This window comes from Aedes aegypti, chromosome 3 (genome assembly GCF_002204515.2).
Source record: "Aedes aegypti strain LVP_AGWG chromosome 3, AaegL5.0 Primary Assembly, whole genome shotgun sequence".
Lineage (NCBI taxonomy): Eukaryota > Metazoa > Arthropoda > Insecta > Diptera > Culicidae > Aedes > Aedes aegypti.
In genome coordinates, this window is record NC_035109.1 from 135,198,302 (window position 1) to 135,270,390 (window position 72,089).

A 72,089-nucleotide genomic window follows, 5' to 3' on the forward strand; every position below is an offset into this window, starting at 1 on the left:
CTGAATGCAAATCACATTAAAAGAGAAACCTCAAAATCTGAGCCAAAAATATTAATATTTAGAGGTGGCGCAAGCGTCTTGAAGGTGAATTTTCAAGTTATAAAAAATGACTTTCAGTGAAGTAAACATAACTTTGTTATTTTTCAACCGATTTTAAAACTTTTAGCACCATTACCTTCAAATTTATCGGTAATTTAAATTTATGACAACTTCGTTAAATATCAAATTTGTCTAAAATCAAAACTAGTTTGAGTTTAAAATACTTTTATCCAAATTTTTCCTCATTTTACTAAAAATTTCTACGTTGTTTGCCCATAACTTCTTAAATACTCAATCGATTCCGAATCTTTTGACAGTTTTTTGAAGCAAATTTAGTTGTTTTCATACCTTTCATACAACACATTTTTCTAAAAAATGGTTTTGACTAAGTTATTCAACAAAAACTACCCAAAAACATGATTTTTAATGAAAATATCAAATTTATTTGGATTACTTTAGTTTTTTCGCCGGAAACTACATTTTTTCTATTAAACTTTATTCTATAAAGCATCTTGCCTTAATTACGAGTTAAATAGTGCATATATTTTTTAACATATGCAATTATATTTTGTTTCAAAATTATTTAAAACATGTTGCAAAGTCCTTCTCAAAGGTTTAACAAATGAGAAAAACCAGTTTCAGCTTTAGAGATAATATTTAACTGGCAAAAAATTGAAAAAAAAAAACTGTCATTTTTTGTTGAAAAATCATGTTTTTGTGCAGTTTTGTTGAATAACATGGTCAATGCATTTTTTTAATTGAAATGTGATGTGTTTAAGGTTTGAAAACAATTGAAATAGCTTCAGAATCATGTAAAAAGATTTGGAATCGGTTGAGTAACTATGAAGTTATGGTTAAACAAAGTTGAAATTTTTATTAAAATGTGGAAAAATTTAGAATAAATTACTTTTAACTAAAACTTGTTTTGATTTTAGACAAATTTGATGTTCTACAAAGTTTTCATAAATTTAATTTTAAAGGTATTGATGCTAAAAGTTTTAAAATCGGTTGAAAAATAACAAAGTTATGTTTACTTCACTGAAAATCATTTTTTTATAACTTGAAAATTCACTTTCAAGACGCTTGCGCCACCTCTAAATGTTAATATTTTTGGCTCAGATTTTGAGGTTTCTCTTTTAATGTGATTTGTATTCAGTAGAACACACGAATTTTTGGTTTTGAGAACTTTTTGAAAAATAAGCCGCACCTTACTGTTCATGCTTTCTAACATGGATTCACTATGATTTTTACTTCCAGTGTATTTTTTTCCAATAGTCCGCGAACTTTCTTCCAGTTATATCTACTTAGTAATTCCTTAGTATTTTTTTCCTTAATTGTAAGTTTTCAAAGTATGGAATCGCGTTTCTTTGATATGTTCTAATGTACTCTATAAAAAAACAACAAAATTTTGATGAGCTCTGAACAATCACTAACTTGTGAGATCATACATATAAAAAACTATGTCGATTGAGCATCTTTCTTCTTCTTCTTGGCATTACGTCCTCACTGGAACAAGGCCTGCTTCTCAGCTTCGTGTTAAATGATCACTTCCACAGTTATTAACTGAGAGCTTTCTTTGCCTCAGTTGCCATTTTTGCATTCGTATATCGTGTGGGTGGTAGGATGATACTCTATGTCCAGGAAAGTCAAGGAAATTACGAAAAGATCCTGGACCGACTGGGAATCTAACCCAGACACCTTCAGAATGGCTTTGCTTTGTAGTCGCGGACTCTAACCACTCGGCTAAGGTAGGCATCTTTCTTAATAAAAACAAATTAACATTCCGATGACACACATTTTTTTTTATTACAGCTGTTTGGAAATTATAAATGTAGGTTCGATATAATAGGGGGAGATCCCCCAGTACCGGACAGCACCCAATACCGGACAAAGTCGAAACATTAATAAATCATGGTCCAATAAGGATGGTGTATTAGTAAAAAAGAAAACTATTATGGAGAGTAATGTTTGCGTAGAATAACACATCCTTGAAATATGCATGCCTTTTTAAAAAAGTAGAAAAGTTTGAAAATCTTTAAAAAATGTACGTATCGCCCAAATTTGAGTCTATTTAGTAATTATTTTGAGTATGAAAAAAATACTTTGGTTCACGCAAGCATGAATCATAACTGAACTAAATATGGACAAATTACAATTTTGGTTAAGCACCTCCTGTCCCCCAGTTTCGGTCAGCTTGATTTGTTATATGATATCTTTGTAATTATTGCACCAGTGTCTCAAAATACACTCATTTATCATGGATTCCGTCGATCATGGTATCAAACATGCAATAAAATTAAGAAGATGTGCTATTTTTCATCATATATGAGAGAGGTTTTTGGTGGACATCTTGCATACTAAAAAAAACTCAAATTGTTCTAGTAAATGTTGCAAATGCATTGAATTGGTAATTATATATTATTCCTATAGTAAACACATTCAATGATGTTCAAATTTCCAGAATTAGAGGCATTTCCAGATTGTGCCCGATATTGGGTGCCACCTTTCAAGATCGATCAATTTGGTACTAAAATACATCATGCAATGTCAAAATTCATATTTATATTTTGAAATTAATTTTACACTATAAAAATGATGATATTCAAATTGATTTTACACTATAAAAATGATAATATTCAAATTTATTCTACACTATAAAAAGATAATATTTATCATAAATGGGTAACACGAGCACATAAAACCAATATTTTTCGAATTACGAATTTAGTGGCTTAACTGTCTGGTACTGGGGGATCTCCCCCTATACCTAATCAGAAAATTTTAAAACATTATTCACCTTTCTCTATTTTGAATGATAAATATTTTTGTATTACCAAGACCTGGTTTCTAGAACAAATATATTTAGTCAATAATAAGTCTGTCCGCAGTCTGTGCTTTGATTAAGAATCACCAGAGTGCAAATTGCGGCTTAAAGCATGCAAAGTAAAACTGATCGCGCGCCGCATGCAGACGTTTGTCCCACGCGAGAACCGCCTTTGGGGTAAAAGTTGCACCAGTTTTCGGTTATACATGAAACCTTCTAGGACAGCACCGATTGGATAGAACTTCGCCAAGGACTGCGTCATTGTGTAGAACATGATGGGAAAAAGTGCGTTTTAATCACCAGGAGAAACAACGAAAACGGATTGGTAAAATTTGTAAGGTCTCGATTGTTACATTCACTACGTGTAGTTTTTCGTTTTCTTCGTTTGGTCGTTTTTGACTGAAAGCAATTGTTATCAAGGTGAAACAGTTTTTCTTCTTAACATTGTACTGAAAATGTGCATTGTGTTTTAGTTCTCGAATTTATTCCAGAGAGGTATGAATTGAACAAGGACCCATGATTAATGCTTTCCATGGATAGATGAATCATGTTCGGGAAAGACATATGATTAGATAACTAATTTTGCAGCAGCCGAGATTTAATGTCTGTGAGATAGCTCAGTAATTACGAACGTGGATGCTTGGCTTTATGGCGACGATTTACATAACTTTTATTTTGAACAGTTTTTATCATACTGCTTATACAGAGTAGGACATGTGTCTGCATAATAGCGCTGTTTTAATTTATGACGGAAATCAACCAACTAGCCGGTCTTTTACAAACCTACCTTAACTTACTGAGATGAATGAATTGCTCATTTAGAATCGAATATTTCTATGCATCAGATGAGTTTATTCGAGTGTACGAAGGTACGGTGCTGCCATCTGGGAAAAGTTTGCTCGATGCGTGAAGCGTCGAAAATTTTACCCGGCAAGGTATAGAAAGCGAAATTTCAAATGCTCATATAAAATTAACTACAATAGTTATTTAAAATCTTTTCAGTATATGTTGATATACTTTTGATGGGCTACATTTTAGGCATATAATTTTGAGTTTTATATATTTTTCCCAATATGCTGCTGATTCTTTAGTTGATCAATAGTCTAACCCCGTACACTTAACAGAATTTAATTAAAAAGTGTTTTGATTTTTTTAGAAGCATTTGAAAATTGACTTCCTATGCTTTGCCATGTAAAATAATCGGAGCTTCACGCATAGGGTCAACTGTGGTAATTACCTTCGTAGACGCGAATAGACTAGACAATCGTCACCGTCAAATAGAAAAAGTCGTCGACGAAACTAAAAATAGAATCGTCATCGTCACTCAACCAACGTTGGATGACGATTTGATGCAGTGGTCCGCCAGAAAGGCTCGGCGTCATGACGAATAGATGAGCCTCCTTCGTTATGGTCGAATCTTCGTTCGGGAGCTCTGAGCCGACTAAAAATATGAACCGTGGCGTCGATAGATTATTAGACTTTTTTGAGAAAATAAAGCAAAAACAAAACGTGTCCGGAATTGAACAAACGATCTCTGGATCGTCAACGTCACGCACTTAAAAAAAAACTATTGTTGAAGCTTGAGAAGTACGGGTTAAATCGCCAATACAAGCAGTTCTGGGATGGCATTTGCCGTTTTGTGCAAAGCAAGCAAATATACAATAAACGCCTCCTTCGTTTGAGAAAGGGGAGCGAACGGAAAGAAGACAAAGTGGTTCGTTAACGATTGTGGATTGACGTTCGTCGTGCATTCTTTCGTCGATGACGAGACGACGACCTGCCAGAGTTATTATACTGGATGAAGATGTCTTTTTTTATTTCGTCATCGCACTGTGACGAATCTGACGATTGCCTGCCCTGTTTATAGTATCCTCCTTCTTGGCAGTGCGGCGATTGAAAATTTAAAAATGTTTGAAAAACCAATCTCCCATATATTTCTTACCATCCTAAAAATCCCATCAAAATTTGCAGCTTTTTTGGTGGCCATTCTCTTACAACTACGCTTATTTCACGAAGTATGAGCGGTCACATGTCTAGTTTTTCCTGTTCTTTATGTTTGTTTTCTGGTTTACCGGAAGTTACCTCAGAATCCGTTCAATGTCTGGTAATCTGACCGAAGTATCAATGCATGCAAGAAACATGTTCTTACAGTAACGCTGAGGCTATTTCATGAAGTTTGAACAGTCGCGTGCCTAGTTTTGAGCTTCTTCCATGTTTGTCTTCTGATTCATCGGAAGTGACCTTACAACCCAGCTTTGGCCATATGGTAAAATTAACAATATTGAGAGTTGATGTCTTGCATTGGGTTTTTTAGATGATTTCATGTCGTTCAATGAGTCGCATTTTTGCTTTGGGTCAAATCTACATGTGTTCGTTGTCTCGGCTCCTTACCGGAAAGAACTTCCGCAACCAGGTTCCGGCTTTCGCCCCATGCAAGAAAATAAACCAAATCTTACATTCTTGCATTGGTTCGTTACTTAAAGTCTAAAGATGACCAAATCATGTTAAATATTGGTTTCGTTGTTAAAGTTGTAAAAAATGTGACAAGGGAACACTTATTTCCGGTTGAAAAACATGTCCAGACCAGAACTTCCGGTTTGAAAAACCCAATCGTAGGAAGTCTAACTCATCCCATCAATCATAGTGAAAACCGGATTATCTTTAGCCTATTTTTTCTGATCACAGAAATATTCATGATAAATGAAAAAAATGCTAGAGTTATCCTTAATAAGCTTAACATAATTTCACCAAAGTCTTAATTGGTCAAATGCCATTTAGTCGAAAATAAAAGAATGAGTAAACAAAAGTGTGCATGTTACCAATGAGTATCGAAGCTACATTGTATACACTCTACGAAAATTTCATGTAAATTTCAATCCACTTAGATACACATAAAAGAAGCGAATCATTTGACATAAACATCCGATCTGAAAATTATCTACACGGAGAAATATTTTTACCTAATTTTTGAGTTTACTTTACCCAAAATTAAGAATATCGATTATAGTTTCAACCAAAAATCTCTCGGTTTTCTCTTTCTCCCACACGAATGTTGTCAAAAATAGAGAGAGCTGCATCTACCCAATGGGGTACTTTGGCCCAATAAGCCAAATTTGGGTAAATGCAACTTTTCTTATGTTTGGGTTGAAAGAACTCAATTTTGCGTTAAATCAACCCAAAATTGAGTATATTTTTCTAATGGAATTAAAGCCAAACTACCTAGTGGGGACCTTGGAAATTTAGCCAAAATTGAGTTATTGGGCTCAACAACGGAATTGCGTTGAAACAACCCAAAATTGAGTTGAATTCCATCTCCGTGTACTTTCACGCCATGCCGTATATTCGTTTTTGTGTGCGGCAGCTCTAAGAACAGTGCAATAAAATTGAAAATTATTATCGAGGCGACGGTCTTCGCGTTTTTTTTTTTTGATAAATTGTTTAAGATATTCCGAAGAAAAGAAATGCTTACCATTCAATCAGCGAAATTTGTCACCCTTTATTTATGTTGGTTGATATCCATTTTACCAAAGTATCAGCCAAACACCACATATTATTCGATGGGGGGATGATACTGGTGCAATAAGCTTGCAATTTTCGCACAAAATCACGACGGAAACAGCAGTTACACTTTCATTCATTCAGTTATTTTTCAAACATTGATTATATTCATCTGGATATGGTGCATTGATATCCAGACGAATATAATCAATGTTTGAAAACTAAGTGAATGAAAGTGTAACGGCTCTACCCCATTAGGCATAATGCCATTTGGCATAAGAGCCATTTGACATAACGGCCATTTGTCATATTTAGAAAAAAAAAATTGTTTTTCTTTCACATTTCAAAACGTTAATTTTAGTGCTTGAAATATTTGTCTAAGACAAGTCCCAGACAACCAGAAGTCGCATAAAAGTTCACGTAATAACTCGTTAATTCATACAAATTACATCGAACCCGCAAAACACGGTGGATAAAATTGTCTGATTGATCCTCGCATTTAACGCTTTTTTCTGAGCTCATTTATACATTTTGTTTTGTCCCGTACACTCGTACAAAGTAAGTCGAATGAATCCGTAGCAGCTGTCAAATCAACATTTGTCATCATAAGTTAAGTCGCATAAGATCACAGGTTAGTTCGGTAGAAAATTTATACACTCGCATTGTATGCTATTATTCATCACATAATATATACACGTATATCGCCTCCACATTTGCACGTAGAAGGCATTTTCGCGACATCTTATAAGGGGTCATGCACAAATTACGTCACGCTTCGAGGGGGGTGGGGGGTGGTCAAGCAAAACGTGACAAGCCTTACAAAAATTTCGGAAGACTCATACAAAAAACGTGACAAAGGGGGGGGAGGGGGTTAAAAAAGTGGAAATTTAGCGTGACATAATTTGTGTACCATCCCTTAGTGAAATTTTGCACATACAAAGACTCCAGGTGATTTCGTTATACGTACATTTTGGTTGTCTGGGGTTAAGTTTACTGGAAGAAGGGAAAATGTTGACCATGATTTTTAGTCAAAGAAGTTAATGTGAAGTACAAGGAAACACTTTGAAAGAGACTCGTTATTGAATTTCCATGTGTGCTTAATTGAAATGTTTTGAATTAACGCATAGGTTATATATCTATGAGGTAAGTCGAAGTGGCAGAAGTAAGTCTCCTGTCTTTGCACATCAACCTGCAACCTGTTTCAATTTTTCATAAATTAATATTACGCATTGGTGCACAGTAATTTACTAAGATTAGTAAATTTCACCTTCTTTCAAACATGAGCTGTTCTTTTGAGTTTGCAGCTTAGCAAATCTGAACTTATATACCGTGCTGCTCCGAATTGCTGGACGCTTCGAAAGCCGGGCAGTGGCCTGTTTCATGGTGCTTTTGGACTAAATTCCTACTTTTTTTTCGAAACGGCGTTGATGGTGTACTATTAAGCGTGATTGCCACCCTAGTCGGTCGGACATCAATTCCTGTCGATGCCGTCTGAATTTACTAAGACGTAAAATCCCTGATCACGGCTTCCTTCGGAGAAGAAGTAAAGCCCTTTTGTTGATAGGTTCGATATGTAAGATAGCTGTCTCTATTTAGGGCGTCGGTATGTTAGGGCTTCGATCTTAGACCCACCCGACGTTTAAACAAACAACTAACGTCGAACGGTACTAGTTGGTCAGAAAAAAAAAGAATTTTCTTTTATTAAGTTCACAATTTCGACGTCTACTACACTATCCATGCATGAAACTAATCGAAAAAATGATTTTGTGTACCGTGGTGAATCAAAATCCGGACGGTACCAATATCCGGACACTCTGATAATATTCAATTATTTTGGCCTAATTTGAACGTTAATATGATTGGATTTTATTCATACTTTTGACTTTAAATGTTTAATATGACCTACTACCATTTTCAATCTAGTTAACAATGCCAAATAATTACTACAGTCGACTCTCCACATCTCGATGTTCTACATCTCGATATCTCTCCACATGTCGATGATTTCGTAAGTCCCTTAAGTCTGCATACATTTCCACTCTCCATATCTCGATATCCTCCTTATCTCGATATCTCCATATCTCGATGTGTTTCTGTTCATTTTTCGTTCTCAATTTTCTCTCCGTATGCCGATATGACCAATATCGGAGGTTACTAGACCCAAGTTTTGGGATTCAAAACAAATTAGGAGCGCAAAATGACGTTTGTTTGTGTATTATTTTCTTGGCAACGGAGTGTTTTTCAATCTAGTATTCATCAAAAATTTGTTCTTTGTATCGATCTCTCCCTATCTCGATAGTCCCTTCGATATCGAGATGTGGAGAGGCGACTGTAGAAATAAAAATAAGTTTGTTGTTTCTGTCGAACGTCATTTCATCGCGGTACGTTTTGATTCAAGTTAGACGAACTGTGAAAGCACAAACTAGGACACGAACAACGTTTAGTGAATCATATTTTTGTGGATTGTTTGAACAGAATTAAGTCCAGAGTGATAATTTTAATGTTCAATAACACTACTGATGTGAAAATAATACAAATGTGTATTCAAACGGTGTAAAATGAGACTGTCCTGAATTATGAGCCAGTGATTTCAAATCCGGACATCATGTGAAAAACCTACTTTGAACAAGTGTAAATGTTCTTTTTTTAAGATAAAATAATAGAATAGTCGAAAGATATTCATAAACAGCGTTGTGAGTTGTCAGAAGATGGATCAGTGTTAAATATCTTCCGGTATTAGAATCAAGCCGCACATGAAGGAGCTCAAACTACACGCGCTTCAGATCAGGAGGTTAAAACACTAATAATAGTTACGTTTTGATCGTTGTGGCATTAAAAGAAGATTATATACATCGAATTGATACAAGAACGATATTTAAACGAGTTTGCGTAGTTTTCTCGTAGAGATATATAAAGATTTCATATTATATTAAAGGTGTCCGGGTTTCGATCCAAGAGTGTCCGGATTTAAAAACATCTTTGTATTAGGTGTCCGGATTTAGAAACAAAATAGACTCCAATATTTCATTGAATTAGGGTAGATGTACCAATAGTGGAGGTACTAAGCGCGATTGAACTTCATTTAACCACCTTAATTCAAGAAGCGCAATTATTGCACATGTTGATGTTGGAACGGGAAGTAATGACCATTGACTTAATGAGAAAAATGATTTCATCGCAGTAATCCACGGCATGTCAGTGAAAAATAATACCTCCACTATTGGTACGCTGTTCCTTTAGTTGCGGTATTTTTTTAATTTGTGTTCCTATAGTTGTGGTATCCGTTGTTTTCTTATGGGATCCTCCACTATAGGAACACTTTACCGCAACTATTGGTACAAGCAAGAACAGTTTTAGCAAATTTAGTGATTTTTCATCAGTTTTCAAGCAATTTGGACGCGTTTTTCAACTATTCCGTGTATCAACAAGCCAATACGTCGATTGGCAGTGTCGGTTCTGTGGCTAATGAAATAAAATCAGTGAAAACGGCACTACCGCAACTATAGGAACACCCACAACTAAGGGAACACTTACCCTACATGTAAAAATCATCAAAAATCGAGAAAATTCCATCGTTTCCCTGAAGATCTGAAATATAAGAATGTGTCTAATGATAACACTTTAAGAAAATTCTTAATAAACATATAAGAATCGCAGTTTGAACATTCATGTCGGCTTAAGCGTCCGGGTATTGATGCAGCACGGTAATTAAGAAGTAAACATCGATCGTGCCTATGATTTGTTATGCTGAAAACTAAAAAGAACATCTTATGTTTGAAAGAAGGTAGAATTTCCAATAGAGTAATTCACAAATTGTTGGATTACTATAATGCTCGCTAATTGTAGAACACGTCATCAGTGATGGAAAGTGGCGAACAGTTCTGTTGAACTGGAACAAAAACAAAACCAAACGCTCTCGAGCGTCAGAGCGCTGGTTTACTCGCATTCGTCGTGCTCCCGAGTAACCGAAGCTGAAAATGATTCGCGAACGTGTTCGGAGTTGTTCAGAGTCAAATTGTGTTTTTGAGAAAAAAGCTGCTTCCCCTCCAAGATTTATGGTTTCCAAGGGTTTTTGACTACAAACTAGTAGTTTACTGTCGGCTTGATGGTTATGCAATTAATTTGTCTGTCAGAACCATAATAAATCACACCTTGCTCGGTACTCGCGAGTAAACATTCCCGAGCTTGTTGCTACTTATTTTGACATGTTCTCCCGAGCAGGCGGGTGCGGACTTACTCACACCTAGCCAGTTCGCGAGTCTGTGATGTTTGTTATGCGTTGGTATGCACTCGTGAGCTGCTTCGTGATGCGATCTTTTCCAGCACTGCACGTCATTAGTCGCATGCAATATTATTAGTCGTTCAACAATAGGTGAATTACCCTACTGAATTATTAATCGTGTAGCATTTATGGCAAATAAATGCTACACGATTAATAATGTAGCATTTATGGCAAAGCATCTCTTTTGAGGTTTTCCTTCTTTAGAATAGTGAATGTTTCGTTTTCAAATTTCTGCGCCTTCATAAATGCACCCAAGCCGCCGTCAAAAATAATACAACAATACAAATACAATATGAATAAAGGGAGAACAAATGAAGGGAGACAGACGTCAGAGATCATTAAAAGATTAATAAAGCGAGGAAACTGCCAAATTTTATACTCCTTATATTACTCCTTCATGAAGCAAAGTGAGTAAGTATGGAATGCTACAAGTGTGACTTGGAAGAATAGACATATAATAATTAGACCGCTATTGTCGCTGCTAATCTTGTGACCAACATCTTGTATGCGGATTTCCGAGGTGGTACTCAATGTGTCAAATGTCCTTCAACTTATCCATAGCAACCTGCTTTCGAAACCAAAATATTGATTCTGTCGTATTTCTAGCCTTCATCCGAGCGTGTTGGGTGAAACAATGGGTTTTTCGTGTGGTTTGTATACCCTAGAGTTTTGATTTTTCATACATTATCGTCTAGGTGTGTGATTTATTTTAAATGAGCGGCAATACAAATATATTGATGAGTTGGTGCCTGTTATTACTGGGTAGTCACAGATTGAGTGTAGGCCTCACCTGGACCCTCCAATCTGCAGCATCATGAGCGTTAAAGCAAAAGTTCCAGTAATATGACGGCAGGAAAAATGAAAGGTGCAGCATCGGAACCGAATTGAAGTAATACAATTGCAAGATACGAATTTTTTTCAACACATCCAGAACAGTTTTTTTACTTCAACGAAGGATACCATCTTGTTGTTTTATCGATTGTACGCATCAATTGCCGTTCTTCCATACGTAAAGATGCACTATAGAGCCCTGTTAAGTTAAAAACGTATTGCTTGCACTTGTGGGTCACATCAAAACTTCTATATAAGATAGATCCCGGCCAATTGAGCTTATCGAATAACAACTCTCATTATGTAGGTTTTTCTTCCACAAATGTTTCAGGCTCTTTTTGCTTATTTCATTTTTCCTTCAACATCAAAATATTCGATAAAAAAAAAACAAATGATTTGACAGTTTGAGTACCAGTTGCTCGCGCCAATGGATTTCAAGGCTACTGTGGTTCTTTCATCTGAATCACAGCCATTGTATGGAGGAAACAGCACCTCTAGCGTTCTAATTCTAATATTTCTATTCTTGGAAGGCACCGGTCGGAGTGATTCAATTCTATTGTCTAGATAGAAGATAACATACATTGGATTTATCGAGTCCAAAGTTGAGAAAAACTATTTTGTGAGAATGTGTACTTCAAATTATGTAAAAAGGCCGTTATGCCAAATGATCATTATGCCAAACGGCATTATGCCAAATGACATTATGCCAAATGGGGTAGAGCCGTTGCTACTTCGTGATTGACCGGAATAATAAAAATTGAACAGGGAACACACAGATGCAGTTTGGGAGTAGCATACCATCCTCAACGTACAGTTTTGAGAACTCCAAACTTAGTAATGTCAATAGCGGCACTGGCAACGTCCTTATGGCTATCGAGGAAGGAATGTTAGTGTGACGTTTATTGCTACTAGAGACCGAGATCACCTCTGCATCGCCTTGGTTTTCACAGGAAGGAGTTTTTATATTGGGAGGGTTCATGTCAGACAATTGTCTGTTGTTGTTGTTGTTAACAACGCTGCAAAACATATGTTCGTTTAGAATCTGGTTGGAACAAGAAGACGTTGAGTAGGGTCAGGCGGGGCAAGATGAGCACCCTAAGGATAAGCCCGATTTAAACCTACATAAACGTTCTTATTTTGGTAAAATTGGTAACCATCCTTATCTTTTACATTATTACTTTTACCTCCAACCATTAAAAGTTTTAAAAAGTGTTAAATAGTTCTCGAAATAACACGTTAAAAAATAGCTTTTTTTATCATCGGTCAAAAAAACTGCGGGGCAAGATGGGCACCCCCATAAAAAGATGCAATTTACTAAAGAAAACTTTTATTTTTCAATGCTTGCAATATCCCAAGATATTATCTTTAATATCTGATAATATTTATCTGTAGCAAGCTTAGTTTTTGAAACTTTTATCAGAAAATAAATAACTTTTCATAAATTGCTAAGATTTTACTTAAAAAATGATTAAATTTGTTGTTTGTTTATATATATTTTAGAAAAATTGTTTTGTGCAAAGAAGATACCGTAAGTCAAGCCCTCAGCTAAATGTGGTTTTATAATTTCACACTTTTAGTTAATTTTGAACATGGTGCTCATCTTTCCCCAAGGGTGTAAATTTATCAATATAATCAAAAGAATTGGAATGTGTTTTAAATTTGATAAAAGTTTTGCTCCTAATTATCTACAGAAGATTATTCTATAACTATACGGCCAAAAATGTATGAATTAACAACGCAACAAAAATATCACTTTTAAATGAACAAATCTTATATGAAATGGTAAATTTTTGGACTTCTATGTATTTTTGACAATATTTACGTTGTGCTGTTGATTTTTTAGCTGAAATTTATGGCCATCATATCAATTTAATGATATTCATCAGAACCCCAAATAATTTATTGAAAAAATCGGTAGGAACGACACAAACTAGGGATGTCCATCTTACCCCGGGTGCTCATCTTGCCCCACATTTCCCTACATCGAGCTAGATGGGCTGATTAATAGCTCAACGATTTGGCGAGTGTTGGACATAAATTAAGGGTGTGGAGAAGCGAACCCGTACCGAGTATGGAGACATAAAATTGATAATTGTGTTATCTATGTAGATGTTAACTAAATAAATAACAAAAAATATATGGAAGTACCAATTTATTTACATTTGAGGCCTAGAACCATTGCAGTACCATTTGATATGGCACACTGCAAACGGTCACTGATGCAAAGCCACGCCAACCGTCACGTCGTCGTTATCGTCGTCTCGTCGCGTGCAACAACATAAATATAAATTAGTTCAACGCTCTGCTGACAGCCAAAGAGAGTGTCCGCTCGTGACACGATGCTAAAGCCGGCTCTCTAAGTAAAAAAACCGGTGTGTCGTGTTGTGCCCCCCAATGTGGTTTAACTGGTCCATGATAGATTGGGCACAAATGCAATCACAACGTTTAAATGCACTTCGGGTTCTGCATCGATCGATTGGTCTGATTCTCAGATTCAGGGGCGCATTATTTATGTGATTATGGAGATTGGCGTGCAAGATTGTTTGTATGTGTGATTGGACAGGAGGTCAGTTTTTAATGGATTAGCCGATTGGCGAAAAGGGGGAACATAAACATAGCTATATAAAGATCAATTTAGCGACTGTATCCCAAAACAAAGGGATTGTTTTAAAAATAAACCTGTTTCAATTTGTGTGGTTTATAACTTAGCGAACCAAGGTACGTGATCTTGAACGCAGCTCCAATGTCACAGCAGAATTCGAGCTTTCCCTTCATCCGTGAGTCATGCGTTGTCGTTCGGTTCAACAGCAAATTAATTTAGCAATCATTTCCATTTAGCACATGTGGGGCGTATCTTTTTCTTTATTTTTTTTTTCCTCCCTGAAACAGTGTTTGTTCTGCGGTTCTACAATCATTTACCGAGAGTGTTTAAGCCAACGTAGTTGAGGCATCTTCTAAAATGTTACTTCCTTCCATTTTGTTTTATTTTTTACAGAAAGTGTATTTAAACTAGTATGTAATATAATTCGTTTGCTTATAAGATAAAAAAAAATTTTAACACAACCTAAATAAACCGATTTTTTTACGAGGCATATATCACGGTATTTATAAAACCAACGTGCTAATCGACCATGCAAAACCCTATTCTATATTATGTTAGTATGGTCATGAAATGTCGAAAAACATGAAGACTTCTTTACGTCGTTTTTTGAAATAACGCGTTTTAGGCGGTTTTTTATGCGAGACGTCGACCGACGTAAGAAAAAAAAATTAGTGTAGGTAAGGACTGTTCATTTTATAAAGTGGACACCTTGTTTATGCTATATCTTTTTTATTTATTGATGAAATCGTAAACGGTTTTCTGTGTATCGTTCAACTATTATTCTACAATGTTATGAAAATACAGAAACTTACAAAATGCTTTCGGTTGAAGAACTAAATAGTTTTTGCAAAAACTCCTAAGAAAAACTGTTCGTCAAGTTTAAGCATTATTTTTCGCATGAAAAAAATCCTAAATTTAATGAACAAATTGTATGTTGGTATCCTTTACTATTCAACTTAAGGTAGAGCTTTTAAAAACATCAATAATATTCCATCAGTTCCTGACGCTGAGTCACTTTAGTGATCTATTCCTTATGGTCAAATTTGCTGTTACACCATCTTTTTACTATCAGCAAAAAAGTAAAGTAATAAGCGTGTTCAAAACTGGTTTAGATTACTATATATGTATAAAGAAAAGCAAAATCTTGAGTTTTAACCGCATTCTTGGGTACCAAATTTACTCTTTATGGTCGTTTTATTGAAAAATCCCATACTTTTAAAATTAAATACGCATGTTTATCGATCTAGAGCAAACTGTAAGCGTTTTTCTCAAAATATTTTGATAGGTAGTCTTAGAATAACACATTCTGAAAATAATACATGCAAAATAAATTTGATTTAATTCAACCAGTGTTCCCAATCTTGATGATTGTCATTGTGCTTTGAGTGGTCTTCTGAAAATAAATTATTTGTTTTTCTATTGTGCTTAAAATATGACGTGGGGACTAAATCAGGAACTCTATGAAGGCGTAAGTTATTTTTATTATAAAAACTATATTATTACTTCCGTCTGGACGTACTTTAAACCTTAAAATTCTACTCAAATCAGTTCCATTTAAATTTAAGATATTTTTCTTAAAAAAAATGATTTTATGATATCTGCAAAATTGCTTCTCCAAAAATAACTTGATATTTTTTAGCAAGCTTCTAATTGATGATGCTTTCTAAGTACAACCATTTTTTAAAAATAAAAAATATAAATTGTCGAATTTTCCTGCCGATTTTTAATAATCCTTGATTTTGATAACCTCCAAAAATCGACCGTTCTAAACGTTGTGCCTTATTAGTGTGAAATCATATTATTTTGGTAACTTTTTTATTACCACAGCATTGTACAATATTAGTCGAACGATGTACAGAAAACCGATTTCGATTTCATTGATAAATTAAAAAGATATTGCATGTCCAAAGTGTCCACTTTATAAAATGAACAGTCCTTATAGAAAGCCTTATTGTGATATATCGTTATCGCGCTTTTTTACAAGAGTAAAATGGATCATATTGAATATTGTATCGAAATGAACATTCAGTTCAATGCTTTAAGACACACTTTGCGAACATCAAATCTAGGCTGCCTCTAGCCCAAGCTCTACGATTCAAGTGAGGAAGCAAAGGATGCCGCCTGCCGTGGTCAGTTTGGAGGGTTTAGGCAGAAGATCTTTAACTCCATTAGGCGAATCAAGTTTTCCTTTCAAATCGCATGAAAGGAGACTGTTGCGTTTTGCCGGAAACTCTTGAAGAAAATTCAATTGCATACCTCTTTTCCTTATTGCATCAATGTCCACTTAGTAAAACATTCATACATATACCCCCTATTTTCGTTCACCATACGGAATATGTGTACTTGACACAGTCTCGCAATTCAGCACCTTTATTAACTATTCGTGAAACACGTGCTTCACAATTCTTAGATGAGCGTTTTCACATTTTTTACTTTTATTTTTTACCAACGCTACTCGCACTGGATAAACATTATTTATGATGATGAAAATTCAAAAACATGAAAGCTCCTGGCGATGATGGAATTTTCTACATCCTCATCAAGAAACTTCCAGAAAGTAGCTTATCATTTTTAGTTGATATATTTAACAAATGTTTTCAATTAGCATATTTTCCTGACAAATGGAAAAATGCTAAGGTTGTTCCAATTTTAAAACCAGACAAAAATCCTGCAGAAGCTTCTAGCTATCGTCTAATCAGTTTGCTTTCCTCCATCAGTAAACTTTTTGAAAAGGTTATTTTGAACAGAATGATGGCCCACATCAACGAAAATTCATTTTTTGCCAATGAACAGTTCGGATTCCGCCATGGACATTCGACCACTCATCAACTTTTACGTGTAACAAATTTGATCCGTTCCAACAAATCTAACAAACAAACAAGGCTATTCTACTGGTCTTGCTCTTCTAGACATATAAAAAGCATTCGACAGTGTTTGGCATGAAGGTTTGATCGTAAAATTAAAAAACTTTAATTTTCCAACATACATTGTTAGAATAATTCAAAGTTATCGGTCAAATCGTACACTTCAGGTTAATTATCAGAACTCCAGATCTGAAAGACTTCCTGTAAGAGCTGGTGTTCCTCAAGGCAGCATTTTGGGACCAATATTATACAATATTTTCACATCTGACTTACCTGAGTTACTCAGGGATGTCAAAAATCCTTGTTTGCGGATGACACAGGCCTCTCCGCCAAAGGACGAAGCCTGCGTGTCATCTGTAGTCGATTGCAAAAAAGTTTGGATATTTTTTCTTCATACTTGCAAAAATGCTTCCAAAACTCAACTAATAATATTCCCACATAAACCAAAAGCTCTTTATTTGAAACCTTCAAGTAGACATGTTGTCACGATGAGAGGGGTTCCAATAAATTGGTCAGATGAAGTTAAGTATCTAGGGCTCATGCTAGATAAGAATTTAACTTTCAAAAATCACATTGAGGGCATTCAAGCCAAATGTAACAAATATGTAAAATGTCTCTATCCCCTTATTAATAGAAAATCAAAACTTTGTCTTAAGAACAAGCTTTTGATATTCAAACAAATTTTCAGGCCAGCCATCTTGTATGCTGTACCAATATGGACTAGCTGTTGTAATACCAGGAAGAAAGCTCTGCAGAGAATTCAAAATAAAATTTTGAAAATGATTCTCTTCCTCCCTGGTATAGTATCAATGAGTTACATAGAATATCCAATGTTGAAACATTGGAACAAATGTCAAATAAAATAATAAATAATTTCAGGCAAAAATCGTTACAATCTTCTATTGCCACGATTAATGCGTTATATGTTTAGGTTAAGTTAGGTTAAGTATATTATTTTTTTTCTAATAAGCAGGTGAAATCAACTCACCTGTAATAAATCTGAACTGCTACGGCAAATGAAATGTAATATGTTATTAACAAAATGTTAATAAAATCTTAGATTTGTTTTACCAAATTAGGATGATAGTGTAGTCTAATAACACAGAACACCTAGATATAAGAAATAATGAATGTAATGTTAAAAAAAAAAATCATTCATTGTTTTCTGCAATGAAATGGTTTCGTCGACTGACTTCGTCGAAAATTCTGTATTTACTGCCAGACTACCGTATCTTTTGTTAAATGCACGAACCTATTTCGAACCTATTATAGCTCTAAAAATTCGTATTGTTTCCACGAATAATTCGTACATTGTGTTGTAATTCACTCATTTATTTAGTTGACATAACAAACATAACATAAAGAGATACCGTAATTTGGGTGAAATTGATCATTTTTTACGGTTTATCTTACTTGTTTTCTATGATGTTGTCAATGCACAACAACTGAATTCAGGAAACAGGTACGACGGAGAGCCTCATTGGCTCATGTAGGGGGATTAGGGGCATAATGAACACCCGGGGCGAGATGGATACCCCGCCAATCTCTGAGAACATGCATACTTTATCAAAAGTTCATACACTGCATGAAATCTGTATAAAAAGTTAATGTATTGCTTCAATTGTCCTTTGAAATTTTATTTTAAGTCTTTCTCTGCTTCAAATTGGCATATAAGCAAGCCGGTGGGAGAATCTAATTTTTGAGCAAAATAACGAACCCAGAAAGGTTCTTTCTAGCTCTTATGATAGAGGGAGAGCCCTTTTACACATCGAATCGACTGACAGACATTAAATATTTTGAAATACCCGATACCTTTTTACTAGCCTTGTTTTGGACCTAATTTTCTGTCTCACTTTTCTGACATATGATATTATTTTTATTACCATGGATGAATGTAGCACGTCGTACTGATATCAAACTTGAAAACTAGCCGGGAGTAATTTGAAAAAATGTCATTGTATGGTCTTAAAACAAGCATTATGCCCCGAATTCCCTTACCAATTTTTTCTAACCAATGTGATGTGCATAAAATGATCTCTGAAATTAAAAAATCGGAGGAATCTATTTCGGGTTAAAACCGATCACTTGACAATGCGATTATTGTTAGTTTGAAAAAAACACTCTAATTACTTAATTTGGGCTCCGTGAATCCGAGTATGTTTTGTCCCACGCTCGCCAAATCGCTGTGCACTTGATCCGACCACCTAGCTCGCTGCGCTCCACGCCTTCCACGTGTACCAACCGGATCCGAAGCGAACACCATCTGTGCAAGGTTGTTGTCCGGCATTCTTGCAACATGCTCTACCCATCATATCCTTCCAGTTTTGGCCAACTTGTGGATACTGAATTCACCGTAGAGTTTGGCGAGCACGTAGTTCATTCTTCGCCGCCATACACCGTTTTCCTGCACACCGCCAAAGATCGTCCTAAGTACCCGACATTCGAAGACTCCAAGTGCTTGCAGGTCCTCCTCGAGCATCGTTCACGTTTCATGCCCGTAGAGGACTACCGGCCTTATGAGTGTTTTGTATATGGTACATTTGGTGCGAGCGTGAATCTTTTTTGACCACAGCTTCTTCTGGAGGCCATCACCATCACCCACTGATGATGCGCCTCCGTTTTTCACGGCTTACGTTATTGTCAGCCGTCAGCAAGGATCCAAGGTGACGAACTCGTCGACCACCTCGAACGTATCCTCGTCTATCGTAACACTGCTACCTAGGCGAGCCCTGTCGCGCTCGGCCCCACCAGCTAGCATGTACTTTGTCTTGGTCGCATTCACCACCGCGCATTTGCTGCCTCGCGTTTCATCCGGGTGTACAGGTCTGCCACCTTTTCAAATATTCGGCCGACAATGTCCATATCATCCGCGAAGCAAATAAATTGACTGGATCGCGTAAAAAACGTACCCAGGCTGTTAAGCCCGGCTCTCCGCATAACACCTTCTAGCGCAATAGTGAACAACAGGCACGAAAGTCCATCACCTTGTCGTAGTCCCCGACGGGATCCAAACGAACTGGAGTGTTCGCCTAGAACCTTCACAAAATTTTGCACATTTTCCATCGTTGCTCTTATCAGTCTTGCGAGCTTCCCGGGAAAGCAGTTCTCGTCAAAGATATTCCATTGCTCTACGCGGTTGATTCTATCGTATGTCACTTTGAAGTCGATGAAAGGGTGATGCGTTCAATGCGAATTAATGCGATGAAAGGGTGGTATTCACGACATTCTTGGAAGATTTGTCGTACAGTAAAGATCTGGTCCGTTGTCGATCGGCCGTCAACGAAGCCGGCTTGATATCTTCGCACGAACTCTTTTACTACAGTTGACAGACGATGGAAAATGAGAGTAGTGTTTGATCCTTCGACCTGGTTGCTTGCTCCTGCAGAGGCGGGCGACGAGGGCAGGTTCAAATATGTCGCGCGTCGTTCGCGTACCACGGTGGAATAGTATCGCGGATCGCGTTAGTAGTGTTTGATCCTTTGATCTTGTCGCTTGCTCCTGTGGGGCGAGCGACGAACACTTGTTCGGCGTTCAATACTTTTATCGAGTAATATCGCGAATTCGGTTAGGCGCATTCATTCCAAATTAAGGAGCCGGATCCTATTCTTGGCACTTTTGATTCACTTTTGCAGTGGGGTTTTTTGAAAGCTACTGAACTCATATTTGGCCACAATATGCGTCGTATTGAGCAAAAGCAAAAATAAGCATTTTATTGCAAAGTTTGAGGCGATTTGGCCGAGAACAACCCCCCCCCCACTGCCATGCCAAAATGAATCATGGAAGTGCCCAAGTAGCTCTGCAGCCTATATAATTATTGTTTATTAAAACAAACCCTTTTCCGAAACCTTTTCCATATCCAAACTCCCAGTGTCTACTTGTGGAAGTGCAGATGACTTCTCGGCTTCCATAAAGCAAGTAACACGTCAACATTTCCCTCCCATCCCCAAATTGACTTGTATTCGAACGCAGCTGGCGCCGCTATCGTTTGTTATAATAATGAGTGCACCAGTATAATAACACTTTGTAGGCCGCTTTTGGAATGGTGGTCGCTCGAAAGCTCTCACAATCTAACTTGTTGCTTTTCTTGAAGATGGGGCATTTTATCTCTACCTTCCACTCCTCCGGTACCTGTTCTGTTTTCCAGCCTATCAGCCGGTGCAGACAAATGGCCTCTCCGGGCCCATATTTATGAGTTCGACTGTATTGTTCTTGAGCTGGTGCATGTCATCATTAACCTCCCTCAAAGTGGGGGCTGGTTGGTTTCCATCGTCCGCAGTATTGACGAAGGCATTTCCTCAGGTGTCTCGACCTTCATTGTCTGTGCTCTCAATCACCTCACGTTCGTCCTTCAAGATCCTTCAATCCTTATCCCTGCACATCTCGGCTCGCGGCACAAAGCCGTTGTGAGATGCGTTGATATTCTGATAGAACTTCCGTGTTTTTTGAGACCAGCACAGCTGTTCCATCTCTTCCTACTCTGTTTCTTACAGGCCTCGTTTTTCTCCCGAAAGACGCGGGTCTGCTGTCGCCGTTTCCATCTATAACGTTCCACGTTCTGCCGGGTCCCTTACTGCAGCATGACCACCCGCGCTGCATTATCCTCCTCCAAAATCTGCCTACATTTCTCGTAGAACCAATCGTTCTGTCGACTCCGTCCCACGTACCCGACGTGGTTCTCAGTTGAATCGTTGATGGCTGCTTTCACTGCACTCCAGCAGTCCTCAAGATGGGCTTCATCCAGTTCACCCTCTTCCGGTAATCCAGGGACGAGGTGCGGTTGCTTTATTTGCGAGAACCGGTTGCTTTAGCCGCTCTAGGTCATACCGGGGCGATCGTCAATACCGTACGTTGTTAACGACGGAGAGTTTTGGGCGCAGTTAAACCATCACAAGATAGTGGTCAGACCTCAGCGTCGATGTTAGCGCCAAGATAAGGGGCGATCCATTAATTACGTAAGACAATTTTCAGGGTTTTTCAACCCCCTCTCCCCCCATGGTAAGATTTTTTGTATGAAAATTAAAAATAAATTGTATGGCGCGTAAGAAATCCCAAAACCCCCCCTCCCCCCATAAACCCTTACATAATTAATGGACAGCCCCTAAGTCCTGACGTCGATAATGTCGGAGATGTGCCGTCCAACAATCAGAACGTGGTCGATTAGTGAGTCTGTCTGTTGTGGTGATATTTAGGTGTATCGGTACTGTTGTGCAAATTTTTCTTGGTTTTGTTGAGACTGGCAACACAGAGGAAGCTATATGAAAATTCGATTGGAATAATGTATGAGCAGTGTAAATTGAGAGAAAGCAAGTAACAGATAAGTTGATTATAGGAGACTTGTTCTTCGGAATGTTAAAGAATACTATCATGTAAGTGCTATTGTAAATTAAGTTAACTTATTTTAAACAATAATTGAAATAAATTTCTAGCATTGAAGCTGATCAAACAGAATCTATTGTCAATAAGTGTTTAAACGTTTCGAAACTAAAACTACCCAACAGGTACGAAAAGCTGTGTTGGAAGTAGGTGGTACGAACAAGGGTGGAGGGCGCGCATAGTGGCGGGCCTTCATAGAAATGTCGAACAAAACCTCGAATATGTCCCAAATCGCTTGAACACTTTTAGAAACTAGATATGTGAGCCAGTATACTGACAAAATATTATTTGAATCCTTTTAGTATTCGCTGAGCGGTGAGGGTCTTAGTATTTTTGCTTTCACTCAGGCCTATACGGGTTAATAATCTAGTTGGAGCATGGATTGGCACATCTGCTAGATGAGAGCTACAGTGTATATTACCCTGCAGTAAATCAATCGATATATTTGACCACTTCTGGGATGAAATCTACCACGCATTAAGATAGTGATTACTTTTATTTTCAGATAACTGCGCATTTTTTCTGTCTGAACTAAAAAGGCTTGTTAGTTGAAAATTTAATAGATTTGTCACAGCCATTCGTTGCATCCGTTTGAAACACGATTCTGCTAGTGATTCGCGCATTACAATACACAGCAATAGATTACGCTATATCATATGGCGCTATATCATGTGACATTGGTTTCAGTTATTTTTCATGCTGCATTCGTAGATGAACTTTGTGAAATAGTAGCAATGGTTTCAAACTGTTTTAGCATTGTTGAATTGTAGAAAAAGATTACTTTGGATTAGACCAATTATAGTTTGGTTTACAGTTTTATCAACATGATTCATTCCGCTTTCCAGCGGCGTTACATCAGAGCGTTCCATTTTACTGCTTTTCGATGAAGAACATAAATCAGTTAAAACACATGCCGAAACCGATAAATGATCGCAAACGTTGATTGTATCGGAATATGAAAATTATCCTACTTAAGCCGAATAACCAATGCAAAATAACCGTCTCCATTCATGTGTTACCAGATAATTTTGGTCTGGAAATGCGTTCACCCCAGGGCGTCTTCACAATTTACTCACAAACAGCGGTAGCCGAACCAATCTACATAACTTGGTCAGTGGTATTACGCGACCGCTCTTTATAGGGCATCTGAGTGGGTGGAGAATTTGCAAATGTGTACTGAACCTTGTCATTTTGCCATTACCTCATTGAGTGATCGATTAATATTGTCGGTATATTTCGGGGGGAGACCTCAGACCTCTGCTTCGAAGACCCTTCGTTCGTGAATCTAACATGACGGGTATATGTTTGTCACCAGGCCACCAGTTACACGATGGAACGCATTGTGTTTTGGATTGCGTGCCCGGGGAAGGAAAAATTATGCTTCCGAGACACGAACTATAGGGGTAGTGAAAACTGAAAGCACTTATCGCGTGGACTGGGCTGGAATACTAAATAATAATCACACGCGGTTCAACACTTTTCATTTCGTTTGGGACTTGCTGCCCATTGGGCTGGAGGGATCGATCAACCAGTGGAACCTACTACCAGCCGAATGGACGGAATGATTTTAGGGGAGCACATAGTGGCGAACATTGTAGTACTTGAGTAGGGAATGGGCTACATGTGTGTCTTTATTAATACCCACTATGTTTAATCAATCGAAATTGATTTGAAGAAGGTGTTCGGAAAGTAGAAGCAGTTATCAACGAGCGTGTTATAAATATAACTTGGTGTTTGATTTGATAGTTCATTGTTGCATTGGTATCCGGTCGGACAAATATTCGTGGCTCGTGGCGGTGAAGTGATAAATTTGACTTGGCATAGACAGAAGAAGAGTATAGTGAAAGGACGATGAAAATCACCAAATGCCTGAAGTTGTGCTTAGTGCTTAGTTGTATCCTTGTGGCCATAGATGCGGCGAAAAAGAACAAACGGGGTCTATATCATGGCTTGACAGGATACACAGTTCCATTAGGCGTAGGACTTCATCGTCCTTACCATCCAAGTCCCTACGCGAAGTTTCCAGGATTTTACAAAGGACTAGGAGGTGTGCTACCACCAGGATATGCACTGTTCCCTGGAAGTGCGTCTGTTGCGTCCTACCATCGGAATTTTCCAAAAGTTCCAGCAGTCTACGCGCCAAACTATTTTCCAGCTTTTGGAGTACCTACTACCGGTGTTGTCCGACCGGTAACGAACCTATCGCCGGTTGCACCAGTGGCTCCTTTGACCCCAGCATTCCCAGCGATCCCACAACTCCCTGCTGCTCAAGCTCCTGTCTACATTCCTTTGGGAACTCCTCAACAAACCTCTTTCTTCGCCACCTATCCTCAGAAACCGTTTATTCCGGTGGCAGTTCCGGCTCCAGAGAAACCCAAGTTTCCCGTATTCGTCCCACAGAAACCCGTATTCACCACCGTGTCGAACTATGTTCCCAGCAATCTCATCCCAACTGGAGTTTACAATCCATCGATCGCTGTGTCGAACGTTTCTCCGACCTTCGTGGGAATCCCGGTTGGCCCTACTGCCACAACCCCGACAGTATCAACGGCCACTGTTACCCAAACTGCTCAGCAACCATGGCGCCCGGTTTTGGTGAACCATCCTACTGCCACACCCACCACCACAACGGTTTTCAAACCATCGCTCAATCTATTACCTCCGTTCACTCTTCCAGCTAACGCTCAAGGTCAAATCTACATCAGCAGCACACCGGCCACACACGTCCAAGATAGCCAGCAGCATCAACAGCAGACTCTGTTAGATCTAGAGCAGTGTAAGTAGCATTATTAATGAGTAATTTTCGTTGAAACCGGGCCACAATCAGGACATATCGCTGGAATTCCAATTTTTTGTCGCTGTTTGGTAGAATATGTAAAACTAGAGGCCCTCCATCTTGGTTATTTTTTTATTTTTTTTTTTGGAATCCCCCCCCCCTCGTGGTAATATGTCCTTACAAATATTTTAAAATTTGTGTGGACCGTGGTCATTGGCCAGACACCCCACCACAACCTCCCCCTATATATGATCACGTGGTTTATGCATGGCCCCTAAACAGTTTGTGAAAAAGCCCATTTTCTTGTAAATTTCAGGTATATCTTCATGTGATTTATAGTTTTCCTTGTAACTCATAGGAAAGTTACTGGTATCGTTTAGACAGAGGAAGAATTTAATATAAATTTCATATTTTTACATGACTTTATTGATTTTATGCTGCACTCTGAATGAAATTTTCTTAACGTGCAGCATCGGTCACTGCTCATGTTCGAAAGTAGTACGTACTACATGTTCGAAAGGTTTTTTATTCATACTAAAAGTGTAGTAAACTTTGTGGATTTTGTTTTTGAGTAGATGCTACATGTAGTAAAGTTCAACGATTTTTATTCATACCACCCATTGTTTTCGTACGGCAAAGTATTAAGTTTTCAATAGCTGTTTCGAGCTTCGAGTCGAGTGAAGAATAGTAGTATGATTTTGAGTGCAAATTCTGCCGGCCATTTTTGATTTTGACGCCATTTGGAATTCATGTAGTAGAATGAGTTTTTCACCTTGTTAGAACTTAACATGTTGAATTTTGAGGCAATCGTTGAAAAACAATCAGGTTTTTTCTATTCTCATCGTTTTTTTTTTGCATTGGCATTACGTCAACATTGAAACAAAGCCTGTTTCTCGGCTGTTTAATTTTGTTTCAGTTTTTTCATTACAGGTGGCTGCTAATTTTATACTTTATGCCTAACAAATCAATTTTTTCTAGCTTTCGTTTTCCACAATAAATTAATACACTTTTAGCAATGCTTTATAGTAAAGCTTCAGATATTAAAACTCATACAACTGTGTAAGTCCAAGATGGCGTCAAAATCCAAGAAGGCCATCAGATTTTCTTTCACTCAAAGTCATATTCCTATTATTCACTCGACTCGATTAAAGAACCAGCGATTGAAAACTTTATACTTGTTGTACAAAAAATATGTTTGCGTTGATAGCACATGCCATAAGCGTCAGAATAGTAGAACATGATTTAGAAAACCGTTCATTTCATAGGAAAACTACATTTTGTTCACCTAATTCTCACATCTGCTCTTAAGTGACGGGGTTGGTGGTCTGATGGCTACCGCTTCTGCTTCATAAGCAGAAGGTCATGGGTTCAATCCCAGGCCCGTTCCTTTCCTCGTACTTTGTAGTTGTATATCTCTCACTTGCTTCTATCTTCCATTCTAAACCTATCACACTCAAACTATTCGTTCATAGTAAATGCTAAAACCAGAGTCGGACAGGAAACCGTTTACCTAACGCTTCCATTCTTCCATGCGCATGCCTTTCCTTACGCCTGATTCATAGGCAGTCTGCTAACCACAAAAGCAAACCTCTCTGCCATGACTTTCCCCCAATCCAGACACTCCCGCATGAACTGGCGTAGTTGCAGTGGTATATATGTGTGGTGTACAGAGCCTGCGTGATTAAAGATGATTAAAAATGAAATAATTCTCTCCGTGCATGAGAAAAAATATATTTCAGTGTTGTAAGATGTGAGCGCTCAATCCTACGTACGATGAGCTTTTCATTTGACGTGTGCGATAGCGTGAGCTTTAGCTTTCGTTAGAATCGGGTCGAAAATGATTCGAACACACACAGCTTGATTTTGTTGATGAATGCGAGAATGATATGTGCGCTCAATGGATTCATTGCGAATGATGAAGCGAGAGAATATGATTTTATGAACGGGTGCGATAGAGAGAGTGTGGATGATTGACGAGGGCTATATGTATAGGTGGCAATCACGTAGCACGGGTGTTCGGTTTGTAGAGCATCAATAATTGAGTGTGTTAGCAGATTTTGCGACGAACGCATTCGTCTTAAATTTTCGGAAAGTGATTCGGTGAGCGTCAGTTACCACAATATGGTCTACGTGGGAGCCAGTAAAATGCATCATCAATTCCTCCCCCTTCCTCACATTGGTCTGCATTCTGACGTGGTAGGCACCATTGTAGTCTAAAAATAGAAGCCCACTAGCATTTATACTTTGAGGATGCCTGTTTGTCCCAAGCAGTCATTCGGTTGGCTCCATGTGTAAGTGCAGCTGGTCTGGCGATACTGGGCGGCCAATCAAGCTCAAGATCAAGCTCACCCAATTCTCACATCTGCTCTTACTCAATTTTTTTCTCAGCTTTCTGATAATGACCTCAGAGCGGTATGCTAATGATAAAATAACAGTTGTCCTAATAACATTCAAAATGGTGGCCAGATTCAAAATGACCTTCTACAATTTTTCAACTTTAAGCCACTACTACCACTAGGTTTCCTATATGTTTCGTAATGTGTTGTCAAAAAATGGACTTTTTCCCAAACTGTTTAGCTAGCTGGTATAAGAGGGGTCCACCAATTTGCGTCAACAAAAGAGGGCATCTAGTTTCAACTTATACTAGCGTTATATACTTAGTTTCTGCGAAAATTTCTCCAATACAAACTTCAATCAACTAATTAATATCGGGGATTTTCTTAGCGGCTTTCAGTCTCAACGGCAATCAGAACTAAGATATTTCTTCTACGCCCAACGTTTCAATTCTATTTTCAATCTTTTTCAAGGGTTGAAAGATTGAAAATACAATCGAAACGTTGGGCGTAGAAGAAATATCTTAGTTTTGATTGCCGTTGAGACTGAAAGCCGCTAAGAAAATCCCCGGTGTAACTCATAACAGTCGAAAGCATCCAACTAATTAATATCATTCCAATCAAATTCCAGCATCACTTCATCATCAAGGTCAGGAGGATGGTAGTGGAGCGTTCAATGGTCAGCCGTACGATGTCGCTTCGAACCACGGACGATACTCGGGTCCTTCCAGCTACGACGTTGATATCACCCACAATGGATACCAGAAAAAGTGAAGGCACTACCCTTCGAAAAACCTAGGACCGTATGACGCAGTCCGATTGCCATTTTCATGTTGTTACTAGTTTTGCATTTCCATGTAACGATTTAGAGTAGGATACGACTATTAAAATTATTTATTATTCTATCAAATGACCCCACTTTTATGAGTACGACGAAAGAAACTCCAAAGACTTCAACGCCATTCAAGTCACGAACATTTTGGGATTTTATTTCCGAAATGTGTCCTATTCCGGAAACATATGTTTCCCCCCAAAAATCAATTAACCTGTCGTTTCTCAATGTTAAACACAATGTCAAACTTTATAGTTTGCCATCATATTTCCCAACCCTCGCCGTAACGGAACTAATTGACCATTCGCAAATCATACTCACCCCTTAGTCCGTGCATTCAAAGTTCGTCTAACCATCGCTTATGCCACGTAAAATTTGTTCACTCGGCAAATCGCCCCGCATTATTTCATAATTTGAGTGGCTCAATAACTGCTTTGGACAAATATGGTACCGAAGAAAGTGAATTGATAACGTAATAATGCATACGATTTAGCCAATTGGATGGGACGTGACAACGAATACCGGAACGCCAAATCCAGTAGCTTATGCCTACGCCTACCGGCAGCTTTGAATGTACAATTTGCGATTAGTAATCGAAGCACGATCATCGAAATGCTAATCAATGGGAGCCGGTAGGGTGGGATGGACTTCGGAAGCATGGTATGCTTTCCTAAACTCAACGAATGCGATATGGTGGTGTGAATGCTGATAGCGGCTGAAACTTGAAGCGATCGATAAATTGAAAAAGTTGAACGAAAGATTGTAAACAACTTATTCCTGGCGTGTTGCAGCGCGAGCTGGGGTAAGTAAAATCAAACGATATAAACGTGTTCCACACGTTTTGCAGTGGTTATCTCTGCAAACCATGTGGAAAACGTTTTCGCATATTTTTGTTTTCCACCAATCGTTTAGAAGACTAGTTGAAATATTCGAATGGATTCTGTATTGCAAAATGAACTTGGAATGCTATAAAAAAGAAAAAGTGACGAAGAGAAATAACAGGGTCTCTATCCCGGGACAAAAATCCTGGGATTCGGCAAATTTTGGGATTTCCTTTCCCAGGATATAATTTATGACGTTCCGAAATCCCATGATTCCTGGAAAGAACAAACATTTTATTTAAAACCACTGAATTTCAATGCAAAACAATGAAATGTTGTATTGGAGACTGAAGATTCGAAAAACTCGTCTAAAAATGTCCAGGACCTTTTCGTAATGGAATTTTCCTTGACTTCCTTGAGCATAGAGTCTCATCGTACCTGCCACACGATATACGAATGCGAAAATGGCAACTTTGGCAGAGAAAAATCTCAGTTAATAACTGTGGAAGTGCTCATAAGAACACTAAGCTGACAAGGGAAGGTCACGATGGTGTTACACGGGGTTTGGAATGAGACTATTTTTCCTTGATTCTACTTTTCAAAATATGGAGAAATCCAAAACATGGCGGGTGATGGACCAATAGAGTAGCCAGGAGGGGCTCCGAAAGGGGCAATTTTTGCGATATATATCATAATATAGGAATTTCCAATTTCATTAATATATTACCATTGATATCGATTGCTGATTTATTTTACCACATTATCCAAGCCATAATGCGCAGAAATCAAAAAAAAAATATTTGTTAAGCCAGTCGCGTAGGCAGTACGGGCACTGAGGGGCCAAAGTTACTCATATATATAATCTCTCTTTCAGCTTAAATTACTTATTTTTTTGATTTTTGATATCAAATCACCTGTTCATTTGTGTTTTTCCATGAATCCTCAAATAATACAGTCAGCTCTCCCTTTTTCGACATTGATAGAATCATCGAGTTAGAAAAAAAAATGTCAAGTTATAAAGTTTTTTTTTTTAAAATTAGTCTTCACGTTGAACTGAAGTATATATTGCTGTTTGCATTTGACGTGCAAATCAATCATAACTGGGCTTCAAATGCGGTATCACAAAATAACCAAAGGACACTTAACAATTGAACCTCAACTGGATTGAATCTTATTTAACAGATCACCAACAAATAGTTAGATTTGAGGGAAAAATGTCTAAACCTGTTCACGTTACATCAGGAGTTCCCCAAGGTTCGCATTTAGGTCCATTGTTATTTATATTATTTGTTAACGATATTTCATATGTGCTTAAACATCTTAAAATTCTGATTTATGCCGACGATATGAAACTTTATATGGAAATCAATAGCAACAAAGATAGCGACATTTATCTGAATGAAATAAGTATATTTGATAAATGGTGTAGCAAAAGCTTACTTCAATTAAACGTCAAAAAATGTAATTTAATCACATATAGCAGAAAACGGAATACACCACAGATTACTGTCTCTTTAGGAAATCAATTGTTCAAAAGTGCGATAAGATTAGAGATTTAGGTGTCATATTAGATTCTAAACTTACCTTTACTGATCATTATAATACGATTATCCATAAAGCAACCAATATGTTGAGCTTTATTAAGCGTTTTAGCTACAATTTTCGGGATCCATATACGATTAAAACCTTGTACATTGCTTATGTAAGATCAGTTCTAGAATATTGTAGTATTGTGTGGTCTCCGCATATAAAAATACATGGTGATAGAATCGAATCAGTACAGAAGCAATTTCTTTTATATGCCTTACGCAAATTAGGCTGGACAACGTTTCCACTGCCATCATACGAGGCTCGATGCATGCTTATCGATATTCAAACCTTAAATGAGCGTCGCGAAATAGCCATGATTTCATTTATCAATGATATTGTATCGCAGCGTATTGATTCCACCAATCTTTTATCATGTTTGAATTTCTACACGCCCGCTAGACAGTTAAGAAATCGGAATTTGTTTGCATCAAATAATCATCGAACTAACTATGCAAAATTTGGCCCAATGAATCGAATGATGTCTCTTTATAATTGCACAGAAATTGATCTGACCATGTCGCGAACAAAGCTAAGACAATATTTTAATTCCTTAAGATATAATACAACATAGAATTAAGCAAATGTGTAGTCTACTATTGATTGACGAAATAAATAAATAAATAAATAAATAAATAAACAACCATAGTCCATATCACCGCCAACCTAGCAATCAAAATCAATCTTTGACTTCGCCTTCCTTGTTGAAAATCTTACCGCGTTTGGTGTTCCCGCATTTGATATTTGCATTTCAAACGCACACAGCAATATATATATCGAATCAGTGACAAACGAATAATGGAGAGTTCGATGTGATAACAAATCTTCTAGCTGTTTGGTGGGATATTTATAAATATATGAAAAACGAATTAAATAAAATACCATTTATTTCCACTAGAGTTTGCATCCTTTGGCAGATACGCGTATTTTGACCTCAACTGTAAGGTCGCCTTCAGTGTCGAGTCTAGTACACGTACTAAACTCGGTTTTCATTTATTTAGAGTTCACTAGTTCAGTATGATTTCAGTGGTTTCACCTTAATATATTTTCTGTTTTGTCTTGAATATTTCACAATAAAACAATGTTATAGTTACAAACACAATTTTTATTTACGATAAATACAAAAATACGTACAATCATTTACAGAATATGTGTAGTTTTTTGATCAGTGAATGATCGATGCAAAATACCTTTTCGCAATGTGCACACCTTACAAAACCCGTTTCATTGCAGTTTTTTTTTCAGCACATTCATCACCTAGCGATTTTTCGAATATTCCATAGGCGTATCAAATGTTCCCGGATGAATTGTGGTATAGCCGCATTTAAAGAATGAAAATCGAATAAGATTTTGAAAACGTTTTGCTGTAAACTGGAAATGTGAAAATGACTGAATTCTTAGAAAGTATTCCCTGTGCCAAATATTCAACTTTTCTCTTGCGATCAGAAGAGTATCAGTGATAAAACGAACAAAATTCTTGTACGGGCGAAAAAAGTACACATCAGCTGGTTGTACAATACCAGTGCATTTCGGCGGGATTAATTTTTTGACGAATTTAACGTTTTTAGGAACAGTGGATTCATAAAGATCATCATCCTTATTAGATGTCCAGGAATCTACTAATAAATGCACCTTCTTTTTTCCAGCTACATCAGGCCATAGAACATCATTTAGAAAAATTTCCAAATCTTTTTTGGACATATTTGCTGTTTTTCCAGCGAATGCTTTGATATTCGGATAATCAATTTTTGCGTTAGCAGGAAACTTGCCAGACGGCTCAGACACTAGTAGGGTAAATGTACCAATAGTGGAGGTACTAAGCGCGATTAAACTTCATTTAGCCACCTTAATTCAAGAAGCGCAATTAATGCACATGTTGATTTTGTAACGGGAAGTAACGACCATTGACCTAATGAGAAAAATGATTTCATCGTAGTAATCCACGGCATGTCAGTGAAAAATAATACCTCCACTATTGGTACACTGTTCCTTTAGTTGCGGTATATTTTTAATTTGTGTTCCTATAGTTGCGGTATCCGTTGTTTCCTTATGAGATCCTCCACTATAGGAACACTTTACCGCAACTATTGGTACAAGCAAGAACAGTTTTAGCAAATTTAGTGATTTTTCATCAGTTTTTAAGCAATTTGGACGCTCTTTTCAACTATTCCGTGTATCAACAAGCCAATACGTCAATTGGCAGTGTCGTTTCTGTGGCTAATGCAATAAAATCAGTGAAAACGCAGCGAAACGCAACTACCGCAACTATAGGAACACCCACAACTAAGGGAACACTTACCCTACATACATATGGGGAAGTAATGTTCCGTTCATAACCAATACAGGCATTATCATGTATGAATGAGAAGTAGCAGCTACAGAACCTACTACCCGAGCAGGAACAAATAACTCCCCAATAACTTATGCATACCATATTTTGGTATCATACCATAATTAGGTATTATTCAGTTGTCAATACCTCATTTTGGTATTAAAATGGTATTTGAAAAACAATTGGGTCCTAAAATTTTTAATGAAATCTTGTTTCTATTTAATAACACGAAAAAGCATGTTACTGTAACTACTTTAGCAATTTTTCCCGCTCAAATAATGACTATATCATGTTTAAACTTTAATTTAAAAATTTGGTTCATAAATGAACTTTGACACTTTTGATCATGTTTGACGTTCGCTTAGTCGACAAAAACACCACAGGGGTTTTAGTTCGACCACTGGGGTTGTTCCTATCTGACATTTCGTAAGGGACACGGAAAACAAAATACACCCAAAATTTGAGTTTAAGCCAAAGGATGTGACAAAATCTAAAAAAATGTTTTTTGGGCTTAAACCAACGGAAAACATTAGAAAATTGAGTAAACATGTGTTTTTGGCTTAAACTTAAGCGTTTGGCACTAAAATTGGGACAGGGCTTTAGGACCCTATTAAAAATACTTCATTTTGGTATTCAATAGCTATTGAGGACTGCTGGAGGTATTGAAAAATTTCACTTTTATATGAAAATCTATCAAGTATTATTTAGGTATTACAATACCTGATCTAGTTATCAGCTTGGTATTTGTAGAATATGCATAAGGTATTATTTGAGGTATTTTACCTCTTATGCAGGGCTCATTCATACCTCATTCAGGTTGTAAGTATTGGAAATTGTCTGGTATGGAATACCTCAATTTGGTATTCAGTAGTTATTTTCTTCTGCTCGGGTACCCCAAATACCTGTTTACTACCTTGAATAGCCAATGTTCTACCAGCATGGAGCTCTTTTTCAAATCTTGATTGGTCTGCGTTAAAAACATCACTATCACAAAAATTTTCCTTTGAAATAAGTGACTGCACATCGCTTACAAACTCATCTGCCTGTTTTTGTACTACATCGTTCGCTTGAGACCACTTTTTGCTCACTTTGTGAGTAATTTTACGTGAAACGATTTTGTTTTTTAATTTAAACATTTTGACCCATGAGCTAGATGCACCAAAAGACAATACATTATCCGGATCAAGTTGTCTTTTAATGTCCATTGCCCAAATACGCAGAGAACGATCGTGTATTATCGAGTTGTTATTCCTGGCATCAAAAAAATATTTTAAAACATCTCGATTGATAGCTTCTTGAATGTGTCGTTTTGATGACTTGGCAGTCCTTAAGAATTTCTCATATCTATTCATTACCATCCTATTCTTAATCCGTTTTTTCCTGGTCATTACCGTATTGAACGATAGCCGGGGACTCATATCGATTGACTTTCCTGGGAGACATATTTCCGGTAACTCATCACACGTTTTACCACTACTCGGTTGTTTGGTCCACAATCGATACGCTTCAGCAAGATATCCCTCAGGAAAGTTGGTTTTCTGCGGTGGCGATGGAGCGTACGAAGAACAGCTGCTACTGCCAACTTCCGGAAGATCAGTATTCGATGTGGATTCGTTAGACATTAAAGAATCATCGCCAAAATGTTCATCCACGTCGGCGTCCGATGCAGCATCATCGATAATAAGTGTTGTATATTCATCAACAGTAACATATTCTTCAACCAATTGAGTTTTAAGTTGATGAAATATGATAAATTCTTCTGTTGACGGCGACTCTTCCGAAGTGCCAAAATGATCTACCAAAAGTTTGATTATGACTGCTGGTCTCATTCTACTTCCGTTTTTACTGGAATCGTAGGAGAAACATGAGTCAAACATTTCTGTCGTTCCTAACAAATGAAATTACCTTAACCTTTCATTGTACGAATCATCAATCTTATGAATGATTATAGTTTCAATGTACACACAATACAAAAAACGTGCAAAAATCACAAAGGATGTTCCAACATCCAGACGCGCTCGAACTTTCTTTGTCAAATACTACACATGCATACCGTTTTGTCTCAAATTCCGAACAGACTCATATTCCGAACACTCCGTTTTTGTATGGCGATTCGGTTGAAATGTTTCGCTGAAATATGTCATCAAATAACCAGGAAATGACAGTCGATTGCAATTGAGTTTTAACGTCTTTAAATGTATTTTATACCTCGGGAGTATTGATGATTCTTTAGTTCAAGACCAGTAAAACTAGCTTGAATAAATTTATTTGCGAAATTATTCATTTGAATACGCTTTATTCGTGCTGTTCGGAATTTGAATCAAGGTGTTCGGAATACGAGACAGAATGAACGCAGTGTTCGGCATTTGAATCAAAATGTTGTTCCATACTTTTACGTTAAAACAATACTGAACAAGTTCAAATAAACATTTTTATCAGCACGCTACACAGCTAACAGTTAGGCTTTCCGAAGAAATTAAAACTTTTACAAATATCAGTTAATTTATGCCTGCCAGATACATTTGAAGTCACTGCTGGCCTTAAGTGTTCGGAATATGAGTCAAAACGGTATGTGTACGTCATGCATTACGCGTCGATGAGAATGCCATACGTTTCATTCATGTTCTCATTAATACTATCAATGATTGCATGACAACGTCTTTGAGAACGATTCCTACCTTGATACCTTGATGGCTACAGCGTAGCATCACGCCATTGCCGGGCGTATTGTAGAGCTCCATCTTCGTCGGTCTTGGGCGAAACTTCTCCAGTTGCCCCGAACGTTTAGGGTCGCCAGGTCCTCTTCCACTGCGTACAGCCAGCGTATTCGTGGTCTTCCCCGAAGCCGCCGGCCTCTACCTGGTTCCCTGCTGAATATTATTTTCGCAATTCTTTCTTCCGACATTCGCACTAAGTGACCAGCCCACTGAAGTCTGCCGTATTTTACACGCTTGATAATATTCGCATCTTTGTACACCTGATACAACTCGTGATTCATGCGTCTGCGCCACACACCATTTTCGAGTTTCCCACCGAGTATTGTCCGCAGCACTTTACGCTCGAAAACACCGAGAGCTTTCCGGTCTGACTCTTTCAACGTCCACGCTTCGTGCCCGTAGAGAGCCACCGGAAGAATCAATGTTTTATACAGGGCGAATTTAGTTTCGGTTTGCAAGCTGCGGGACCTAAGCTGATTACGTAGTCCGTAAAAGGCCCTATTCGCAGCCGCAACACGTCTTTTCACTTCGCGGGAAACGTCGTTGTCACATGTCACAAGTGTTCCAAGGTAAACAAATTCTTCAACAACTTCAAACACATCCCCATCAAACACTACCTCAGCACTTACACCACCATGCCTGACTCTATCTCTACCTGCAACCATGTACTTCGTCTTGGTAGAATTGATGGTCAGGCCTATCTTCGCTGTCTCCCTCTTCAGAGGCACGAAGGCCTCTTCCACTGACCTGCGATCGATTCCAATCAGGTCTATATCGTCCGCAAAGCCAAGGAGCATGTGCGACCTTGTGATAATAGTGCCATTTCTTTGCACGCCAGATCTCCTAATAGCACCCTCAAGTGCAATGTTGAACAGTAAATTCGAAAGTGAGTCTCCCTGCTTCAATCCGTCTAACGTCACGAACGAGGTTGACACCTCGTCTGCGATCCGAACACTTGATTTCGAACCATCCAGCGTAGCACGTATCAGCCTAATTAGTTTCGCCGGAAAACCATGTTCAGACATTATCTGCCAAAGCTCATTTCTTTTCACTGAGTCGTACGCCGCCTTGAAATCAATAAACAGATGGTGAGTCTGCAAGTTATACTCCCGGAATTTGTCTAGGATCATTCGCAAGCTAAACATCTGGTCCGTTGTCGAACGGCCCTCACGAAAACCAGCTTGGTATTCGCCGACGAAGGACTCCTCGAGCGGTCTCAGTCTGTTAAACAGGATGCGCGACAGAATTTTGTACGCCGAATTCAGCAGGGCAATTCCTCTGTAATTGGCACACTCCAGTCTGTGCCCTTTCTTGTAGATAGGGCGGATGAGGCCATCCAACCAGCCGGTGGGCAATTCTTCGTCCTCCCATACCTTCAGAAGTACTCGGTGGATCGACTGGTAAAGCTGCTCGCTTCCGTGCTTGAGAAGCTCGACCGGGATCTCGTCCTTCCCAGCAGCCTTACAGTTCTTCAGCTCGCTGATAGCCTTTTTAACCTCTCCTATGGTCGGTGGGTCCACAGCTTGATCGTCATCATCTATGTTCATCCTGTTCCTCGCTACATTTCCATTCTCACCGTTCAACAATTGCTGGAAGTGCTCCTTCCACCTGGCAGCCACCGCCGTTTTATCGGTCAGCAAATTCCCTTCTCGGTCATTGCACATGGCGGGCACTGGTACGGTATTGTGCCGCGCACCATTGACCGTTGCATAAAATCTCCGCATATCATTTCGGTTCATGCTTTCTTGTGCGTCAGCTACCACACTTTCTTCGTGCTGCCTTTTCTTTCTGCGGTGGATTCGCTTTTCTTCGGCTCTCGCTGCCCTGTACCGCTCTCTGTTCTGTCGGGTACCGGCCACAAGCATACGGCTTCTGGCAACATTCTTCATGTCTGTCACCCTCTGGCACTCTTCATCGAACCAGTCGTTCCGTCTTCGTCGTTGACCAGTGCCGATCACTTCCCGCGCCGTTGTTGTCACAGCTTCGTGGATAGGGTCCCACAGGCTGTCGACATCTCCAGCAACGTTGACTCTTCCCAACTTCTCGTCTAGTTGCTGACGGTACTGCGCAGCTACCCCATCAGTCGACAAGCGTTGTATATTGAAGCGTAGTGTTCTGTGTGTTGCGGAACTCGTGACGCTGGATAACCGCGCCCGAATTTTAGCTACAACGAGATAATGATCCGAGTCGATATTAGGGCCTCGGAAGGTCCTGACATCAATGACATCTGAGAAATGTCGCCCATCAACCACCACGTGGTCTATTTGGGAGCAGGCATCGCCACTCGGGTGTCGCCAGGTGTGTTTGCGGATATTCTTTCGTGCGAAGTAGGTACTGCTGATTGCCATCCCTCTAGCAGCAGCGAAGGTTACTAGCCGCAGGCCATTATCATTGGTAACGGAATGAAGGCTTTCCGTTCCAGTAACGGGTCGGAAGAAATCTTCTTTCCCGATCTGCGCATTTGCGTCGCCAATGACTATCTTGACGTCTTGTTTTGGGCACTCTCCGTAGGCCTTATCCAGGCTCTCATAGAACTCATCCTTCATGTCATCGAGCTTATCGTTCGTTGGCGCATATATGCTGATCAGGCTGTAGTTAAAGAACTTGCCCCTCATTCTCAACACACAGATTCGGTCGCTTACCGGTTTCCACCGAATAATTCGCTTCTTCTGCTTCCCAATCACTATGAAGCCAACTCCACGTTCTGCTCTGTCGCCACCGCTGTAATAGATGTGGTACTTGAATGAAGTGCTGGCGATGGGGTCCACCGCTCGGAATTCGCGTTCTCCGGTTCTCGGCCAGCGTATTTCCTGGATAGCTGCCACGTTCACGCCGACATTCCGCAGTTCACGAGCCAGGAGCCCAACACGCGCGGGTTCATTCAAAGTTCTCACGTTCCAAGATCCAACTTTCCAATCGTTGTCCTTTATTCGTTGCCGGGTCTGTTGCCGTAAAATCAATCCGTTTGCTCTACTTTTGCCTTTCTTGGTTGGTGAAAAGTCTTCGATAGGCCACCTAACCAGGATTGCGCTACCTACATCGTGCTAGAGGGGCTGCCTCCTCGATGCTGACACGATACAGCATCGTCCGCTTGTTCTTTACATGATGACCACGGTCATAGCCATCACAACCATCCACCTTTATCAGGGCTTTGGACCTGTAGCTCTGGTTCTCAATAGTTTCAAGTTCTTTCGGACATGCTACTATGGTGAGCCGTCATGCGCTAGCGGTGTTGAGAACGATTCATCATAATGAAAAAGGGGTTCGAATGGATTCTTCCCAATGATCGAAATCGGTCTACTAAAGTTGGTAATTGATTTATTGTTATAAAACACTTAGGGTCTACTTCTGCACAATGGCTTAAGCCGTAAACCACGCGTACCCATATAGTTAAACTACGTTTAAGGCCTAGGCGGTGGTAAAGAAATCTGACCTTATTATTTTTTAAATAGTAAACAATTATAACTTTTCCATATGTGGGAAATGAATTTATTCGTCCGTTAAATGCTCATGTTAAGAGGTAAATTATTTTTCTTCAATGTTTGTTGATGTTTGAAGAAAAAGAGATGATTTTAATAGAACAATAGGAATGTTCAGTCTTTTTCATTTTCTGAACCAGTTATCCAATTTCATTTATTTAAATGTTTGCGGACAAAATAATATGTTTAATTCACAACAGTGATTGTTCTTAATAGTTTCAATACTTTCGTCTGGTAATTAAGTGGAGAACTATTTGAGTTGATGATTCATAAAGTGATCAATATCGGGTTATTATAATTTGGAACGCATTTCAACAAAATCAATATGTGATGATTAAAATGTTACGTAACGCAAAATTCGCCAATTTTAGACCCTGACAACTGATTGTAAAATTCAATATTACTGGATAAATTGATATTGAAAGAGAGATGATATATATAAGTAACTTCGACCCCTCTGTGCCCGTACTGCCTACGCGACTGGTGTATCAAATGAATTTTTTTCGGATTTTTACACATCATAGATTAGATATTGTGGTAAAATAAATAAGTAATCGATATTAATGGTAATATATTAATGAAAGTGGAAATTCCTATATTGTGAAATATATCGCAAAAATTTCCCCTTTCGGAGCCCCTCCTGGCTACTCTATTGGCCCATCACCCGCCATGTTTTGGATTTCTCCATATTTTGACAAGTAGAATCAAGGAAAAATAGTCTCATTCCAAACCCCGTGTAACACCATCGTGACCTTCCCTTGTGAGAAGCAGGCTCTGTCCCAGTGAGGACGTAATGCCAAAAAGAAGAAGAAGTTATAAGAGAAATAAGAAAAAAAAACTTTCAATTAACATAACCTAAATATATATCGCATTAAGTTGATAATAACATTTGCTAATCCTTTTGTATGTATGAGTAAAATCTAGTGATGGATGGCAAAGACATACCTTTCTTGTGATCATCGGTCTGAGATCATGAGATTATTGCATCTTCCAAAGTAGTTCTCTGGAGAACATTTATTCATTTATTTAGTAAACATCTAAACAAATAACACTGAATTAACAATTTCACGTCACAATACTCGGTTCGTGGCCGTATCTCTCCATCCTGGGTTCTGCTAGTAGAAGCATTAAGCTAAGAATGCTAACGTCGCTGCTGTTCGTGTTACCAACATCTAGTTTGCTACGAACTGACAGCTCACGGTACTCACGGGCATCAAAGTGTCAAATTTATTATAAGAACCAAAACAACGACATAGGCCTTTTCATGTGACAGATCCGTCTATGCATTTGTTTACATCGGTGGAGGACCGGTGCTAACACGGGCCTGTCATTTTCATAGAAAAACTGTCAAAGTGCTTCCCGATCAGCTGATTTGAGACGTCATGTGAACAGGCCTATGGTATTGAACGAACAATGAAAAGCCACAATATAAGGTAATAACAATTAAAATCAGTTTTGTGACAACAGCGCCACTAGCGTTCCACTACTAATATTTCTATTGTTCTGCCCTAAGACAAGACGTGACAGGTCAAGGTACAAAAACGAAACCAATTGCCTGTCAAAAAAGACCACTTCTTATTGGTCGTTTTGGCAAAGGCCTACTTTCACATCGTTGAGTTGGATTGCAACAGGGCACTTTGTTACTAGCTCGACCGTGTTTCCAGTTCATAAACTAGAGTTTTCTTTAAAAGTTTGGAAATTTTTCGTGAAATCTTTTCGTTTCAAATCTATTTATATTCGATGTTAAGTTCAAAGCGTGTGCTCCTACAATGATAAAATAAATATAATAAACCTAAATGAGACCAAAATAGTGGAAATTGTGTCAATTTTCTTCAAAAATATCATCGGTTTTGAATTTCAACCTAATTGTTTAAAAAGATAGCATCATCTATTGCGCTAAAAGAAAAAAGCGTGCAAGAAACAATCAGATTATGAGCCTTGATATTTGAATTTGTTCACAAGATTTGCATAATAAGGATACTGGTAACACTGGCTTTTGTATCGACAAGGTTATCGACGGAAAAACAACAGGGCAGTCTTAGTTGAGCTGTCACGTCCTGTCCTAGGTTCTGCCCCACGCTTGCCAAATCGATGCGCACTTGATTCGCCCACGCTAGCGCTCCACGCCTTCTTGTACCGACCGAATCCGAAACGAACTGCTGTCTGGCATTCTTGCAACATGCGTTGCCCAACGTATCCTTCCAGCTTTGGCCACCTTCTGGATACTGGGTTCACCTCGGGCGAGCTCGTGATTCATCCTTCGCCGCCACACATCTTTCTCCTGCACACCGCTAAAATCGTCCTAAGCACCCGGCGTTCGAAGACTTCAAGTGCTTGCAGGTCCTCCTCGAGCATCGTCCTTGTTTCATGAAAAACTATTTCTACGCATTTGGACATGTTGACGATAGTAAAAGAGTGGTAGGGGAACTGGGGGTAAAATGAACACCTTAAGCAATTTTCATGTTTTCTTGCTTATGAAGCTGTCAGATTCTTTTTCAATTGCTCAAAATTGAAGAAGGATTTTTATGCAATGTATCAAGATAAAATATTATGATGGAAATATAATTTTATCAACATTATTATAATTTTGAAAATTTCTTTACACAGAGTCAATGTTCCAAACATGTGGTTAAAATGAACATGTAACGGGGGTAATATGAACATATACTTGGGGATAAAATGAACATACAATGGGGGTAATATGAACATATACTGGGGGTAAAATGAATATGTAGCGGGGGTAAAATGAACACCATTCAAATTGTACGGGTTGCGGTATGATTCTCGGCATCTGGTACAGGATCAATGCATATCTCACAGACATTCCGGAATCGATGGAACGTTTAGCCGCGACCATTTGGATGGCTATCCATGTCTGTCTTTGTATTTACTCCGGAAAACTCTCGGCATCTGAAATCAAATCCGTCAGCATTCGTCCTGCCATGGTGTTCATATTACCCCCATCTCGAGTGGTTCATTTTACCCCCAAAGAATCAACATATTCAAATCATCTGTTCTAATAATTTAGAATATAAAAATACTTTCAATTTCCGTCTACTTATCATAAATAATTTAAAGATATGGTGTGCTATGCAGTTTAAAAGATTTTCGATGATTTTAGTCATAAAAACCTTAAATTCCACGAGTGAAAAATTACATCATATGAGAAAACGGAGAGATGTCCTTTGTTTTTGTTTACTTTTCCAGCTTTTGACAGTTCTAGATCGCTCTAGAGTTGTCGAAATAGTTCCTTAGTCTGAGGATTAGGGATGGTGCTATATTTCGCATAGGTTTATAGCATAATTACCGTAAAACACAAACCTGTTTATTTTACCCCCCTTGTTCATTTTACCCACAGTTCCCCTATTTGTCACAAACGCTTGAGATGTTGATGTCTTTCACTACCGTAAATTTGATGGTGCTGTGCCGAGACACCATCAATTTTACGGTAGTGAAAAAGTCGGATGGAAAACTCACCTTCTTGGATTTGATGATTACAAGTCGTAAACCGACGTCAACCGACCGTTATATAACGTCTGACTTCAACCACTTCGGCGCACAAGAACTAGCTGCTTTCCACTCAATGGCTCACCGACCGAGCGGTTACAGTGCAGAATTTGTAAAAAGAATCCTCAGGAAACATAAACGGAAAAAACATCGTCAAAAAGGCAACCACACTTCAACCACAAAAAGAAAGTGCTGTTCGGATAAGCTTGCCGTTCTATCCGGAAATCACAAACTCGATTCAAACTGTTGTCAAACAATACGGACTGCATGCAGTTTATAAGAGCGGTTACACTTTGAAGGAATATTTATATGCCCTCAAAGATTAGATTCCAGCAGACGAATTGTCAGGAATCTACGAGAATCCCTGCAAAAGTTGCCCAGCGGTATTCATTGGACAAACCCGTCGGAAATTTAAAGTTCGTTCGAGGGAGCATAGAAACGCCATTGACAACGAAAACATCCACAAATCAAGTGTGGCAGCACACCCTGCCACAAACGGGGACAGATTTGTTCACCCGCCTGAAACGCGAAGCAACAAGAGTCGGGCTAATGGTGAATGCGTCGAAAACAGTACATGCTGGTTGGCGGAACTGAGCGCGACAGGGTCCGCCTAGGAAGCAGTGTTACGATAGACGGGGATACCTTCGAGGTGGTGGACGAGTTCGTTTACCTCGGATCCTTGTTGACGGCTGACAACAATGTTAGTCGGGAAATACGAAGGCGCATCATCAGCGGAAGTCGTGCCTACTATGGGCTTCAGAAGAAACTGCGATCAAGAAAGATTCACCCCCGCACCAAATGCACGATGTACAAAACGCTCATAAGACCGGTAGTCCTCTATGGGCATGAGGCGTGGACTATGCTCGAGAAGGACTTGCAAGCTCTTGGGGTTTTCGAACGCCGAGTGCTAAGGACGATCTTCGGCGGCGTGCAGGAGAACGGCGTGTGGCGGCGAAGGATGAACCACGAACTCGCTCAACTCTACGGCGAACCCAGCTAAAGCTGTAAGGATACGCTGGGCAGGGCATGTTGCAAGAATGCCGGACAACAACTCTGTAAAAATGGTGTGCGCTACGAATCCGGTCGGAACAAGAAGGCGTGGGGCGCAGCGAGCTAGGTGGATTGACCAGGTGCACCAGGACCTGGAGAGCGTGGGTCACAGTCGAGGATGGAGAGAAGCGGCCATGAACCGAGTGAATTGGCGAAATATTGTTGGCGAGGCTTTATCAAGATAATTGATGTAAAGCCAAATAAGTAAGTAAATAAGCACACCCTGCAGAGCTCAACCCCCTCTTAAAAAAAGCATCAGAAAAGTTTCCTATCTGAATGCTTGGGAATCAGTGTTCATCGCCACTGCAGAACAACCGCTGATTAGTGATGACAATGCTCCAATAACTTCGCGTCTCGTGTCGTGTACTGTGAGTGTACGATAGTTCTTACGTTAGCACAAACCCAGAATTATGAGTTCAAGAGGGGCCTCATCCAGCTCACCCTCTTCCGGTAATGCAGCCTCGAGGTGCTGCGCGTATGCAGTTGTGACATACGGTTGCTTAAGCTGCTCAAGGTCATACCGGGCGGCCTCCGGTACCGTACGTTGTTAACGACAGATAGCAGAAGAAAGGGCGGGTTTGCTTCTGCAAACCTGGAGCTTCTGTACTCCATGTTAGGAGCGGCTCCCAACAGCGTCTGTTCCCCATGTCAGGAGCGGCCTCCAAGTGCCAGATAAGGACTCTAAGCTAAACTGCGCAATATGGTCCTCCGGACATTTAGAGGGAATGGTCCTCCGGAAATCTAGGGGGTTGATGTCAGGCCCTGCAAGCCAACCGTAAAAATACACCAGCACAGGAACGTCAACGAGATAATATGGACCAGAACAATCGGCAAAGACTACAGCAACGTAAATGGACTAACGATATTGGAAACTCGGTACGTGGAACTGCAAATCTCTCAACTCTCTCAACTTCATCGGAAGTACTCGCATGCATAGATGTACTGAAGACCCGCGGTTTCAGCATCGTAGTGCTGTAAGAGGTGTGCTGGACAGGAGCAACGTGAGTTGCGAACAGCTTTCATAGTGATGAGTGATATGCAAAGACACGTGATCGGGCGGTGGCCGATTAATGAACGAATGTGCAATTTTAGAATCAAAGACCAATTCTTTAACTTCAGCATAATCAACGTGCATAGCCCACATTCCGGAAGCACTGATGATGACATGGACGCATTTACGCGCAGCTCGAACGCGAGTACGACCGCTGCTCAAGCCACAACGTCAAGATCATCATAGGAATTTGAACGCTCAGGTTGACCAGAAGGAGGAGTTCAGATCGACGATTGGAAAGTTCAGCGCCCACCGGCTGACGAATAAGAACGGCCTACGACTGATAGATTTTTCAGCGGACAGTGGAAACCAACTAGCTCCCACGATGGGGGGAGTTAATAGCTCAAAAACAACAAGGCCGATGGCAAGGATGGTATCGAAGTCGAACTCATCAAGATGGGCCCGGGCAGGTTGGCCGATTGTCTGCATCGGCTGATAGTCAGAATCTGAGACACGGAACTGCTACCGGAGGAGTGGAAGCAAGGCATTATATGCCCTATCTACAAAAAGGGCGACAAACTGGAGCGTGAAAAATATCGTGCAATCACTATCCTAAACGCCGCCTCCAAAAAACTGTCCCAGATTCTCTTCCGTCGTTTATCACCTATAGCAAAAGAGTTCGTGGAAAGTTATCAAGCAGGTTTCATCGAAGTCCGCTCGAAAACGGATCAGGTTTTTTTTCGTGCGACAAATCCACCAGAAAAGCCATGAGTACCAGGTCTCTACACACCATTTGTTCATCGATTTCAAGGCGGTATACGACAGTCAATACTGTAGAGCTATGGAAGATCATGGACGAGAACAGCTTTCCCGGGAAGCTCACAAGATTGATTAGAGCAACGATGGACGGTGTGTAAAACTGCGTGAAGATCTTGGGCGAACACTCCAGTTTGTTCGAGTCTCGGCGGAATTGTTCAATATTGCGCTTGAAGTTGTCATGCGGAGAGCCGGACTTAACAGTCGAGGCACGATTTTCACGAGTTCCGGACAATTTGTTTGCTTCGCGGACGACATGGATATTATTGGGAGAAAATTTGAAACGGTGGCAAATTTTTTCACCCGCCTTAAACGCGAAGCAACAAGAGTCGGGAATGGTGAATGCGTCGAAAACAAAGTACTTGCTGGTTGGCTGAACTGAGCGCGACAAGGCCCGCCTATGAAGCAATGGTGGCAGGTGCGTCTACCTCGGATCCTTGTTGACGGCTAACAACAATTCTAGTCGGGGAAAACGAAGGCGCATCATCAGCGGAAGTCGTGCCTACTATAGGCTCCGGAAGAATCTGCGGTCGAGAAAGATTCACCCCTTCACCAAATGCACGATGTACAAAACGCTCATAAGACCGGTAGTCCTCTACGGGCATGAGACGTGGACTATGCTCGAGAAGGACTTGCAAGCTCTTTGGGTTTTTGAACGCCGAGTGCTATGGATGATCTTCGGCGGCGTGCAGGAGAACGGCGTGTGGCGGCTTCATCTTTTGCCGAACTCGCTCAACTCAACGGCGAACCCAGTATCGTGAAGGTAGCTAAAGCTGGAACGATACGCTGGGCAAGGCATGTTGCAAGAATGCCGGACAACAACCCAGTAAAGATGGTGTTCGCTACGAATCCGATCGGAACAAGAGGTCGTGGGCGCAGCGAGCTGGATCACCAGGATCTGGAGAGCGTGGGTCGCAGTCGAGGATGGAGAGAAGCGGTCATAAACCGAGTAAATTTGCGAAATATTGTTGGCGAGTTTTTATCAAGAAAACCAAATAAATAAAAAATAGGCTACAAAAACTAGGTATTTATCCTATGAAATGAACGATTTTCTAAATCATGCTTTACGGTTTTGACGTATATGGTGAGTGCAATCAATGAAAACATTATTTTTTGTACAACGAAAAAACAAGTTTTCAATCGTTGGTGTTTTGTTCGAGTCGAGTAAAGAATAAGAGCATTAATTTAAATGAAAAAATCTGGTAGCCATCTTGATTTTAAGTAAGTAGAATTATTTTTTCACCTTGTTAACACTCAACATATTGAATTTCGAGGCTATCACTAAAACAGATTACGCATACTCCTATTGTTCTTATCCCTGGCGTTAAGTTCCTACTGGAACCGATCCTGTTACTCAGCTTAATTAGCTATAAAAACATATGGGAATTTGTTTTTCTAATGCGTATTTTTATAACAGAATAATTCTTCGACATATCTTTGAACCCAGAAATAACGAATTCAATATATTATAGCTGTTCAAAAGCATTGATAGAAATAAACAATCATTTTTTCAATCATATGCATTGTTGTACATTGAATGAAGTTTATAGATTGCGCGTTGAGACATTAGTAAGTCTTGTGGTGATATGTAATGTTGTAATGTAAAACATTGCCAAAAGTGCATTTATTTATAAAGGTAATCTTAAGTTGTGAGCTAAAAAATTGCTTGATTTTCTGTGTCATAAAGTACCATTTTAACTGCCGCCCAGCATACATGTGAAACAAATAGCGAAATTGAACAGCTAAGAGGCAGACTTTGTCCCAATGTCCCAATGCCAATACTCAGGAGTGTTATTTTGAGATTCAAAAATCTGTCGGCCATCTTGGAATTCGACGCCATCTCGGTTTAAAGCGGTTGAATGTTTTTTTTTACCATCTTAGTGCTCATCATGTGAGTTATGAGGCATCCATTGATAAAAAACAATTAGTTTCTATCATTCTTATCTTATCTCAGCTGTTCCATTGATTGTTAATTTCAACCAATGGTTTTGGATCAAAGAAATGAAAGAATGAATGCTATTCCTGAACTTGAAGATATTCCGAAGAATCATTCTGGTACCAAATATGCATTATAAAAGAAAATTCCTATTTAATTATCTGTTTTTATAACAAATTAAGCTATGAATCAGGCTCTGTTTCAGTAAGGATGTAATGCCTGTAAAATAAGAACAAGAATAGTAAGCGATACGGTAACCTTAAAATTCAAGTGCTAACATGGTAAAAAACTCATTCTACTACTTGAAATCAAGATGGCGTCAAAATCCAAGATGGCCCCAGATTTTTTCACTTAAATTAATGCTCTTATTTTTCACTCGATTCTAAGAAAAAACCAACGATTGAAAACTTGTTTCTTTGTTGTAAAAAAAATGATGTTTTCATTGATTGCACTCGTCATATACGTCAAAATCGTAAAACATGATTTAGACAATAGTTCATTTCATAGGGTAAATTCAATTGCTCACCTAGTTTTTGTAGCCTATCTTACTCAGTTTTTTCTCAGCTTTCTGATGATGACCTCAGAATTTTAAACGAGCGGTGCGCTAATGATGAAAAAACGGTTTTCTAACAAAATTCAAGATGGTGGCCAAAATTTGTTTAGTCTCAGGTGCAAGCTATATCTTTCCTCTATACGATCCCCTTATGTTTGCTATGCGTTCCAATGGAAATATGAGACATATCAAGTGAAGAAATACTATTTATAAAAAATAGGCTTTTTTCGCAAATTGTTTAGCTAGCTGGCGTACAAGGGGTCCACCAATTTGAGAAAACCGAAAGGACCACTTTTTAGTTTTAGCATATACTAGCGATCAGTGACATAAAACTGGAAATCAATCGATTGGTGCCGATGGCGGCCTGGTTTCAGCGAGAATTGCGAGTGTTGCATTGTTTAGAAAGATGGGGCCACTCGGACTTAATGTCCTGAAGATTAGTTGGATATTAAAGCGTTTCAATTCTTGAAAAATAGATATCAAACATAATAGTTCAATAAAATGCGATCCTATAAGCTTTGCACAGATCTTTAGATACAAATTGGCCAATTTTCGTAAATTTTAGGCGTCCCGAGGACCCGAAAAAGGACCTTTGTAGGATCAATCTAATGCAGGACACATGGTGATCCAATTCAATCGTTTCTCAAAAGGTTCACACTGATGTGTTTTTCCTAAAATTCTATCGTATAGTAGCCACATTATAGCCGATTCTGGAAATTATCTGTGATTTGAAATTTGCCTACCTCCAGGTGCACATGAGTGCAGCACCCTTTTCAATCGACCTGACCCAGTGACCCACCGGAATAACTCCTGCCACAGGAACATTCCCGAGATTCTTTGACCACTTTTAGTGTACGAGTGTGGGACACACGCCATTTCTCAGTGAGTAATAATTCAAGTAATAGAGTTTTAAAAAAGTTTTTTCATTGTACTGTACAAAATCTACATACTAGGATGGGGTAAAAGAGTAAAAGATGTCGTACGAAATAATAAATCATCACAAGTATTTACACATGGTTAAATTTTGAAACACTACATCTTTGACAGTGTATCGCTTCGTCGATATTGAGTATAAGAAGAGTAATAGACGTTGAAAAAAATGGATATAAAAAATATACATGTCGTTCGATACTTATGTTCGTTCTGTTGATTTCTTCACTTTACACACGCATCTTCAAACGAATGAAAGATGTTGTAGTTGTTGAAAAGTCTTCGCCTCATTGTGTAGACACATCATTTTGGTGGGGATGGTTGGAAAGGAACAGCCTTGTTTCGCATAGGAGCTCATCGTCATCATCTCGTCGACGCCGTTTAGTGTATTCCATGGTAGCCCAGTCCACTGTATGGGTATCCATGCAGACCTCCGCTGTAGTATCCGTGTCCTCCGAGGTATCCTGCACCAGCAGCTATTGATTAGTAATGTTGTGGGATGTAGGAGGAAGAGCTTTGATATAGCGAGAGGTGTGTTCAATTACCTGGGTAGCCACCGTAGTATCCAGCAGAGTGGTATCCGCCATAGCCCAGTCCGCCGTATCCGCCATATCCACCGAGTCCTCCGTAGTAACCGCCGAGTCCACCGTAGCCGGGATATCCGTAGCCAAGTCCTCCGTAGATGCCTCGCTTCTCGGTGGTCTTGGTCTCCTCAGCGCCATAGACGGCAGCGATGGCAAGGATGATGAACAAGGCAATCTGGAGTATCAGCATACATAGAAAGACAAATGGAACGCTTAGTGATTCAACAAATACAGATTTTAAATAAAATCTGGGCAAAATCTAATAACGGAAATGACCAATGGAACTCTCCTGATAGTCCTGATGGACTGAAAAAGCAAAATCACCTACTCTTCGATCTAATGGCGAAAGTAGAGTGTGCAATGAGGAAATGTCCCATCAGATAAAAAAATAGAACATGAATGTAATAGCACAATCAGACGCCTTGCAATTGTTGGTCAACCAAGTCAACTAGTATTCCGTTCAAGCAATGACCAATTGAGATGGTTATTGAGTATAGTTAGGGACCTTCCTTAGCCGAATGGTTAGGGTCTACGGCTACAAAGCAAGGCCATGCTGAAGGTGTCTGGGTTCGATTCGCGGTCGGTCCAGAATTTTTTCGTAATGGAAATTTCCTTGACTTCCCTGGGCATGTAGTATCATTGTACTTGCCACATGATATACGACTGCAAAAATAGCAACTTTGGCAATGAAAGCTCTCGATCAATAACTGTAGAAGTGCTTTTTGAACACTAAGCTGAGAAGCAGTCTCTGTCCCAGTAAGGACGTAATGCCACGAAGAAGAAGCAGTAAGTATAGTTATTGAGATTAAAGAAATGACATGAATGTGCTATTATATCAGTGAATTGAGAAGCATACTTTGTCCCAAAGAGAGGAAAAAGAAGAAATGTAAATGTGCATGAAACAATCTAATCAAACGTAGCGGGGTAAAATTGATTGGTTGAGCCGTTCTCATAGACACTATTCGAAAGTTTCAACTTACTAATATTTTTATCATTCTTAGTTCTAAAAGTTGCTAATCATGCAAGGGAACTGAACGAGCTTCGAGTTATAGAACACAAAACCAGTGCAAATGCGATCCAAGGAACCATCGAGGTAGCCACGAAAATCAACTTTTACTTTCTCTAACTTCTCTAACTCGATATCGAGTAGGGGAAAGTTAAATGTACAATCGATACACCTATGCTAAAACCGATGAAGAAAGTTCTCAGTTAAATATTATAGATTTTCTTATAAAACAGTAATTTGCTAATAAGCAACGCTGTTCCGATTCAAGCGTAATGATCAGTATTAAAAAATGAGTTTTAAAAAAGTTTGAAATCTTTGAAATTTTTCCGTTTTAATTTGGAAAAAGTGCATGATTAAATTACTGAAAGTTTTGTTGAACTATTTTTGAAGCTTTACCAAGTTTTTTTTCATTGAATTTGAGATACCGTCATTGGGGGTGACAATGGGTCAAAAAGGGATATGTGCGATTTATTTTTTGAATAACTATCGCAATTTAACTCCAATAAACTTCAAATTTGGTGTGTATGTACTTTGACGGTACATAAACAACTGTTCAAAAAATTAAAGACAAATATTTATTCACAGCAACACCACAAGTGAATGAAAAATGACCCAATCTCACCCCATAGAGGGGGTGACATTGGGTCAATGTAATTGAAATAACTTGTTTTTGAGAATATGATTTCAAAACCATTCACAACTTAAAAATATTGACAAAAAACGATGCAAACAAGACAAAAAGATATCTAAGATGTTTCACAAGTATGATAAACCCACTTAAAAGAAAGATTATACTGAAAATTGAAGAGCTATGAGAAAAAATATATAAACCCAACATTTATCGTCAAGTTTACATAAATTTTCTTGGTTTTTTCCTCAAATTGTCTTCAAAGTCTCATCCCCATTGCTATAAAGCCCATCCAGTTTCCCCAAAGGTGTACTGAAACAGTGATTATTTTAAACCTTCGCAAATAGTTAAATTTCGGTGCAACATTCCACGATCAATAAATTGCAGGCAGAAGTTGACGTCATAATCCCAGTATTTCAGCGACCCAACTCATTTGTACTTCCGTGAGATGTTTCTATAATATGAAAACACTTATAAATAATCAAATTTAGAAAAAAAACACCCTTTTGATAAAAATTTACGATGTTGCTGCGCACGAAACACAGTTGCTGGTTTGAGAAGTTGTCAAAATACGTTGTATTGTTATTCAATGCACGGAATACTCAATTAGACTTGTTTGATGTTTCAGAGATGCTGTATTTAGAAAGAATAAACACATCTTAGGGGCCCAGATAGCCGTAGCGTTAAACGCGCAGCTATTCAGCAAGACCAAGCTGAGGGTCGTGGGTTCGAATCCCACCGGTCGAGGATCTTTTCGGGTTGGAAATGTTCTCGTCTTACCAGGGCATAGAGTATCATCGTACCTGCCACACGATAAACGCATGCAAAAATGGTCATTGGCAAAGTAAGCTCTCAGTTAATAACTGTGGAAGTGCTCATAAGAACACTAAGCTGAGAAGCAGGCTCTGTCCCAGTGGGGACGTAACGCCAGAAAGAAGAAGAAGAAACACATCTTAATGAAAAAAGAAAACACCCGGCACCTTAAAATGTCAAAAAAGTGGACTTGGAATTTCATTTACTATCGTTCTTGCTTGACCCAATCTCACCCCCATTTCCAATGTTTTATACATCGTACCGAAAAAAATGATTTTTTTGTGGAAAAATCAAACAGATTCCGGAAAATTCCTGTGATGTGTAATGAAAAGACTTTCAACATTCTACTAATACAACGATAGAGGCTAGAGTACATGCGTGATACTTTGTACAGGAGAAATTTAATGTTGTAAATTTTATCTAGTTTCAACATGTAAGTTTATTGATGTAGTACACAAAAACTACTATTTCTAAAAATGTATATTGTTATGAATTATGTGTAATAATATGTTCCCTAACATATGAATTATTAATTTTAGTAATATCATCGTTATTAGCTGAAATATTTCACAAAACATATTTTTCCGTTTTGACCCAATCTCACCCCCTAGACCCATTGTCACCCCCATCGACGGTATTTGTTTTAAATATCTCAGTCCAATGTGTGAGAATTTCAGAAGGCCTCGAGGGTTCTGTTCTGTTGTTCTTGAATTGCTAAATAAATGTCTGCCAAAAAGTCCCACAGATTTTAGGCAGAATTCATTTTGAGCATTTGCTGCAACTAAGTTGGTGAGGTTGGAGTGAAATTCAGGAGATTTTTGTATGAAAACAAAAAATATGCGTATTACCCATAAGAAAATCCGATAAAATTAATACTTAATTTCTCGCAAGTTTTTTGATTGATTTAATGATAGAACTTTTGAAGGAATTTCTTTTAGAATGCCATGAAACAGTTTCTTGGAAAATATCTTGATTTAAGGTGAAGATGAATCGAAGCCAAACTTCAAATTTTCAAAAGCACGGATCTGGACAACCAAACATCCGTTTGAGCTGAAAACTTAATCGATTGGTCACATGCTGGTGGTGACCAATCGATTAAGTTTTCAGCTCAAACGGGTATTTGGTTCTCCATATCCGTGCTCTTGAAAATTTGAAGTTTGGCTTCGATTCATCTTCACCTTAATTACAAAACAATGCTTCAAATAATGGTCTGATTCCTTGTAAGTTATTTTGACGAAGCTGGGTTACAAATTTCTAGATGATTTTTTGATAAATTGTTGATGAAATCTTTCCGTATTAAATCTGGTGAAAATTCATGATAAATCGCTGGTAGTTTCGTTGAAGCGTTTCTAAAGTTATTCATGGGATTATTTTTTATTTTTCGATATTAAGAAATTTCTTGTGAAATGTGTCAGTCAAATATATAGCAAATTTACAATGCCTTGAGGTTTCTGTTATTCTTAAATTTTTAAATGAATGTCTACTAGGAATTCTCATATTTTATGTAGGATTCAATATGAGCTGCTGGTCCAACTAATTTGGTTATGCTTGTAGTGAAATTCAGGATTACCTCTTAGTTGCAACTTTTGGTTGAAATTCTAATAAATATATGAAAGATTTCTTCCATCACTTCACGCAAAAGAGTGTAGTTTTGTAATTATAATGAATCTGATGTTTTGTGGAATACCTGTAACTAAATGAAAACCGAATTTAGTACTACACCATTTAACTCCTTTAGAGTTTGTATCGTTCAACAAATACACGTATTTCTACCTCAACTATGTCGCATGTAGTTATAGAAGTCACAACTGTAAGGCCGCACGTAGTAAAGAACAAAACAAGTGTTGTGTTGGGAAAATCTTGTATCAATTGATATTGTTTAGCGTTTGCCAAAACTTATTAATTCTTGTTTAATGAATTCGAAATGTACTTGTATTAGTTTGAGCATACTTTATTCATTCATTTGTAATACATTTTTCTGTTAGTAAATCTCTTGCTATTTTAGTATAACTTAAAAAAAAAGTTTCAAATAAAACTTTTTTTTTAATACGAATGATGTGACTTCTATAACTATGCCTATGAAATAAATTCTATGAACTTATGTTAATGTTCAAAACTTCATTTGTTCGAATTGAACTGATGGAGTTTGATGTACTTAAAAATTCTACTGTTTTTATGCTTCCTCATTTACACCCCTTTGCTTCGTATCCCCTCGACTAGTTTCTTGTCACTTACCAAATCGACTTTAAAGTTTTTCAGGCAATGTTTCATTTCATATTGTTTCTAATTGTATGAGAGCCGAAAAGAAACAAGCAAATCTTCTACGAATTATATATTTTTTTCTTTCGAACGGAAACATTAACAGATGATCAAATACAGTTGGAAAGTTTGAAAACAACAGTTTATGGTATTCCACTCAAATCGATTAAAATGTCACTCGCACTTCTTTGTGTTTGTGATTCTTTATTAAATATTCAATAAATAAAATATTTTTATATGGATTGTCACATTTTGAGTAGCTATGCTAACCTCGTTGGTTGTCATCAATTAATGTTGTTTTATATGTGTGTCAAAAGAAACAAGTAATTATCTAACTTTTGAAAATATAATATATATTAAAAATGAGATTTTCCCAGGATATGTTGAAATATGTAATGAACTAATGGTTGCACTTATCATTGAGTTTAGTCTCACAAAAATATTCTAAAGTATTTTAGCAACCAAAGCAACTCTATGAAAACGAGAACTTTATCACTGATTTTCCTAGCTCAAAACTTTTGCTACAAATGGTGTTTCCAAATGCAAGATGAGAATTGAAAATATTACAATCTCATCGATAACACTTCCCATCTCTTGTTCTTGCTGGTATAGGTATAGATGAAATTTAGCAATAAAGATGAATCATTCACTTCTAACGACTTGAAATATAGGCGTTATGAATCTGATATCGCTTAACAATCCTTTCTAAGTAAAAATATCTTCAGAAATGACACGGCAACACTGAACACACCAATACAGCCTTAATCGAACAATTCACTCTTAAACTAACAATCAAAAGCGTTTTTTTGCAGTGTTTTAATAACCAAGCACTATTTTTCCGCACACTAAACTAGATCTTTAACAGCACTTACGAAGGATTTCATCTTGATGGTTGTTTTGGTTGTTTCAAACAGTTAAACTGTAATCTGCGATTGATGCACTTCTGCACTAAAGGATTGCTAACACTGATATGATACTGTTGCTGGAAAATGCCATTACTTTTATAGTCGAAAAGTGCCGACTTCTGAGTGTAGACTACACTTCCAACCAGCCGGCATACGTTCTCGAGTTGAGCGCTCTCACCATCTCGCTCTCGCAGCGTGGAAATCTGCTCGAAAGCCCGAAAGCGCGCCAAAACCACACGAAAATCGTTGCCGCGCCGCATGTCGGCGGTCTAAGGCCCCAAGTGCATCGGTAAACAGAAATGCATTCTAGTCAGGCTGACCCCCCAAGCAAACAGCGAACGCCGCAAGTGCCCTGTGGACGCCGCGCCGATACGCGGTAAGAGGGTGACAAAGGAAGAAGAAATTATCGCGATGCCATGCGGCGCTGCACAGTGGTTCGAGGGTGACCAAAAGTGATTTTCACGGATCAGTTATATTTTGTCAATTTCTTCAACCCTATTGGTGGTTGAAATCTAAAGCTGGAACTGATGTATTTGATTTTTAATTTAGTACAACTCTTTGAGAGGACTATTGATAACATGAATAGCGGTTCATAATTCAGCAGCTATTTTTAAATTCATCCTTCCAATACCCAACCCAGTGTAGGTTTATTTTGAAACGCATTTTTCAGTTTTACCATATGAACAATTCTTTTTGATCATTATGAGCTTTTATTGGCTTTTATCGGTGAAAGCGATACTACTCAAAGTGTAAGGGAGCAAGGAAAGTAATGAAAGAATATGATGGATAGAATCGCAAGCGAGCGATAAGAGAAATTAATATAAGTTGATAACTAACAGAGGGCCCAGAGGGCCATATACAACACAATCGAAGCGACAAATCGTTGCCTAACGTCCTGGTTTTGAACGGCTAGATGTTGTAGCGTTGGTCGCTACTAACACTAGACAGGCAAAAATTTGTCGTCTCGATCTGTTAAGGGGCTATCCATTAATTACGTAAGACAAATTTCGGTATTTTTCAACCCTCCCTCCTCCCATGATAAGATTTTTTGTATGAAAATTAAAAATAATTTGTTTGACGCATAAGAAATCTCAAACACCCCCTCCCCCCATAATCCCTCACGTAATTAATGGATGCCTCGTCTGATATGCCCCTAATTCGCCCAAGTGATCTTTATTCGAACCGAAGTTTTGTAATTTCTTCGCCAACTGGATTTTATTTCCAAAGTTTAATCACCGCATGACTTTATCATTATGAGCTTTCATTGACTTTTATCGGTGAAAGCAATACTACTCAAAGTGGAAGGGAGCATTCCCTTCGCTTTCACCGGTAGCTGTTCCGTTTCCCAAATTCTGACTATCAGCCGATGCAGACAAGCGACAACCTCTCCGGGCCTATCTTGATGAATTCGGCACCAATACAATCCGTGTCAGCGGCCTTGGGGTTCTTGAGCTGTTGAATGGCATCTTTAACATCCCCCATCGTGGGAGCTGGTTGGTTTTCACTCTCCGATGTGCTGACGTAGCCATCACATTCGCATCTCTGACCATCATTGCCTGTGTTCTCTGCGCCATTCAGGTGTTCATCGTAGTGCTGCTTCCCCCTTTCGATCTCCTCGCGTCCATCCGACAAGATGCTCCCATCCTTATCCCTGCACATTTCAGTTCGCGGCACGAGGCCTTTGCGGGATGCGTTGAGCTTCTGATAGAACTTCCGCGTTTCTTGAGAACGGTACAGTAATTCTATTTCTTGGCATTCCACATCTCTTCCAGGCGGCGCTTTTTGTCCCGGAATAGGCGGGTTTGCTGTTTTTCAGTCTGTATCGTTGCACATTCTGCCGCGCACCATGCTGCAGCTTTGCAGTCCGCGCTGCATTCTTCTCCTTCAAAACCTCCTGGCACTCCTCGTCGAACCAATCGTTTCGTTCAACATATCCGACAATGCTCACGGCAGCGTCGTTATGACTGCTTTGACTGCCCTCCAGCAGTCATTAAGAGTGGCCTTATCGAGCTCGCTCTCATCCGGCAACGCTCCCTCAAGATGCTGCGCGTACGCATTGGCGACATCTGGTTGTTTCAATCACGCTAGATTGTATCGAGGCGGCCGTCGGTACCGTACATTGCTGATGACGGATAGTTTTGGGTGCAGTTTCACCATCATCAGGTAGTGGTCGGAGTCAATGTTAGCGGCACGATAGGTTCTGACGTCGGTTATGTTGGAGAAGTGCCGTCCATCGATCAAAACGTGGTCGATTTGCGATTCGATCTGCTGAGGTGATCTCTAGGTGTACCGATATGGGAGGCTGTACTGATAATAGGTGCTACGAATGGCCATATTTTTGGAGGTCATAACATGGAGTACAGACGCTCCAGTTTTGCAGAAGCAAACCCCACCTTCGATGTCAGCTTACGACCAAAATTCCCACCGGGGTTACTCAGACAACCAAAATGGTTGTAAACATGTGACCATCCGGACCACTAGATCTTTTTTTTTCGCAAATTTGTTCGAAGTGGATAGGAATGACCAAGGCGGGTTCATCTCCTCCTACTCTGGCTACAGAGTACAATGAACCAGCCTTGGGAATGACGTCGTCAAGCAGCTGTCAGTTTTCGGAATATATCACCTTCTCAATATAGTACATCGTACTTTGGCAGTATATGTACAAATATGTATATGGACAAATTTTCACGAATGAGATGTCGCGAAAGGGCATTATACGTACAAAATTGGAGGCGAAATACGTCCAAATTTTTATGATGTAAAATTACATACAATGCGAGACTATAAATTTTCTTGTGAATCTAACCTAATCTGTAATCTTATGCGAATTCGTTTATTAAAACAAATGTTGATTTGACAGCTGCTGCGGATTGATTCGGCTTACTTTGCATTTATTTTGCCGTTTTGATGAGATATTCTCTGTTTATTTCAACTCTGATTCATAACATCATAATATATTCGTAATTGTGGGGCGACTGTACCTTAGTAATTTTATATCCTGTAAATAAAGAATAAAATAATATGTTAATCAGTCCACAGTTCGGGAAGTATATATCTTCTTCGCCTACGGTAGCCAGTATTTATAGAACATTAATTTTGTAGGATAAAGAGTTCCACTTGAGATAGGTAGACATACCAAGTAATAGTCATATGATACGCTAATAGCGGCTTTCAAAGTACTCCGCAAAGCCTTAGCAGGTGCCCCGCGACCGTCTCAAAAATTTCTACCAATGACTTGGAATATCTCAACTTTTTATTTAAAAAAAAGCTTTTTATTATACTAAACAAAGCAATACTTTAAATTTTCAGCAGTACGAATTTCGAAAACAAAACAATAAATCCTGCTGAAAATTTTATCGATTAGTAACTTGTTGGTTGCGACCTGGGAGAAACAGATACGAAATTTCTTTACGTTAAAGTGAGCCCGGCTCGTCATCAAATGTGACAAAAATCTAATGGGAAGCAATGCATGGCTATTTAAAAGAAATGCCATGAGAGCACCTTTTATTCTGGTTGAATATGCAGTTTTAAAAAAGGCATATTTATACTTTTTTTTTAAATAAAAATGAAAATGAAATGCATGCATGCCCCTTTTTTCATATTTGTCCGGAAAGATCGAATTACAAAACAAAAGAAAACTAGCGATTTTCATCAAGTCTGCCTTGATTGTCTTTGGCAAGTTGGAAGTTTAAAAAAAAAACGTTGTTTCATATTTTGTTTGTACCGTGTTGATTCGACGTGTCCGGATGCTTCAAATCATCCAAAAATTATATTTTCGACAACTTTTATGCATGGAGAATGTAGAAAACATATTAATTATGAATTCTAGGCGAAAAAATCGGAATTTGGTCCAAAAACACAGTGAAAACGGCCAGTGTCCGGATTTCGAAGGCGCCGGCAACTCGATGCAGCACTACAGTATCTATATATCCCTTCCAGGTTGCGACCAAATAATTAAATTTGTATTTAGAACCACTGTTTTATTTGCTAGATTTGTGCTCCTGAAAATTTGGAGGTATTTCTAATTCATCTTCATCATATGGAGTTTATGACTTTATGATGGATAATGAAACGCAGTTTACATGGTGCCGACATGTCTACATTTACATTATTGAACTTTCATATACCTCGGGTACTTTTACGAAAACGTTCAGCAATTGGGCTAAGATTTTGTATTTGGAAGTTTACAAATATTCTGCCGTCGAAAATTTTTCACACATTTTATATATGCAGTGGTGGAATCAGTGAACAAAGTCTGTTCATGCGTTACAGAAAAATGCAACGGTGATTTCTTTTGCGCGATTGTGGTTTTGCTTTCTTTACTCACGAACGCCCGAACACGAACTCGGCAGAAAACATCTCATTCACGTAATATTTCTACGATAATGCCATATATCGGTCAAATTCCTAATATTTTTTTTTTAAGCATTCTGTGCTCATGGCCACTACGGTGTCGGAATCAGTTGATCTGTAGCTTCTTTACCGATACAGATCTATTTTCAACTTATCTATATTTACATCTACTTTCACTCTCTCCTACTCTCTTACTCTCACACCGAGCAGGTAGGAGAGAGCTCTGCTGTTAGTGAGGATAGCTGCCTGCGGAGAGGGTCAGTTTTTCTCAGTCACCATCTGATACTGACGGAGGATGGATGTGTTCCCCAAAGCACGGTCCTCCGTGAGGCGTCTTCTGGTGGCTGGACGGGTTTTTTGTGGAGGGGCTGGGAATCGAACCCATGACCTTCCACTTATGAAGCGAAAGCGTAACCTCAAGGCTACAGACCCCCCTTAAATTCTTAATAATATCGTACATTAGTTTGAGAACTATTATAAACATAAATAATATACTCAGTTGCAAAAATGACAAATAAAATTTGTTTTGTTCTAGTTCTTCGATACATCGGTGAGCACATCGGCCACTGTTTGTTCGTGAACGTGTGAACGTGGCTCCTGCTAAAGGTGAAGATGCATCGAGGCCAAACCTCGAATTTCGAATTTACAATAGCTCAAATCTAGAGAACCAGACAACCATTTGCGCTGAATATTTGATCGATTGGTCACCAGCGATTGACCAGTGATTTCAATTTTCGCTCTTGAAAATTCGAGGTTTGGCTTCGACGCATCTTCACTTTAACTTTGGTTTGGGTTTTCCACCATTGCGTATAGGACAATTTTCGCTGCACAATTGTTTTTTTCTTCAAAAAATACTTGAAAAATAACATCCCATAACATAACATAATTTAATTTTTCAAAAATAGTTATTTGAGCAACAAGATACAAAATGATATTTTTTTCAGCACGAGTCGTACATTTATCCAACGAGGCTTGCCGAGTAACAATTCATTCTATTTCAATTAGGTAGGCTGTGATACAGTTGAACGGCTGTCACAAATTTTCACACTTTTGTAGTTCCATAGCTTATTCAGTATTCGTATTCAGTATTCGCCAAGACCTGAGACGAGACTCGCGAAGACGGTCTTCTTTTTCTGTGATTGCTGAGTTTTTTCTTATTCCACTTTGTGTTTATACCAATCATGAGCAAGCTGTTCAAACCCGCACATCAACCTCTCAGCAAACAATGATTGCGTTAGCATCCCACCGAATCATAAATAGCCTTTTGAGTATAATTTCATGCTAGCAAACGTAGCAGACATTAGAAACAACTAATCTTATATTTAGATTTATCAGCAACTTTGGAAAAAAACTGCTCCGCCGACTGAGGTTTTTACTACAAGTTTATTTTGAATACAATACTTTTCACTTTTGCAGCCATGAAAACGGCGGGCTGCATTTGACGTTTGGTGACAGCGAAATCTGAGCTGCATATGACGTTGATATTTTTCCTCTTCGCGAGTCTCTCTCAGGGTAAGACCCCAAATACAATTTCATATCCAAATTATGCAGTCACGATACGTATGTTGAACTGCTTAAGGGCTTACACGAACCGCGTGATGCTCCTGTCTTTTTGTGGAAAGTAAATAGTGAACTATTGACTCTACTGCCCCCACTACATTCGCATGACGAGCCAAGGGCAATTCGTTGAATGGCTTATGGAGGCACTTAGATATGATTTTGCCAATATCCAAAACAGAACTGAAAAGTGCTACTTTTCAGCACCGAAAACAGTGCTGAAAAGTAGCACAATTTTTATTTCTTTGATTGGATGACACTACCAAAAATGTATACTTCATATGAGTTCTACAAATGATGTAAGCGAGGAAAATGCTGTTTTACTCAAACCGGCATCGCTGAAGACGATTCAGTTGACTACATTTTCATAAGCTTGTTCAATTAATTGAAATTAAAGATTTCCTATAAATAATGCCGAGCTTCTCAGAATAAATGCCAATTTTTAGGCGTTTAGGCGAAATTTTTAAACTGTGAAACTAAATTAGTTTCATCAATATTCTGATTTTTCTCTGAGTGTTGAACTTGTGGTCATTCTATTCAAACACATTGATAAAAACCTAAAAAAGAAATATTTTACCGCAGAAAATTGTTCAGTTTTTCGGACTAACAATAAAAATCTGAAAATTTATTAACCAACGCAATTCTGTCGTTTCCAGGTCACGAACTTTAAAATTTTGACAAAACCCCATTTTTTAGATGTCCAATTGTTAGATATTTAGGGTTCCAGATGTGTGCGGCAGTCTCTCTGAACATCGGGATTTTAAGGTTTCGAACCTAGACCCTGCTGACGTTAAACAAACAGCTGGCGCCTTGCACTGTTCGGTCGCCAGAAAGAAGAAAACAGTTTTGGTCGACATTTGTACTAGATTGAACCACTGTCCGCTGACTGCACCCAACCGTCTGGTCTGACGGTCTCTAGAGCCACCTCTATGCGCTGCAGTGTACGCCAATGATTCAATCGTTTTGTGGGGTCTACATCGATCGGGGCTCGAAAAGGGTTGTTTTCCACGAGCATGCACCCTCTCGGTTGCAGTAAGCGCACTGACACAAGCAGTTGATCGCCGGTGGTTCGAGTAGGCTCCTATCTCTATCTATAGGTATCTAGACTATACCTAGGTACTGAGAAGAGCCACATCTGCGCTGTTCTAGCTTTTCGTTGCGGGTTCCGAATTTAGTACACACGGCATGTGCTGAGAACTGTGCAAAGCATAATTCATAAGGTTCTCTAGGCGTTGAAAGAGTTTTTCGTCGTAGAAACCTAAATTTACGACTCCGTTTGACGGCGTTTGCATTTTCCACCCGTGGGATTTTTATCGTGAGATGGCTCGTGCTTGGCGAGCTTCCGTCTGACGATGCTGTAGGTTGATCGGAACACGTCAGTTTTGAGTTAGATCTTGGGTTGAAAAGAAATAATTGTACTCTGCATGAAAGAGTAAGCCTCAGTTTTAAGTAAACCAAATTTTTGAATCGTTATCGTTTTTGTCTCAATTTGTGAAGATGACTCATGTTGGCATCAGCTTTTAAGATTGTTGGAATTGAAGTTTTCAATAGATTTTTTACAAGTATCATTTCAAACATTACATTAATTTTCTAAATCTAGGTGTTCTGTATTAGACAACACTATAACCCTAATTTGATAAAACTAAATTAAGTTTCTACTAAAATTTTGTCAACAACCTATTACATTTCGTTTGCCGTAGCAGTTCAGAATTTTTACAGGTGAGTTGATTTCACCCGTTTCAAAGAGAAAAAAGCTTTCGTGTCACTTAACCTAACTAGAACTGAATATATAATGCATTAATCGTGGCAATAGAAGATTGCAACGATTTTTGTCTAAAATTATTAATAACTTTATTCGACATTTGTTTCACTGTTTCTACATTGGATATTCTATGTAACTCATTAGTATTAGGGGGAGATCCCCCAGTGCCGGACAGCACCCAATACCGGACAAAGTCGAAATATTGAGAAATCATGGTCCAATCAAGATGGTGTATTAGTAATAAAGAAAGTTCTTATATAGACTAATGTTTGCGTAGAATAACACATCCTTGAAATATGCATGCCTTTTAAAATAAGTAAAAAAGTTTGAAAATCTTTAAAAAAATTACGTATCTTCTTAATTTTGAGTTTATTTAGTAATTATTTTGAATATGGAAAAAATACTTTGGATCCCGCAAGCATGATCTAACATAATCCTAATTTGATAGTGTAAATGTATTTTGTACCATAATTGAAGTAAATATGGACAAATTACAATTTTGGTTAAGCACCTCCTGTCCCTCAGTTTCGGACAGCTTGATTTGTTATATGATATCTTTGTAAATATTGGATCAGTGTCTCAAAATACTTTCATTTTTCATGGGTTCCGACGATCATGGTATCAAACATGCAATAAAATTAAGAAGAATGAACATTCAGAACAACATCGTAAAATGTGATATTTTTCATCATGTATGAAAGAGGTTTTTGATTGGCATCTTGCAAACTAAGAAGAACTAAAATTATTCTTGTAAATGTTGCAAATGTATTGAATTGGTAATTATAAACTATTCCTATAGTGTACACATTCAATGATGTTCAAATTTACAGAATTCGAGGCATTTCCAGATCGTGTCCGGTATTGGGTGCCACCTTTCAAGATCGATCAATTTGGTACTAAAATACATCATCAAAACGCAATGTCAAAATTCATATTTATTTTTTCAAATTTATTTTTGTACACTATAAAAATGATAATATTTAACATAAATGGGTAACACGAGCCCATAAAATCAATATATGTCGAATTATGAATTTAGTGGCTTAAGTGTCCGGTACTGGGGGATCTCCCCCTATATCAGGTAGAGTGCTTCAGAATCATAAAAAAACTATTTTCAGAGCTTTCTTCTTGCTTTCAGCTAGTCCATATTGGTACAACATACAACATGGCTGGCTTAGAAATTTGTTTGAAGATCTAAAGCTTGTACTTGAGACAAAGTTCTAATTTTTTATTAATAAGTGGATAAAGATTTATTACATATTTGCTAAATTTGGCTGGAATGCGTTCAATGTGATTTTTTAAAGTTAAATTCTTATCTATCATGAGCATGTCGTAACGAAATCTTATTTTTTTGAATCCACCGAAAAGCAAAATTCACCTGATTCTACCTTCGTTTATGCAGCTCACTTTTTACGTCAATCGGATTCAAATATGTACGTCCGATCGCGCCAACATATGCCAACAGAATCTAAATCCAATCAAAATTCAATACAAATCCAATCCAAATCCAGTCCAAATCCAATCCAAATACAATCCAAATCTTATGTTGGCGCGATCGGACTACCTACATATTTCAATCCGATTGACGTAAAAAGTGAGGTGCATTGACGAAGGTAGAATCAGGTGATTTTTGGTTTTCGGTGGATTAAAAAAAATAGGATTTCGTTACGACAGAGCCCTAGACACTTGACTTCATCTGACTAATTTATTAAAACCTCTCTCAGCGTGACTTCATGTCTACTTGAAGGTTTCAAATAAAATGCTTTTGGTTTATGTTGGAATGTCATTATTTGAGTTTAGATGCATTAGGATAAATCTTCCATTTTTGCAACTATGAAGAAAAAATAAACTTTTTTACAATCTACTACATATGAAACGACGGCTTCGTCCTTTGGCGATTTTTGACTTCCTTGAGGTAACACAGGTAAGTCAAATGTGAAAATATTGTATAATATTAGCCCTAAAATGCTGCCTTGGAACACCAGGTCTTAGAGGAAGTCTTTCAGACCCGGAGTTCTGATAATTAACCTGAAGTGTATGATTTGGAAAATGAAAGTTTTTTAATTTTACAATCAGGCCTTTATGCCAAACACTGCCGGATGCTTTTTTCTATATTTAGCTGAGTAAGACCAGTAGAATGGCCTTTAGATTTGTTGGAACGAATCAAATTTGTTGCACCTCTAAAAGATGATGATTGATCTAAGTAATGTTCATGTCGGAATCCGAACTGTTTATCGGCAAAAAATGAATTCTGCGTTGAGGCCCAAGTAAAAATGGTGCAAAAGCCAAAACTGAATAAGCAGTTTTCTCTTTTCAAATATACAAATCTAAGAAAATAAAAACACACAGCTCTTTTATTTGCCAAATAAAAAGGCTGTGTGTTTTTATTTTCATCAATTTGTTGTTTTAAAAGCAGAAAACTGCTTTTTCATTTCTGACTTTTGTGCTATTTTGTATTGCGCCTTAATGTGGACCATTATTCTGTTCAAAATGACCTTTCAAAAAGCTTACTGATGGAGGAAAGCAAGCTGATTGGACGACAGCTGGAAGCTTCTGGAGAATTTTTGTTCGGTTCTGGTACAACCTTGACATTTTTCCATCTGTCAGGAAAATATGCCAACTGAAAATCTATATGTAAATAAAAATGGAGTGGTGTTTGTATGTCAAGAAATAACTTGAGAACGAATGAACGGACTGGCGTCAGTTTTTCACTGTTACAATCGACAAGGGATGCGACGTGAACTTATGTGGAAAATGTTTGGGAAAGTATCTGGAATAATCAGGAAAACCGGGGAAGACTAATGTGTCATTTTGTATGGTGGATTACTTTACGTTTTGCAGCAGCCTACTTGCTGGCAACACGAAGATTGCCGGGACCACTAGTGTTAAGGCTAAGTAGCCCGTCATTCGTTTTAGCAGTAATGATGACTTTGCTGCAATTTCAAAGTGATATAACTTAGTCTTGATAGTTTATATCGGCTTGAAAAAGTATCACTGTACGCGCTAACATGCATAAAATATGTCGATACTTTTTCAGCTGTGTCAGTGCAAAACCAACTGATTTTCTTTGATTCGAATCAGCAACAATCATCAACGACGTGTACAAATTTATCACCTTACTCTGTGGAAGTTTATTGACGAGAATGTAAAAAATAAATCATTTTAATGTAAATGTAAAAAAATGTAAATCATTGCCAGGGGCTTTCATATTTTTTATTTTTTTAACCTTCCAATCAGAGGCGCGGCCACGTTCCTAACCATGGGTAGGACAAACGCTGTGAAATGTTTTATAAACAATGAAGCTAAGAACAATGTTAACTCTGGACTGGAAATTGAAAGTTACTATAAGGAGTGTATGTGTCATTTTGGACGGGTTTTCAATAAGTTGAGGAAATTCTACAGTTTCCAAGCGCTCTAACGATATTTTCAGGAGATTGTTTCGCTCAATAACAAAAACGACATAAATCTTAGGAGTTTCTTTTGTGACTCCCATGCAATCTGTATAGAATAAGAAAATACTGAAAAAAAAAACTAGGTTTCTATCACTGACATGCCTTTGTTGCTAACACCTTCATTTTCACGCAAGTCGTTACCACAAGATTAAGAAAGCTTTTCCCTTTTAAAGGGCTGGTAGCGGCTAAGTGCCTTAAAAGTAGGAAATTGAAGACCTCTTTCCAAAAAAAGAGACATAAAGAGCCCCAAAAGGAATCGATAAGAGGCCGAAAAGAGACTAAACAGAAACAAAAAAAAACATAATAAGTGCCAAGTGATAAGTTTAATTCTTCATAGCATCAGAGCAGAACACTGTTTTTGAGAATTCTTTGTAACATTATGACAAGGTGTTGCTCAAGTTTTTCATGATTTTCTCTAGGAGTTTCAGCAGAAATTTATTTATTAAATCATTTAGTGATTGTTTCCTAAGGGATTTCTTCAAGATTTTTTTAGGATACCTGAAGAGATCAACTTGGATATTCCCAAGAAAATCCACAGAAATAAAATTTCGTCAACGATTGTTTCAGAAACCATCTGAATTCCTTCACAAATTATTTGATAAGTTTTTAAAGAAGGTCCTAACTCTTCCAAAATGTTCTCTAAAATTCTATCATTTTTTTATTCAGAAAATTCTAGGGGTTCCCTTTTAAATTGCTTTTCAGGATTTATAAAAGATTTCAACTAGGGATTTCTCTAAAGATATCTTCAGTAATTGGTCCAGAGATTCCTTCTAAGATTTCTTCAGAAACTCCCTCAGTAGTTCTTTGAGATTTTCTCAAGTAATAGCATTCCACATCATTTTCAAAAGAAATTTCTCGAAAAACATTGGACAGAATCTCTACAGAAATTTTGTGTAAGAATGGTTGAGGAAAAATTGGAAAACATTTTGTAGTATAAACTGGTGTAAAAACATAAATAAACTTTTGGAGATAGCATGGGAATTTTTTGAGATACTTTTAAAAAAATGTTTGGTAATACTGCCGGAATCAGACTTGGATGAAATGTTGGAAACATTCCTACAAAAAAAAATTCTCCGAAGAACCCCCCAAAGAATTTTGGTTTCTGGGAGAAACGCGGATGAATTCTTGAAGAAATCCAAATGAAAATTTGTAGGAATTCTTGTAGAGTTTATTTCAAAAATAACTCTTAAGGTATTCTTACCATGAAACTCAGGAATAAACATTTGTGGATTTCCTCGGAAGAAACTCTGTAGAACTCTTCTGAAGATCCCCAAGAGCAACAACTGTGGAGAATTTGGTTGAAGAATTAGTGAAAAATATATGGAGGATATTCTAGGATAAGTAATACCTGAGGAAATAGCTAGAGATAGTAGCTTTGGAGTTTTCAAAGATTTTTGGAGCGAATTCTGAAGAAGTTCTTTCAACCATACTTTGAAAAATCGCTGGAAGAGTTTATGGGAGATTTGGTAGAGAAATCTTTAGAGGATTTTCTGGAGATATCCCTTTAGGAGAACGTATCTATATAAATAAAAATGGAATGGTGTTCGTATGTCACGAAATGGCTTGAGAACGGGTGATTGGACTTACATGATTCTTTCACTGTTGAATTTGTCCAGAGCTCCGACGTGAATGTGCGAAAAAAAAATAGGAAATTCTTCGGGATAGTGGGGAAAACGGAAGAATACTAATCTGTCATTTTCTACACGGGACTTGCATGGCGTTTTTCAACAGCCTACTTGATGGCAAGACGAAGTTTGCCGGGATTACTAGTTTGGAATAAAATGACTATGATAACTCTTGAAATTCTTCCTCGGGGACGAATTTCTTGAAGATGCTCTTGAACCCGTTATAGTCACTAAAGTTTTTTTAAAGCCTGTACTATTTTGCATCAGAATTCAAGGCAAGCAGAATAAGGAAAAACAGATATTTTTTTATTTAAATAAAATTAAAAATAGGCACTTTTTAGTTTGTCCTGTCGTTAGGATCATTCATTGGATCAAGTTTTGTCATTATTCATATTGGAAAATATGAATGTCTTTTATATTTATATTAATTTTATTTATTTTTTCAAACAAATTTGACAAAAATAGACCAAACTGCTTGTCTTTACAACCCGAGAGGTTGTTCTAATTTCCTCATATATTTCTACGGCAACACTGATGATATTGCTGTTACTTTCACACGTTATAACGTCTCGTAAAATGATGTATTCTCAATAGTTCTTCTCACGAGCCGGAATTTTGCGGAGGTCATGCACAAACCATGTCGCGCATTACTAGGCAGAAAAATACTATAGTCACTCTATTCATAGTCTGGTACATAAACCTATCGGATCCAATCGGATCGGAGCCAATCGAATATGACATGTAGAGAGTGCTTGAATCGGTGAGCAGTATTGTGACAACCAACAAAATATAAGAAATTATATGAAAAATTGACAAAACTTTATTGGTATTAAAACAAAGTGCAGTTCAAAAATATTTGGCGCAATTTGACCTTAATGAAACACATTGGTTGAACGAGAAAAATATTATATTGTAATTGTTCAAACAAAATGGTCACTTGAAGAATAAAACATTTTGTTCAGTTGCCAGCGATTTAAGTGAGATTATCGCGTTGCCAGTTATTGGGATTTTATATTTGCCAGACTGTAAATAGAATAACTGTAGAAAATATCATGAAAAACTTTATACATAGTGTCTTTCATTCTCCATAAGAATGACTGCGATGCTGATCGAGTTTGTATGTATGTATATTGAACAGATGATAAATAGTGAGTGCTTCGTGAAGCCCAAGCAGGACAGTTCGGTTTTGCGTCGTCCGATAGATTTAGCTCACAATTTCGCGCATGTTTTCGTCGCCGGAGGTTTTTTTTCCTGTTTTGGAGCGTCTTGCTGGGTAGTGCTTCGTAAAGACCAATCAGGACAGTTTTTACATTCCGAAATGGAATAGTGAAAAATGAAAAAGTGATTTGTTTGATTTGTGTCCTCAGTACTGTTGGTTTTTGGCTGCCCTAAGTTCACCGAACCATCCGGAAGTGACAGGCAGCACATAAATTTAGAGAATCAATCCGGTGAGTTTGTTCCAGTATGATACTTTTTCTTTTGTGAGCCTTCCGGATCGTTTTTGTCCGCGTCGTGGAACTTCTGGTCGTTTCTTGAACGGAAAATGTTATTTTCGGAGTTTGATAATTATGTTCAGATTGCGCATTCTGTCCGGGCGGGTGTTACGCAACTAACAATCGGTTGTGGATGCTTTTTAACCGTTCGATGACCCTGGAGGGATCGATTCTGCTTTTCGTATAATTTTGAGCAGAAAAACCGACTGTGTTATCCCAGGGTGTTTAGTTCGAACGCGCTTCCTTTCGTTTTTCGATTATCTAAAAATACAGTACCACCCAGTACAGTTTTTCAATGGGCACAGTACAGTTTTTCAATAGGCGTGATTTTTTTTTACGCGTATCGTTATTTTATACAATCCGATGACCTTGGAGGAATCGGTTTTGCTTTTTACTATTGAGCAAAAATATTACTGCACAATCGACAAGCATTTCGCGAAATACTATTTGTACTATAAATAAGCTATTGTTTTCTCTTTTGATTGCCGGCATTCAAAAGATTAATTTGAAAACGCTTAAACAACAAATATTTATGGTCTATCGCCAGCTTTCTAGGCGAATCCTGACAATATACCTTCCCCAACCTCCAACTCCGTAGCACTTATGAGGGTGTCTCTGAGTCGGTGGCCTCTCATTAAGTAAGTGCTACATCAACATTTCCTTCCCCTATCCCAAGTTACGGTAAAGATGGGCGTGGCCGGGAATAGCGAGATTCATGCTTTTAGAATTCTTGTTTATGATTTGAACAAGGTATACTCCCCTGCCTTGTTCTTGAAAGTAGTCAGGATGAGATTATTAAAAAGAAACATGAATGTTGCTAGTATCCAATCTACGAAGTATACCGTAACTACGCTAACGCTATATCGAACAGATGATAAATAGTTTAATTAATTTTTCAAGCTTTTTTCGGTTTTTTTTTTTGTTCAATCGTGGGTAGGACAATCCTTTGACTGTCCTACCCACTTCCCGCGCCACTGCTTCCAGTCGTCGCGCGGTTTGCCACCGTCAGAACCACCATGCTGCTGTTGTGATGATTTTTCAGCGGCGTTGTACAAAATACAACAGCGCGATGACTGAAGTGTTAATAATAGTTTTCACCTCTGAGCAATTCTCGTTGAAACCAGGCCGCCATCGGAACCCATCGTTAGAATTCCAATTTTATGTCACTGACTGCTAGTTTTTGATGAAACTTAAGGGTGGTGTTTCGGTTTTCTGCCAGCTAGCTAAACAGTTTGTGAAAAAGCCCAATTTTTGATAAATCTTGGGTATTTCTTCACGTGATTTGTCTCATATTTCGCTTGAAACACATAGCAAACTTAGTGACATCGTAAAGAGAAAAGATATAGCTTTCATTTGAAGTCAAAAAAAATTTGGCGGCCATTTTGAATTTGGCCGCTATCTTGAATTTTGTTAGTTTTTTCACCATTAGCGCACCGCTAGGTTTGAATCCTGAGATCACCATCAGAAAGCTGAGGAAAAATTGCGAAAGATAGGCTACAAAAACTAGGTGAGCAATAGTATTTACCCTATGAAATGAACGATTTTTTAAATCATGTTCTACGATTTTGACGTATATGGCGAGTGCAACCAATGCAAACATTATATTTTGTACAACAAAGAAAAAAGTTTTTAATCGTTGGTGTTATATACGAGTCGAGTGAAGAATAGGAGTATTATTTTGAGTGATAAAATATGGCGGCCATCTTGGATTTTGACGCCATCTTGATTTTAAGTAGTAGAATGAATTTTTCACCTTGATAGCACTTAGTATGTCGAATTTAGAGGCTACCAATAAAAACAAGATTACGTATACTCTTGATTGACATAAACAAAAAAAAATATACCATATGCATTGTGGTTCATTAAATGAAGTTTATAGATTGCGCGTTGGGACATTAGCAAGTCTTGTGGTAATATCTGAAGTTTGAAGCTTCCTAATGCATTAAGAAAAATTTACACATTATGCATTAAGGTGAAGATAAATCGAAGCCAAACCTCAAATTTTCAAGAGCACGGATCTGGAGAACCGAACACCCGTTTGAGCTGAAAACTTAATCGATTGGTCACCACCAGCGAGTGACCAATCGATTAAGTTTTCAGCTTAAACGGATGTTTGGTTCTCCAGATCCGTGCTCTTGAAAATGTGAGGTTTGGCTTCGATTCATCTTCACCTTAAGGGTCAAAAATGACCCATGACTTCAGCGTTTCAATTTCAAAAATACATTTTTGAACCGATTTTCGTCTTTTAATTTTATATGAAAGATATGGAACTCTAGAATGGAACCCTGGAAATTGATTGTGAATATGACCAGGGCACAAGGGAACCTGGAACCTGTTTCAGAACTGGCCTATATCATATTCAGCAGTTTATACACATGTATAAAATGACGGTTCAACTTTCATGGTTTTTCATTCCGATTTACAAGAGCACCAAGAGGACCAACATTTAGATTTGGCCGTTTTTTCGGAGTATTCCGGAGCCGATTCCGCTAGGGTGTGATGTGGACATTTTCAGACCATCATGTAGTTCCATCATACAACGGCTCAAAATACACAATTTTTTATCACGATGTAAATAGACACCATGCTATATACCTGGGGTTACGCCCCTACTGGAATAGAGCCTGCTTCTCAGCTTTGTGTTCTCATGAGCAGTTATTAACGGAGAGGTTTGCCATT

At 38.4% G+C, this 72,089-nt stretch overlaps 2 protein-coding genes across 4 annotated transcripts; one reads left to right on the top strand and one right to left on the bottom strand.

Annotated features, from left to right (window-relative positions):
- Nucleotides 1-23,759: 23,759 nt before the first annotated feature.
- Nucleotides 23,760-28,332, top strand: LOC5571464 (protein app1). Of its 2 annotated transcripts, none has more exons than XM_001659666.2 (2): nucleotides 23,760-25,089; nucleotides 28,054-28,316. In XM_001659666.2, exons 1-2 carry the CDS (start codon nucleotides 24,165-24,167, stop codon nucleotides 28,194-28,196), a joined length of 1,068 nt encoding a protein of 355 aa, XP_001659716.2. In that variant the 5' UTR covers nucleotides 23,760-24,164; the 3' UTR covers nucleotides 28,197-28,316. The 2 variants fall into 2 exon arrangements, 1 of the variants encoding a protein (XP_001659716.2); XR_002502360.1 differs by lacking the exon at nucleotides 23,760-25,089 and adding an exon at nucleotides 26,513-27,285 and having other exon boundaries at nucleotides 28,054-28,332.
- Nucleotides 28,333-49,017: 20,685 nt separating this feature from the next.
- On the bottom strand, nucleotides 49,018-55,248 carry LOC110678970 (keratin-associated protein 19-2). Of its 2 annotated transcripts, none has more exons than XM_021852708.1 (3): nucleotides 55,136-55,248; nucleotides 49,519-49,732; nucleotides 49,018-49,437 (listed from the first exon to the last, which is right to left on the bottom strand). In XM_021852708.1, exons 1-3 carry the CDS (start codon nucleotides 55,145-55,147, stop codon nucleotides 49,355-49,357), a joined length of 309 nt encoding a protein of 102 aa, XP_021708400.1. In that variant the 5' UTR covers nucleotides 55,148-55,248; the 3' UTR covers nucleotides 49,018-49,354. The 2 variants fall into 2 exon arrangements, with proteins under 2 accessions (XP_021708400.1, XP_021708399.1); XM_021852707.1 differs by having other exon boundaries at nucleotides 49,018-49,449.
- Between the last annotated feature and the right edge of the window lie 16,841 nt (nucleotides 55,249-72,089).

Coding starts and splice junctions, on each gene's coding strand:
- LOC5571464 (XM_001659666.2), top strand. CDS start 24,165: ATGAAAATCACCAAATGCCTGAAGTTGTGCTTAGTGCTTAGTTGTATC. Junction 25,090..28,053: donor TCTGTTAGATCTAGAGCAGT/GTAAGTAGCATT, acceptor ATCAAATTCCAG/CATCACTTCATCATCAAGGT.
- LOC110678970 (XM_021852707.1), bottom strand. Junction 49,450..49,518: donor ATACTACGGTGGCTACCCAG/GTAATTGAACAC, acceptor ACTAATCAATAG/CTGCTGGTGCAGGATACCTC.